At 38.7% G+C, this 72,089-nt stretch overlaps 1 protein-coding gene and 1 pseudogene across 1 annotated transcript; both read right to left on the bottom strand.

Annotated features, from left to right (window-relative positions):
* Nucleotides 1-17,691: 17,691 nt before the first annotated feature.
* LOC149248295 (histone-lysine N-methyltransferase ATX5-like) lies at nt 17,692-19,107 on the bottom strand. Its single transcript, XM_089448880.1, has one exon. It carries the CDS (start codon nt 19,105-19,107, stop codon nt 17,692-17,694), a length of 1,416 nt encoding a protein of 471 aa, XP_089305006.1.
* An 11,180-nt stretch (nt 19,108-30,287) lies between these two features.
* LOC149248294 (histone-lysine N-methyltransferase ATX4 pseudogene) lies at nt 30,288-32,116 on the bottom strand (annotated as a pseudogene).
* Between the last annotated feature and the right edge of the window lie 39,973 nt (nt 32,117-72,089).

Genomic DNA, 72,089 nt, shown 5'->3' with positions numbered 1-72,089 from the left:
GACACTCTGCAAGATTGCAAAACTCTATGTTGAGACTCGTCGAATGAGATGTTGTGCATCTCTCCTTCTGGCTGATCTCCAAGGATCTCAATGTCTCCTTGGTCACTTGGGACTTGCTCATCTTCTAGATGTGGTGAAGCTGGTTGGTCGACCCCTTAGTTGTGAGGCATGAGGTCGATGTCCTGCTCTAACTCCTACTGCTCCATGTCCGTGTCCATCTATTCAAGTGCTTGCTCTATCTCCTGAGTGAAGTCCTGCTCCTGCGATGGTTCATCCTGTTCGCTTGATGCCAGCTATTCTGATGAGTCCACTACTTGTACAAGTGATGTTTCATCTGTCTGCACATGTTGTGCCTCGTGTTGTACCTATTTCTGCTGCACTTCCCTCCTTTTTGCACAACTCCTGTTCCTTTTGGAGTTGCTCCTTCAACTCATGCAACTCCTTCTCTATTTCCTACATTCTCCATTTCTCTCTCTACCTTTGCACATTTCGCTTGTCGCGTTGTTGCCTCTTTGTCTCCATGGAAAAAGCTGCTTTCTCCATAAGTGGATGTGCTCGAGACTTGCAGATTTTCTCTTCCTTCATGTGATCGAAAATATTTCTCTTACCCTTGTCGCGCACTACTATGTTCACCTTTACGGCTGCTATTGCTTCAAGTGCTGTTCGGGATGATGCTTCACATTGCTTCGCTAGCCATTCCACAGTGAAGCTGACCTGTTCATTGGATCTGGAGAAACTGTAGCAATATCTCCATGGGTCCTCCTTTGCCCAACGAAATGCCCCGTGGATCCAGTTGAACTGCACTCTCGTGCAGTGATCTTTCACAAGACAATGCAAGTCATACAAATTGTAACTTCAGAGGTCAAATGGATACTTCTTCATTTGCTCTACTTTGACATCCACATGCTTGAAACTCCAGATCTCGTATAACCTAATGCGCAGCAGATGATCGGGCCAAGGTGCCTTCTTCCAGTGCAACCTAGCTATCAATCCTACCGAGATGTGATATGCTACTTCCTACATGGCGAGCACGTTAAAGGAAAACTTCGGTAGAACATGTGAAGGCTTCTCAGTGTTGTACATCCGTATGAAGGTGTTGGATAGTGAAGCATACCAATCAGATATGTCTATCAGTGCATCCATTGTTGCCATTGACATGTAGGGTGGGTCCTGTTCGAATATCATCTTTTAAACCAGGGTGAAAAAATTATCAGACAGCCATGTGATAACTCCTCTGAAGCTGCATTCGCACAACATATTCACAATAAGTGTTCACAGCAGTCTCCGCCAGTGACCATGCCCAATTCAAGCCCGGAAACTCCTATTGGGAACATGCTACATCCAAGAGTAGGCGGACAAGTAGATTTATTCTTGCATACCTTTGGGTGATTATCAAGCCCTCGTTACCTGTTCCTTCAGTTGATGAGAAAACATGCTAGACCAATTGCATGGTTTTCCCTCTCTAGCCAGTTGGTCTAGCGCGATCACCCAGCTCTGTGGGAAGGTTTCCTTGCTTTCTTGGCCATAAAATTGACATGCAAAGATGACGTAGTATTGATATGCCTTCTGCAGTATCTTCATCTTGTAGATTTAGTTAGGTGTCATCCTAAATCTAGCCGATTCCTTTAGCCAGTTCTTCAGAATGTCCTTGGAGTTGGCATTGTTGTTGGGTAAGCTGAAGGGAGTCACCATGATAGTTACTGGCTCTGACATCTGATACATATCATCATAATCCTATCCCATGAAGGTTGAAATCTTCGTCCCACTAACACTACTCAAGGTCATCGTCTCGGGGTTAGTATGCGAGACAATCCAGTGTATCATGTACGCACATGGGAACATGGGGTATCTTCATGCAATCTAGTACAAGTCGGACTTGTGGATGTTCAAGTATATCAGAAGATCTTCGAGGTCTTCCCCAAATGTGCATGCAAATGCATCATTGACCTCTTGCCATTTCAGCTTGATGTCCTTGTCTAGAATCAACTTGGTATCTTCATATATTTTTAGACTTGCAGAAACTCGCTCAACTGTTGCTCGAGTTGCACTTCCATCAGAGTCCTTTAATCCTGCTCTCTTGGAGGCCATTGATCCTAAACTGTCAAGAGGTGGACAAACACCTACTAGATCTGGAGACAAAGCAACATGCATGGCAAGAAATCTGTCAACGAAAACCAAAGCAAATTCAGGAATGACATAACACATACCTGGGGATTCATAGACAAGGATTGCACAATTTCTTCTGGGAGGATGGCTGACTGGTTGCCAGAACTGCACAAAAGGTAGTCTGGGATGTCTAGGAGGCATGATTGGATTTTGGAATTGTGCAATGGGAATCTAGGTTGACTGTTGACTGCTAAAATTGCACAATGTGCAATTTCAGCTAGCAATGGTTGTAGGCTCAGTGACTGCATTGCACAATTTTCTAGGCCAACACTCACTGTCCCTCAGAATTGTGCAAAGCAAGCCTGGGGAAAAACTATTGGGTAGAAATGCACATTTACTGAGGGGAAGACAGAGCCTTCCCTCTCAGGATTGTGTAATGCTATCTTGGTGAGGCAGAGTCCGGGCGAAGGCTGGCCAGACCCGCCGATGGGAAATTGAAAGAAAATGTGAAAGTGAATGCATGGTGATACTGAGTGCACGAAGAAGCAAATTATCGTGCATGAAAACATTGAATGAAAGATTCAAAAAATGGAACAACATGCATGTGGGTGAAGCGAGTCGCCGAATTAGCCATTGTTCATGCAAAATAGTTTCATGCATGCGACAATAGTGAGATAGTAAAAAAAATGAAACGGTGCTAGTACAGGTTAGTATGCATGTGAATGAAAACAAGTGTTCAAAGAAATCAAGCAAACAACACTCACACAAGCAAAAACAAAAAAAGCGACAAAAATACTGCAAAAGACAAGTTGACACCACTTACCTGTGAATAGTTGAGTTGGATGTGTCAAAAAGTCCTAGATGTGCTATGGGATGTCAAAGCTCCAAGATCGATGTGAAGAAATGAGCTATGAACCATTGAATAAATAAGTTTGAAGCTCATGACGCACATGCCACAAATCAAGGAAAAAGTGACACTTGGAGGAAAGATTTTAAAACGATCTTTGCATGTAACCTCCAGCTGCTAAAAATAGCTCCCTAAAATCTAGGGATGCTTTTTGCATGTTGCTTTTTCTATTCTAGGAAAAGGAAACCCATGCATGCAAGTCAAGTTTCCTTGTTCTTGAGTGGAACTGGTCAAACCAACTGCACATGCAAGAGCATGCTCAAATGCTAGGAGAAAATGCGCATTTCTGGAAGGGAGTTAGGCTCACTGCCCAGGAGATATGCGCAATTTCTTGGTAGAGCATCTGACTGCTACCCAAGATTGTTTAATTCCTAGGTTGAGCAGCCCAGCTAGGAGGAATTGTACAATTTTATGGATGAAGCTTGACTGGAAAAATTGCACAAGTCTGGAGCCTAGTAGGCTGCCATACTGAATTGCGTAATTTCTGGAGGGAAGGCTGGTTGCCCTCCAGAATTGCGCAATTTATTGAGGGAGCTGCTCAACCTGCAGCTAGACATAGTCTCGAGAAACAACCTATGAGAGGAATGCATCAAGCTTTGATAGACAGGCTTTCTTTTTGTAAGAAAATCACTGAAGCTTGTGTACTTAACGAAGCAAGACATGCTGCTATGAAAGGTTGGTAGGGAGGCTCCAAAACAAAGCTAAGGAAAATTTTTGGAGGGTGTTTGTAGCCGCTACAACACTTGGCGACACAGTGGTAGAACTCCAGTTCTCTGAATGGACCTTGTTCATGAAAACCAAGTCTAACACCTCCAGAGGTATTGTTGAGTTCTTAGTTCGTCTTGGTTTCACACTAGCCTAATTGTAAGATGTAGCATCTGCCAAGCTCTTGGTCGATTGACACACATTCCAAGCCAAGTCAACACAGTTGTTTCAATTCGGGTTGAGGGGTATATTGGTGCACAAGCAGTATAATCGTCAGAGCCTTAGTTTCATCTCTAGTGTTGCTCCATTACTAGCAGGCCTGGATAGTACCTTGACGGAGTCACGTAGGAACACAAGCATCGCTTCGCTACCAGCAAGCCTAGTCAATACCCCGACGGAGTTACTTGCATCACCTCTCTGCACAGGAAGCCTTTCTCTTCTTTCGCCTTATTCATTTTTCATTTTTTTCATTTTCACTTTTCATTTTTTTTCATAACTGTGCATATCACTTATTCATTTCAGAGGTGGAAGAGGGATCCTGAATTATTGAGATCAGAAGAGTTTGTTCCTTCAGATAAGTAGTTTATTATATACCTTTGACGTGCTTGTTAAGGTTTTTCCCCTCACCTTACTCTACTTGACTAAGCTGACAAGGGTTAACCCAAAAATAATTGACTACAGTAGGTTACACTATTTAGCGCATAGACATTGTGTTTTCACCAAGGTTCACTTCGAACAGTGCGTATTTTCCTTCTAAATATCATGGAATAAAGGTAACAAGTTCATGATACAGAGGCAGGATGACAGATAACCAAGTAGTGATAGCAGTACAAGATCTCTTGTACTTTACCTAGCTTGTCTCAAGAGTCATACATGGTTTCATGCGAAACTAACCTATGAACAACAAGCAAATAACAAAAAACCAAAGAAGAAGCAGAAGCAAATGTGTAAGAAAAGTAAGAAAACAAGAAGAAAACAAACAAACGAACAAATAAAGTAAGCAAACAACATGCAAGCAAACAATACTCCTACTCCTAAGCTAACGATGCATGGGCTTGATCACGTGAAGTGATACTTCCAATGCGTCCACCGGTGCATTGGTTGACCCATGTTGGTGAAGTCTCGGTCTGTGAGCAACCCGGTTGTACGAACGAGCAACCAAGAAAGATATAACAATGAAGACAAACACACTTCATGTTTAAAAGTGTCCATGGGACATAAGTGAGTGCAAGTGCATGACATGTGGTCCATGGAATTGTCACGACGTTGTGCGACACTGTGTGCAGCTTTGAAGCATACACATACTCTTGAATGTGACATACAAGCAAATGAAAGGAACAAAGACAACTTGCGTCATGCACACATGCTTTCAATGTAAGATTCCTCCAATGTTTGAGCAATGGGATTGTGAAGTTTGAGTGGAGGAAGCATGATCTATGTGTGAGATTGATCTTCAATGAATACATATGAGTGGTGAGGAGCCTCAGGTGATTGAACATTTTCTTGATCCGAAGTGAAACTAACCCCAAGAGAGCGAGGGCCTGACATAACCATCAACTTAGGCTGAAGTGCCTCAATAGTCTTGGGTGTTTCAACCTCATCGTTAGATAGATCATCATAAATCGATGGCTTCAAAAAATTGACTATGATAGAATCATGATCGTGATCGAATATGGGAGTAAATGGATCATGACAGTCACAATCATAAAAATCAATGATTTCATTGGCATCCTCATGATCTGATGAATCAAACAGAGGGGTAGATGAGAAGCGAAAAAATTCATCCTCTGTGTTTCCAAAAAAGGTAGATGAAAGATAAAGTGGATTTTCAATGAATGACTTATCCTCTCTGTTGTTGGATGATGGACTGATGTCTGGTGTAATCTACGAGTGATCAACAATGGGTGCATCCATGGATGAAGATACACATGCAAAATTATGGATGGTAGTTTCACCAAAAATGTTAGGAAAGAGCGGAGGAGGCTCAGACGGAAGGGAGTCATCCTTCGTTGAGTGTTGATGCTCAAGCTCCTAGTCATACTCTTCATCAATGATAGTGCATTTTGGTTGTGAAACACCAACTCCATTAGTGGCTTGTTCCTCGTTCACAACAAGTGTAGAGTCCGGAATGGAAGAACACAAGACAGTATCATCCAGAGGATGAGCCGAGTATGAAGACAGAGGTTGTGGAACAAAATGCATATGACAACTCGATGGACTCACAACCAAATCTGCATGAAAATTAAGCGAAGTGATGTTGGGAGGATGTGATAGCTGAAAAAATGTGTGAGCATGATCTCCCACATCACTCTGCAGTGGTGGAGTTGTTTGATAAGGGGATGAAGGACAATCACTTGTGACAGTGACCGCATCCATATGTGATTGTGTAGCTCCATCCCTAAAGAATACTCAGTGAGGCTTGATTTCAAACTTCTTCTTGAGACGAGTATATTTCTTAATGAAATACTTGTATCGGTCCCAAAGATAGAAAAATTTCATCTGGCTCTTCAGAGCTTGAAACTGCAAATCACAGAAGGACTACCAAAAATCCATAGGCGATTCATGCGGAGCCTTCCATTGTTGTAACAGTTTTTGGTCAAGATGGTCTAGATCAAAATGATAGAAAGTGTCTTCAATGAGATCATAAAAGTGCTCAAGTGAGTGCACGCTATCAGCTAGCAGGCTACACAACCATTGATGTGGAGATTCGTGAAGTGTGTATGCAAGGAGAAAACTGGCTTGTTCATCAGAACATCCATATTCCTCATGCAACATGGAAAGAAAGTCATGCAAAAGCTCAGGCCAGGCCACTTTGCCTTCACCATCATAGGTGTAAGTGGAAAAGTGATCGAAAAAATCCCTTGTGATGGTAACATATTTGGCATTCAAAAAACATCGCGGAGGGAGAAGAGTGTAAGAATCCATGATAGATATGCAAAGGTTCAAAATAGGATGAGAGGACACAGCTTGTCATCTTCCCTCCTTTTAGTGCCAGAAATGTTGATGGTGCTGGACCCGGCAACATGTCAGGGGATATCCCCGGTAAGAAGTCCCAATGAGACCTCAGACCATTTGGTGTAGGAGTCCCAACAGTGGGTCGTACAGTAATGCCTTGACCATGATTTCGCATAGAGGCAAGTAAGATAACTCTTTTGGTAGCAAGGGTGTGACATATGAAGTGAGCCAAGGAAGGTGCATGAGAGGTTCTAACACACGGGGTTTGATATGAGTGCGCCCCTTGGAAACCAGTGATAGCACGGAGTTAAGAAGGGAATACACAACTAAGGATGCCTCACAACATGGAAGGAAAGATAGCTAGCAATCCAAAGTGATGGTTAAACCAACAACACATTTCAGAAAGATTCATACATACATACACAAAAATAGATATACATGCATGTGTAAGAAAACAAATACATATATCATTTAGAGTAAACAGATAGATGAAATACGATACAACATATGCATGAAATGTGTTGTCTCTTGTTATAATAAGAAGTGTAAGTTCCAGCCATATAATACATCCATGTCCAACCACTAGTTCCGACAATAGAACGTTACAACCACAACCGTTTGCTCCTCCAAAGAGATGTACTAGCTCTGCGTAGTGGAGAAGCCGAGGCTCGTTACAATATTGTCCAAGCTCTCTCTAAGATAGTCCTATCGGAAGCTTGGCTAGCCAAAATCCTTTACAATGATTTATGAGGGACTATTTATAGAAAAGGGTGGGATGACCCTTGACATTCTCCTTTGTGACAGTTCATATACCCTCATGACTCTTCATCTACTCTATGACTGTTACTTCCAACTATCGACACTTGAACTTAAACTTGACAAGATGTTACATTACAATGCACATGTACCCATGTGAGACAAAACAACTTGAGCAAGCCATGCAAGACATCACTATGACTCAGACAACCACGGGAAGTCTGACTCTTCAACATCCTCGCGATGATCAATAACAGCGTACTGATGCCAAGATCGGTAGTCCACGATGGTTACCGTGCACTCCGAGGTGACATCTTTCTGGAACCTGACTCTTGCCTCCATAGCATCCGGGTACATTGATCGGGATCCTCTGTCCAACTCATTTGAAAGTATGCGCATCATTGTATTCAATGTGGCCGGACCAACAACGTACTTGTGCATGGTGTCTGCACTGATTGGCAAGTCTGGGCTAGTGGCTATGTGCATCAACTTGTTAAAGTACGAGTCAAGCTCTAGTCAGACTTGTGAATTTGTCTTCGCCTTGGTGAGAGTCCCAATAGATGGTATCACATTTTTGTGCACCACAACATCCATACTCTTGAATACACGTACACGGAAAGCCTGTAGACTAGTGATGAGCTGCGGGAGCTCTTCATAGTTTCGGATCCGACACCGGATGCGTGCCTTCAGCTCGATTGCTATGGGCTTCATCATCTTACACAAGTGAAGAGGGGCTCCCTTGTATGTCATCATCCACATTTTCATGTAATCAATAGTAGCATGTATGTTCGACAAGGTACGTGCTCGTCTAGCACATCGCCGCTGTCATCTGTTGAGATGGACGACTCCCTTATGCACGGTACCAAACTTGGAGTACCACGCCCGCATAACTATGTCAAGGGATAATAATTCATCTAGTATTGCCACCTTTGGTTCTGCTCGGGTGGATGTTGTCACCAACACTTCTCCTTGCTTGGTCGTCTATAGCTCCCTAGCCATTCACTCATTCTTAGCTATTAGAAAGTGAACACTTGAGCTAGTGGCTTCAGCATATTCTCTAGTGGCATCGGCTATGGCTGCTGGATGTTTGTGCACATTAGACACAATCACTCATTCCTCATACTGCGCAGGATATGTATGATCTTCCGGATTTGACACTCTCCGAGATTGCACAACTCTATGTTGAGAATCTTCGAATGAGATGTTGTGCATCTCTCCTTCTAGTTGATCTCCAAGGATCTCAATGTCTCCTTGGTCACTTAGGACTTGCTCATCTTCTGGATGCGGTGAAGCTGGTGGATCAACCCCTTGGTGGTGGGGCATGAGGTCGATGTCTCTCTCTAAATCCTGCTACTCCATATCTGTATCCATCTGTTCAAGCGCTTGCTCTATCTACTGAGCAAAGTCTTTCTCCTGCGATGGTTCACACTTATCGCTAGATACTAGCTATTCTGATGAGTCCACTACCTGTATGGGAGTTGTTTCATCCATCTGCACATGTTGCGTCCCCTACTGTACCTATTGCTATTGCGCTTCCCTCTTCTGTTTGCGCAGTTCCTGTTCCTTTCAAAGTTGCTCCTTTAACTCATGCAACTCCTTCTCTGTTTCCTCCATTCTCCATTTCTCTCTTTGCCTTTACGTGTTTTGCTTGTTGCACTATTCCCTCTTTGCCTCTATGGCCAAAGCTACTTTCTCAACAAGTGGATCTACTTAGAACTTGCAACTTTTCTCTTCCTCCATGTGATCGACAATCTTTCTCTTGCCCTTGTCGCGCACTAGTATGTTCACCACTACCGTTGTTGCTGCTTCTGGTGCTCTCTGGTAACCATTCCATAGTGAAGCTGACCTATTCATTGGGTCTGGAGAAACTGTAGCAATATCTCCATGGGTCCTCCTCCACCCAATGAAATTCCCCATGGATCCAATTGAACTGTACTCTCATGTAGTGAGCTTTCACAAGACAATGCGGGTCATACAGATTGTAACTTCAGAGGTCGAAAGGATACTTCTTCATCTGCTTTGCTTCGACATCCACATGATTAAAACTCTGGATCTTGTATAACCTGATGCACAGCGGAAGAGCGGGCCAAGGTGCCTTCTTCTTTCGGTGCAACCTAGCTGTCAATCCTACCGAGATGTGATAAGCTACTTCCTGCATGATGAGCATGTCCAAGGCAAACTTCGGTAGAACATGCAGAGGCTTCTCTGCACTGTACATCTGTATGAAGGTGCCGGATGGTGAGGCATACCAATTAGCTATGTCTATCAGTGCCTCCATTGCTGCCATCGACATGTAGGGTGGATCTTGTTCAAATGTCCTATTTTAAACTGGGGTGACAAAATGATCGGACAACCGTGTGATAACTCCTCCACAACTGCATTCAGACAACATCTTACAATAAGTGTTCACAACAGTCTCTGCTGGTGACCATGCCCACTTCAAGCTCGGAAACTCCTATGGGGCACAGACTGCATTCAAGATGTAGGTGGACATGTAGATTTCTTCTTGCATACCTTTGGGTAGATGTCGAGCCCTCGCTACCTGTTCCTTCAGCTGATGAGCCAACATTGCAGACCAGTTGCATGGTTTTCTCTCTCTGGCTAGTTGGTCTAGTGCGATCACCCAACTCTGTGGGAAGTTTTCGTGCTTTCTTGGCCATACAGTTGACATGCAAAGATGACCCAATATTGATACGCCTTCCATAGTATCTTCATCTTGTAGATCTGGTTGGGTGTCATCTTGAATCTAGCCAGCTACTTTAGCCAGTTCTTCAGAATGTCCCTAGAGTTAGCATTGTTGCTAGGTAAGTTGAAGGGAGTCTCCATGATAGTTATGGGCTCCGACATCTGATACATCTCATCATAATCCTATGCCTTGAAGGTTGCAATCTTTGTCACATTGACACTACTCAAGGTCATCATCGTCTCGGGGTCAGTGTGCGAGATGATCTAGTGTATCATGTTCGTGCATGGGAACATGAGGTATTTACATGCAAACCGGTATAAGTCGGACTTGTGGATGTTCACGTATACCTGGCGGTCTTCGAGGTCTTCCCCAAATGTGTCTGCAAATGCATCATTGACCTCTTGACATTTCAGCTTGATGTCCTTTTCTATAATCAACTTGGTATCTTCATAGATTGGTAGACTTGCAGACGCTCGCTCAACCGCTGCTCGAGTTTCACTTCCATCAATGTCCTTTGATCTCGCTCTCTTGGAGGCCATTGATCCTGAACTGTCAAGAGGCGAATGAACACCTTCTAGATCTGGAGACAAAGCGACATGCATGGCAAGAAATTTGTCAGCGAAAACCAAAGCAAATTCGTGAACAATATAACACATACCTGGAGATTGATAGGCAAGGATTGAGGAATTTCTTCTGGGAGGATGGCTGACTGGATGCCAGAACTTCGCAAAAGGCAGTTTGGCCTGTGTGGGAGGCATGAATGGCTGCTTTAATTGCGCAATGAGTAATCCAAGATGAATGTTGGCTGCTAGAATTACACAATGTGCAATTTCAGTTGGCAATAGCTGCAAGCTCAGTGACTGCATTGCATAGTTTTCTAGGCCAACAGCCAATACCCCTCAGAATTACACAAATCAGGCTTGTGGAACAACTTCTGGGAAGAAATGCACATTTCCTGAGGGGAAGACAAAGCCTTCCCTTTCAAGATTGCACAATGCTATCTTGGTGAGGCAGAGTCTGGGCGAAGGCTGCCTAGACTTGCCAATGGGCAACTAAAAGCATTTGTGAAAGTGAATGCATGGCGATACTGAGTGTAAGAAGAAGAAAATGACCGTGCATGCAAATAGTGAATGATAGGTTCAGAAAATGGAACAACATGCATGTGGGTGAAGCGAGTTGCCGAATCAACGACCATTCATGCAAAACAGTTTCATGCATGCGACAATAGTGAGATAGTAATGAAAAATAAAATGGTGCTAGTACAAGCTAGTATGCATGTAAATGATAGCAAGCATTCAAAGAAATAAAGTAAACAACACTCACACAAGCGAAAAGACAAAAAGCGACAAAAATGTTGCAAAAGACAACTTGAGCCCACTTACCCATGAATAACTCAGCTGGATGTGTTGAAAAGCCCTGGATGTGTTGTGGGATGTTAGAGCTCCATGATCTATGTGAAGGAATGAGTTCTGAAGTGTTGAATAAATAAGTTTGAAGCTCATGACGTGCATGCCACAAATCTAGGAAAAAAATACACTTGGAGGAAATATTCTAAAATGATCTTCGCATGTAACCTCCAAATGCTAAAAATGGCTCCCTAAAATCTAGGGATGCTTTTTGCATGTTTCTTTTTCTATTCCAAGAAAAGTCAGCCCATGCATGCAAGTCAAGTTTCCTTGGTCCCAGGTGGAACTGGTCAAACCAACAGCACATGCAAGAGCCTGCTCAACTGCTGGGAGAAAATGCACATTTTTGGAAGGGAGCTGGGCTAACTGCCCAAGAGATTTGCGTAATTTCTGGGCAGATTAGCTTACTGTTGCCCAGGATTGCATAATCGCTGGGCTGAGCAGCCCTGCTAGGAGGAATTGCGCAATTTTCTGGATGAATCTTGACTGGCAGGATTGCACAATTATGGAGCCTATCAGGTTGCCTGGCTGAATTGCACAATTTTTGGAAGGAAGGTTGGTTGCCCTCCAGAATTGCACAATTTCTTGAGGGAGTTGCTCAACCTGTAGCTAGCCCAAGTCCGGAGAAGCATCTTGTGAGGGGAATGCATTAAGCTTTAATAGATAGGCTGTCTTTTTGCAAGAAAATCACTGAAGCTTGTGTACTTGACGAAGCAAGACATGCTGCTATGAAAGGTTGGTAGGGAGGCTCCAAAACGAAGCTAAGGAAAAATTTTGGAGGGTGGTTGTAGTTGCTACAACACTTGGAGACACACTAGTAGAACTCCAGTTCTCTGAATGGACCTTGTTCATGAAAACTAAGTCTAACACCTTTAGAACTATTGTTCAGTTCTTAGTTCGTCTTGGGTTTACACTAGCCTGATTGTAAGATGTAGCATCTGCCAAGCTCTAGGTCGATTGACACACATTCCAAGCCAAGTCAACACAATTGTTTCGATTGGGGTTGAGGGGAATATTGGTGCACAAGGAGTATAATCGTCAGAGTCTTAGTTTCATCTTTGGTGTTGCTCTGCTACTAGTAGGCCTAGACAGAACCCCGAGGGAGTCACATAGGAACACAATCATCACTCCACTGCCAGGGAGCCCAGTGAGTACTCCGACGGAGTTACTTGCATCAGCTCTCTATGCATGAAGCCTTTCTCTTCTTTTGCCTTAGTCATTTTTCATTTTTTTCATTTTCACTTTTCATTTTTTCATAATTGTGCATAACACTTATTCATTTCAGAGGCAGAAGAGGGATCTCGACTTATTGAGAGAAGAAGAGGTTTTTCATTCAGAGAAGTAGTTTATTATATATCTCTGATGTGCTTGTTAAGTTTTTCCCCCTCACCTTACTCTACTTGACTGAGCTGACAAGGGTTAACCCAAAAACAACCGACTAGAGGAGGTGACACTAGTTAGTGTGCAGGCGTTGTGTTTTCACCAAGGTTCACTTCAAACAATACATATTTTCCTTCAACGTATCATGGACTAAAGGTAACAAGTTCATCATACAGAGGCATAATGACAAATAACCAAGTAGTGATAGCGGTACAAGACCTCTTGTACTTTACCCAACTTGTGTCAAGAGTCATACATGGTTTCATGTGAAACTAACCTATGAACAACAAGAAAATAAAAACAAAGAAAAGTAGAAGCAAAAGCAAATGCCAAAGAAAATTAAGCAAACAAGCAAGCAAACAAACAAACGAACAAAGAAAGTAAGAAAACAACTTGCAAGAAAACAAATTGAAAGCAAACACTACTCCTACTCCTGAGTTAACGGTGCATGGGCCTGATCACGTGAAGTGATATTTCCAATGCAGCCACCGATGCATTGGTTGACCCATGTTGGTGAAGGCTTGGTCCGCAAGTAAACCAGTTGTGTGAACCAAAAAACAAGAAAGATATAACAATGAAGACAAACACACTTCATGTTTAAAAGTGTCCACAGGACATAAGTGAGTCCAAGTGCATGACATGTGGTCCGTGGACTTGTCACGGTGCTGTGCGACACTACATGCAGCTTTGAAGCATGCACATAATCTTGACTATGCCATGCAAGAAAACGAAAGGAACAAAGACAACTTGCGTTGTGCATGCATGCTTGCAATGTAAGATTCCTCCAATGCTTGAGTGATGGGATCGCACAGTTGGAGTGGACGAAGCATGATCTCTGCGTGAGATTGATCTTCAATGCATACAGATGAGTGATGAGGAGCTTCAGGTGATTGAACAATTTCCTGATACTAACCCCAAGAGAGCGAGGGCCTGACATAACTATTAGCTTGGGCTGAAGTGCCTCGACAATCTTGGGTGTTTCGACTTCATCGTCAGATAGATCATCATAAATCGGTGGCTTCGAAAAATTGATTTCGATAGAATCATGATCGTGATTGAATATGGGAGTAAATGGATCATGATAGTCATGATCAGAAAAATAAATGATTTCATCGACATCCTCATGAACTGATGAATCAAACAAGATACATGCTCTTCCATCAACCACTCCTCGACTAGTTGCACTTCCATCAGTGTCCTTTGATCCTTCTCCCTTGGAGGCCATTGATCCTGAATTGTCAAGAGGCGAATGAACACCTGCTAGATCAGGAGAGAAAGTGACATGCATGGAAAGAAATATGTTAGTGAAAACCAAAGCAAATTCGGGAATGACATAACACATACCTAGGGAATCATAGGCAAGGATTGTGTAATTTCTTCTGGGAGGATGGCTGATTGGCTACCAGAACTGCGCAAAAGGAAATCTGGGTTGTCTGGGAGGCATGACTGGCTGTTGGAATTACGCAATGGGAAATCCAAGCTGACTGCTGACTGCTGGAATTGTGAAATGCACAATTTCAGCTAGCAATGGCTGCAGGCTCATTGACTGCATTGCGCAATTTTCTGGGCCAACAACCACTGTCCCTTAGAATTGTGCAAAGTAGGCTTGGGGAACAACTGCTAGGTAGAAATGCACATTTCCTGAGGGGAAGACAAAGCCTTCCATCTCAGGATTGCACAATGTTGTCTTGGTGAGGCAGAGTCCGGATGAAGGCTGCCTAGACCCGCCGACGGGCAACTAAAAGCAAATGTGAAAGTGAATGCATGGCGATACTGAGTGTAAGAAGAAGTAAATGATCGTCCATGCAAATACTGAATTAAATATTTAGAAATCAGAACAACATGCATGTGGGTGAAGCGAGTTGTCGAATCGGCAACCTTTCGTGCAAAACAGTTTCATGCATGCGACAACTGTGAGATAGTAACAAAAACTGAAACGATGCTAATACAAGTTGGTATGAATGTAAATGACAACAAGCGTTCAAAGAAATCAAGAAAACAACGCTCACACAAGCGATAACACAAAAAGCGACAGAAATGCTGCAAAAGACAAGTTGAGACCACTTACCTGTGAATAGCTGAGTTGGATATGTCGAAAAGTCCTGGATGTGCTGTGGGATGTCAGAGATCTAATATCGATGTGAAGAAATGAGCTTTGAAGCATCGAATAAATAAGTTTGAAGCTCATGACGCACATGCCACAAATCTAGGAAAAAGCGACACTTTGAGGAAAATTTTTAAAACGATCATAGCATGTAACCTCCAACTGCTAAAAATAGGTCCCTAAAATCTAGTGATGATTTTTGCATGTTTCTTTTTCTATTCCAGGAAAAGGCATCCCATGCATGCAAGAAAGTTTCCTTGGTCCTGGGTGGAACTGGTCAAACCCACTGCACATGCAAGAGCCTGCTCAACTGCTCGGAGAAAATGCATATTTCTGGAAGGGAGCTGGGTTGATTGCCCAAGATATTTGCGCAATTTCTGGGCAGAGCAGCTGACTGCTGCCTAGGATTGCGTAATTCCTAGGTTGACCAGCCCTCCTGGGAGGTATTGCGCAATTTTCTGGATGAAGCTTGATTTGCAGATTTGCACAATTCTAGAGCCCATCAGGCTGTCAGACTGAATTGCGCAATTTCTGGAGGGAAGGATGGTTTCCCTCTAGAATTGTGCAATTTCTTGAGGGAGTTGCTCAACTTGCAGCTAGACCAAGTCCAGAGAAACAACATGTGAGGGGAATGCATCAAACTTTGATAAACATGCTACCTTTCTGCAAGAAAATTATTGAAGCTTGTGTACTTGACGAAGCAAGACATGCTGTTGCGAAAGGTTGGTAGGGAGGCTCCAAAATGAAGCTAAGGAAAAATTTTGGAGGGTGGTTGTAGCTACTACAACACCTTGTTATTTACATTATTAATTTACATTGTGTAAAGGTTACATTATATGATGTAGTAGTTGATTTTGATTAAAAAAAATTCCTTCTTTCACCTATATTGCACTCAGCTTATTACAAGTTCAAATAGATTTGGGGTAATAAAATGAATGATTATGTAAAATGACTTGACCCTACTAATAAGAAAACACATATCAACATTGCCAAATGTACTCTAAAAAACATCATTTACATAAATGTATCTTCTAAAATTAAAAGAAAAAAAATTATGCAAAATTTTAGAATTGATAAATGATAATAAATATAATCTTCCAAAATAAATAAAACTTACTATAATTTTTAATGTCTCTATATATATGTAAATCAAACACATTGTAGAGCCAATATGATATCACACACAATCAACTAATAAAACTCATTACATTGAGGCGACTTAGAGAAATACTTATTGAAAAAGCAATAATAATAAGATTAATGAATTATTAACCCTACCCTATCAATTGCGTTATAGAAAATGATAACATATTTAATCAATGCAAAAATTTGCTAAATGTTCATAATATTTATAAATAAAAGAGACTTATGAAATATGCTTTTGGAAAAATATAATTTGACTAGGATCAAGATTAAAAAATGACACACATATATATAGAGCAAGCAAGAAGATAATGGCGATATACACCTATGCATTTAGGATTAGAATCATAAGACCTGGAGTGAGGTGGTGTTTGAGAAAAGGGATGTAAAGGAATAAGGGATAACTAGGATAAGAAAGAAGGGGATATCAAAGATGTTAGAATGTGGAGGAAATGGGAAATGCAGGGGAAATAGATGTAGAGGAAAGAGGGTAAGCAGAGAAAATGAATATGAAATTAAGATAGAAGGAAAATTGACCATAGAGGAATAAGGGATAAGGAGGATGAAAAAGAAGGGAATGTGGGAGATGGATGAATATGGAGGAAATGAAAAAAGTAGAAATAAATGTGGAGGAAAGAGGGTAAGTGGAGAAAACGAATGTGGAATTAAGATAGAAATAAATTCATTTTCATGTGTATAAGTGGTTTCTACATGAAAATGATTACAAAGTTGAAAAGATAACATAATAATTATATCATATTATTTATGGATAAACACTCTTGCTAATGATATTAGATTATTAAATAATTATCTTATTACTGTAAAATAATTATTTGAAACTCTATAATAAATCCATGTGGATGGATAAAAAATAAAATTACTTGAAAGTAATATATTAACAATTTTTTGAAAATATTGCAGTTTTTTTTTTTTTTTTTTTTATGAACTTAAATAAATTGAATTTTATTTTTATTAAAGTATCATATTTCCCATGTTTATAAAGAATGAAATTAACGTTTTAAAATTTGAATACATTTTACTTGGATTTTAATTTAATCAAATTAGTCTTAATTTATCTTAAAAAAATTAAATATATTAAATTGATTTTTAATTTATTAAAAAATATATACATATTTCAACTAAAATTAAATATTACTAAATAAAATATAAATTTTAAAAATGTATTTCATTTTCAACTAATTATAAAAAATAAAGATATTTCTCTCTATTACACACATATTAATTAATTAGTAAATTTAGAGAATTAATTTAAAGAAAGACCAAAATTCAAATCACACTAATTAATACTATTTTAAGAGATTTACAAATTTCTGCCCTTTTTAGGTCCTTATAGATGATTCTCTTATATAAAAAAAACACACCCATATTAATTAATTAGTAAATTTAGAAGATTAATTTGGTTAAAAAACCCAAATTCAAATCACACCCATTGCTACTATTCATCTCAATTTCAAGATATTTACAGATTTATGCCTTTTTAGGTTCTTATAAGATTTTTCTCAAAACTAATGAACAGGAATACTCAACACTCAACACTGTTTCTTATTATTTCACGCCGATATTCTATCACCATCTCCCCTCTTCGAATGGGTTCGATAGTAAAACGACCATGTCCATGAACTCCAGATTTCCCAAAGCGAAATCGTTTTTGTTTTTCATTTTTCTGGAAGTAAGAAAGACGGTCTCTGTATGAAGAGAACTGTGGCGGATCTGCTTCTCGTTCTGTTTTTAATCTCTTGTTTATAGGTTCTCTGGAATGGTGGGCGTATCCCACAGGTCGGTGAATTATGGAACTTATGCCGGATTTTGCTTTCAGACGATTATGCACAGAGGTTCTAGATGCATATGGTTCTTTTATTTTGCAGAATCCAACTTCTTCTAGGTTATTATCATCGTTTGAAAAAGAACTCTCATCTGATGAATCTTCTGAATGTGTCACTGCAACAACTTCCTTTTGGATTCCCATTTGTATAGAATCTAGATCAGGGATTCTTACACCCACGTTTGGATCTGGAACCCTATGAGAGGCGCAATAGGAAATGTAGGTGCATACATCCTTTCCTTTATTGTTCCAGTAGGACAGCTCCATGTGATACCCTTCAATTAATGCACAGGTGGGGTGGTAAAAAGTTTCACATTCCATACACTTGATGCAAAAACCCTTCATTTTGTTACAGACTATGCATGACTTGAAAAAAGAGCCTGGATTGATTTTCAATATGCCATTAACAGGTTCCCTAATTTTATCATTCACAAAAGTCACTTCGTTTGTAAAACAAGCACAAGTAACATGCACCCAAAATCCAGATGTTGTTGTAGGTTTCAGGGCGCCACCCATCACAGGGCAGAGACAGCAGCGTTGTGGAGTAGTGTCTGTCTTTAAACTCTGGCAAGCTGTGCAAAGCCAGTCTTCCCCTGATTCACTTGCACCATAACAATTTTCATGAACTCCAATATTACATCTATTGCAGATGATGAATTTATTATCATGCCAATCTTCAGCTCGGCGGCATATTGCACACCTTTTTGGTATCCAGGTTTCTTGGATTGGTTTGTATGGTTCTAGCAGCCATCCTCTTAATTCTCTTTCTCTATTTGCTGAATGGTGTCTTCCCTCCCTGGGTAAAGAATCCAAGGCCACCTGGCCACGAACCCCAGCTTCATAGGCCTTGTTAAGCCAATCAATGAGATGCTGATTGGAACCGTTGAGTCTAACACTTTGCTTCCATTTCTTCATCTTAGAGCCCACGTGCTTTTCCCATTGCGACAGGCTCATCGACTTACCCTTTTCACATTCATTGCCTTCACAGAGGATTAAGTGGCTATTAGTCACATAATTCGCCTCCTTGCCATTACAAATAACAGTAACGTGCTCTGGAACACTGAAAGGTTTTTCTCCTTCAGAGAGGTTCCCAGGGCCGGTTGCTTCGGTGTGCATTGAGGACAGGAATATTCAATAAGGTTTTCTAGTTGTTCACTACTTATATTATCACAATTATAATGAACCCAAATATTGCATTTTTGACATTGAAGCCAACCTGTTTTGAAAGTGGGAGTCCGTACCTTCATGCAAATGCCATAATACTGATTGATCTTGTACAACTTGTAGCAAGGTCGATAGATCAACAAAACCTTCGCAGATGAAATACGCAGCTGCTTCACCTGAACAAATGGTAATAATCCTAAAGCGGGAAACTTTGTTGGGAATAATGCTTAATTAGTTATGTAAATTTCTATTTAGTGTTCTCTGCAAAAATAAGGCAGCAAATTGTTAGCTGCAGTAGTGCTGGAAATTAGCTGTGATGTCAGTAGATTTGTTTTAGAGTAGATTTTAGTAATAGTTTTTCTATATAAGAATGTAGTTAATAGCTGAATTAATATATGAGATTTGCAGCATTTTTAGCTCACACAGTAACTGTGTTTCTTAATTGTTTTATTTTTTTTCTTATATGTATTTTTATTCATAGTACTATTGGCTTCTCAATTGGCTTGAAATAATTCATTTCATATTCTACAAGTGGTATCAGAGTAGGTAAAATAATTTTGGGTTAAAGTTGTATTGTTGGAATTTCGCCAAAGTTAATCATGTCGAATTCTAACCAGATGCTAGTTCCAGAATTTGATGGCAACGATTATGATTATTGGTGCATTAAGATGCTAACCTTTTTGATTGGAAAAGATTTGTGGGAGATTGTTGAATCGGGATATGAGGAGCCAACTGATTGGAATGCTCTTACAGCTAATCAAAGAACAGCAAGAAAGGAAGCAAGGAAGAAGAATGCTCAAGCTTTGTTTCACATTCAGATAGCTCTTGATAAGAGCTTATTTCCAAGAATATCAAGAGCAAAAACTGCCAAAGCTTCCTGGGAGACTCTACAAGAAGCTTACCAAGGTAGTGATCAAGTTAAGGTGGTCAAGCTTCAGACATTGAGGCGAGAGTTCGAGAATTCGAAGATGCAAGAAGCTGAAAGTATCAGTGACTATTGTGTGAGAGTCAAAGATGTGGTCAATAAAATGGCTACACTTGGAGAAGCTGTAAGTAATGAAGTTTTAATTAAAAAAGTAATGAGATCTTTAACACATAAATGGAATCATGTTGCAATAATCATGGAAGAAAGTAAAGATTTGACAAAACTACAGTTTGATGAATTGGTAGGATCTTTGATGTCTCATGAAGAAAGATTGCAGGAAAGTTTTGAAGCTGTAGAGAAAGCTTTTTCCTCTAAATTACAAATTACAAAGAATGAATATGCAAGTAGCAGCAGTACCAAAATCCATCAAGGTCAAAGTAAATGGCAAAGCCAAAATTATTCAAGAGGTAGAGGAAGAGGTGGCTCAAGTGGAAGAGGTAGTTTCAGAGGAAGAGGTGGAGGTAGATTTGATAAGAGAAATGTTAAATGTTACCATTGTAACAAGTATGGTCACTTTGAAAGAGACCGCAGATTGAAAGAAGGTAAAAATGCTAATTATGCTCAAGAAAATGTTGAGTATCCTAGAGATCACTTATTTTTATCTTATGCCAAAGGTGAAAATACTACTAAAGATGTTTGGTACCTAGATTCTGGATGCTCTAACCATATGATAGGGAATGAGAAGTTGTTTTCAGCAAAGGATGGAAGTTTCAAATCCAAGATCCAGCTTGGTGATGATAAATCATTGGAGGTTGCTGCCAAAGGAACTATGGAGGTCCAAACAAAAGAAGGTACAAAGAGTATTCATGACATTTATTATACTCCACAATTGAAGCATAATTTGTTGAGCGTTGGGTAGCTCTGTGAGAAAAATTATAAAGTAGTCTTTGAAAATAAGACATGTACTATCTATGATAAGAATAAGGGAAATAGGGTGATCACTGTTGTTCCTATGACAAGAAATAGGATGTTTCCCTTGAGGTTTGATGAACATAACAACAATCTTGCTAATATGGCTTATGAGGATTCAAGTTGGTTATGGCATCTCAGGTATGGGCATTTAAATTTTCAAAGTTTTAAGTTTCTAACCTCACCTGCATTAGTTTCTGGTTTTCCCAAGGTAGAAGAGCATAAGGGGGTTTGTGAAGGATGTGCTAAAGGAAAGCATGCAAGGGAAAGGTTTCCAAAGGGAAGTGCATGGAGGGTTCATTACCCACTTCAACTTGTTCATTCAGACATATGTGGTCCTATGCAGACTAAGAGTTTGGGTAAGTCATCATATTTCATCACTTTTATTGATGATTACTCACGAAATTGTTGGGTATATTTTTTGAAGGCCAAAAGTGAAACCCTAGATACATTCAAGAAGTTCAAAGCCCTTGTAGAAAATGAGAAAGGGTGCAAGATCAAATATTTGCGGACTGACCGTGGGGGAGAATTCTTCTCAAAAGCTTTCCAGAGTTATTGTGATATGAATGGCATCAGGAGGCAGCATACTACAACATACACACCCCAGCAGAATGGCATAGCTGAAAGAAAAAATCGTACTGTGGTTGAAATGGCAAGATGCATGCTACAAACTAAGGGATTGAGCAACACTTATTGGGGAGATGCAGTTGCTACAGCAGTATACATCCTCAACCGTAGCCCCACTAGTGCACTGGAAAATATGACTCCTTATGAAGCTTGGTATGGAAAAAGGCCTAATGTTAATCATTTCAAAGTTTTTGGTTGTTTGGCTTATGTGCATGTACCTGATCAGAATAGAAAAAAGTTAGATGCAAAGAGTGAGTTATGTATTTTTATTGGGTATAGTGAGACAAGCAAGGCTTATAAATTGTATAATCCTCTAACTAACAAGCTTATTGTCTCAAGAGATGTAATTTTTGATGAAGGGGGAGTTTATGGTCATCAAAAAGGCCATGTTGAGAAGACAAAATCTGTTTTGAATGATGATATAATTGTTGATAATGATCATGAGAAGCCAACTAATGTTTCTGTAACTAGTGGCTTAACTCCACCAAGAAGCCCTTCATCAATTTCTTCAACAACAAGTTCAAGTCCAACTTCTTCTCCAAGTTCTACAAGGAAGGTAAGAATATTGAGTGATATTTATGAGAGGAGTGCAAATCAAGCACATGAAGAAAGCCCAATAGGTGAGATAGTCAATTTTGCTTTATTATCCAAGGCTGAATTTGAACCATCATGTTTTGAAGATGCATGTACTAATGAGGTTTGGATGCAAGCCATGCAAGAAGAGATGGATTCCATTCAAAGGAATGACACTTGGAAGTTGACAGAGCTTCCACATGACAAGAAAAAGATTGGCACCAAATGGGTCTATAAGACTAAATTTAATAGTGATGGGAGTGTTGAAAGACACAAAGCAAGATTAGTTGCTAAAGGATTCACACAGAAGTATGGAATTGATTATGAAGAGACATTTGCACCAGTAGCAAGACAGGAGACCATTAGAATTTTGATTTCATTAGCAGCTCATAAAAAGTGGAGCATACATCATATGGATGTGAAAAGTGCCTTCTTGAATGGGTACTTAGAAGAGGAAGTATATGTGGAGCAGCCACAAGGTTTTGAAGTGGAAGGAAAGGAGAATAATGTCTACAAGTTGAAGAAGGATTTGTATGGCCTTAAGCAAGCACCAAGAGCGTGGTATGCAAGGATTGATGGATACTTTCAGGAAAATGGCTTCCATAGAAGTAAGAATGATCCTACCCTTTACTACAAACAAGAAGGTATTGATATTTTAATCATAAGTTTGTATGTTGATGATCTATTGTATATGGGTAGTAGTTCTAAGATGAATGATAAATTCAAAGCTTCTATGATGAATGAATTTGAGATGAAAGATCTAGGCATCATGAAATATTTTCTAGGAATGGAGGTTTATCAAAGTAAGGATGAGATTTTCATTTGTCAGACAAAGTATGCACAAGATATGCTAAATAAATTTGATATGCTTGATTTTCATCCATCCCCTACTCCAAGTGCTCATGGAGAGGTGTTATGTAGAGATGATGGTGCTGATTTAGTTGATGAGAAAACTTATAGAAGTATTGTGGGGAGCTTGATATTTCTAACCCACACAAGGCCTGATATTACATATTCAGTTTCACTTGTTTCAAGATATATGAAAAATCAATTTGAAATACATATGAAGGCAGCCAAGAGGATTTTAAGGTATGTGAAAGGCACTCTAAATTTTGGTATTCATTACTACTCTTCTGAAAAATTCAATCTTGTTGGATTTAGTGATTCAGATTGGGGAGGTAGTCTTGATGACCGTAAGTCCACATCTGGAAATTGTTTCTCTTTTGGTTCTGGTTTGATCACATGGAGCTCAAAAAAACAAAGCATTGTTGCCCTCTCATCCACAGAAGCAGAGTATGTTGCCGTTACCTCAGCAGGTACACAAGCCCTTTGGCTCGGAAAATTTTTGGAAGAAATTGGAGAAAAACAAGTTCAGCCTACAGTGATCTCTTTTGATAATGTAAGTGCCATCAAGTTAGCAAAGAATCCAGTTCATCACAGCAGGACAAAGCATTTTGACCTGAAATATCACTTCATTAGAGATTTGGTGCAGAAGAAGGATATTGAATTGAAGCATATAAAGACTCAGCATCAACTAGCAGATATCTTCACCAAAGCAGTTGCAAAAGATCAGTTTTTAGCACTACGAGATAAGATAGTAAATCCTCATTAATCATTAAGGGGGAGTGTTGGGAATAATGCTTAATTAGTTATGTAAATTTCTATTTAGTGTTCTCTGCAAAAATAAGGCAGCAAATTGTTAGCTGCAATAGTGCTGGAAATTAGTTGTGATGTCAGTAGATTTGTTTCAGAGTAGATTTTAGTAATAGTTTTGCTATATAAGAATGTAGTTAATAGCTGAATTAATATATGAGATTTGCAGCATTTTTAGCTCACACAGTAACTGTGTTTCTTAATTGTTTTTTTTTTTTCTTATATGTATTTTTATCCATAGTACTATTGTCTTCTCAATTGGCTTGAAATAATTCATTTCATATTCTACAAACTTCTCATTACAGCTGCTGCACGTTGTTTCTTCTTCTTGATCTTGCATAACCCTGTATCCAGACCAAAAATCTACTTTTGTGGCTTCGTCAATTGCCTCAGAAAACTCATCCTTAAGGTCCTTAGAAGAGCTTTTCAAGAATTTCCATAGATCAACAAGCCCTTCTCAGATGAATTACCCAGCTGCTTCACCTGAACATATGGTAATAATCCTGAAGCTGGAAACTTCTCGTTACAGCTGCTGCACGTTGTTTCTTCTTCTTGATCTTGCATAACCCTGCATCTAGAAAAGAAATCTGCTATTTTGGCTTCCTCAATTGCCTCAGAAAACTCATCCTTAAGGTCCTTAGAAGAGCTTTTCAAGAATTTCTGATTCTTGTATTCTAATGTTTTGAAGTATTCCCAAAAAGGGAATACCCTTTTTTCTTTAACCCATCTTTATGCCCAATCCGAGTTATTTTTAATGTGGAAAAACTTAACACAAAGTCTTCCAGGAACACAAACGCTCTGCATAGATTTTGGGGCATCTTTCACCGGGTGGTTAACTTTAGCGGGCCAAACAGGTCTCTCCTTTCTCCTCTTAGACTTCACCCAAACGATATCACCCACGTCAAACTGTTCCCGACGCGGGCCCTCTGAACATTCAAACCCCACCAGAGAAGATGGGTTGGAAACCCTAAAATCATCATACTGCTGCTCCTTCTGATTTGCCTCCGTCACCTGCTTCTTATTGGGTTCGTTAGTATAGATGCTTCCACCAACCTCTACCGTAGCGTTTTGACCCTTCAATTTTATGCCTTGCTCGGTGTCCGTACTTTTCATGCGCTTAGTTGGTCTATTTCTGAATTTCCCTGATTCATCTTTAACATCGCAAAACAGAGCCTGAAGCCTCCCATTTGCAGGCGCCCCGTCATCATCCCCACTATTATGGCGACGAAATACATACCCCAATGATTCCGCATCGCCCCTGTGGCGTCTCACATCTCTAATTCTCTTCCTAGAATTCCCCATGTTAAAGTAAAACCTCGATGAAACCCTATCTCATTCGCCCATAGGAGTTATATTGAAAAGGAATGAGCCATCTTTTTGGCATTCATTCAATGGCAAGATTGACTGGTGATGATCAGAGCCACAATAGGCTAGATGGGTGGTAGATAACGATAACTCCTAGTCAAGAAAATCACTTCCTACTAGAAAAATGATCTAGCCTAGTTGCTATGTGCCCTCGCTCGATTTATTTGTTGCTCAAAGTATATTTTGATAGTTTTGGTTTTACATCAAAGAGATATAACTCAGAAATAAAATCCTCCTTTTCTTGGAATTGATTTTTGACTAGGCTAAGATTCCTCCGATTCTTCTCCCACTGGTGGATAGTAACCTTAAAGTCCCCCCTAATATAAGACTGGAATTCTAAAGATGATCTTTCTTTCCTAAGAGGTATCCCAAACATTTAGTGGTAGCTTGAAAGAAGGGGATATCAAAGATGTTGAAATGTGGAGGAAATGGGAAATGTAGGAGAAATAGATGTAGAGGAAAGAGGCTAAGTGGAGAAAATAATATGAAATTAAGATAGAAGGAAAATTGACCATAGAGGAATAAGGGATAAGGAGGATGAAAAAGAAGGGAATGTGGGAGATGGATGAATATGGAGGAAATGAAAAAAGTAGAAATAAATGTGGAGGGAAGAGGGTAAGTGGAGAAAATGAATGTGGAATTAAAATAGAAAGAAAATTCATTTTCATGTGTATAAGTGGTTTTTGCATGAAAATGATTACAAAGTTGAAAAAATAACATAATTATATAAAATTATTTAGTAATCTTCGGCAAAATCACATAATCAATCCCGGTTGAAGACATCATTTGTGATGTAGAATATGGCATTAAGAACCTTCCTGATAAGATTAAAGACACGATTAGACAGGATTGCGTCGTTGCCCTGAGGAGGGCTAAGCCTCCCCGTAGCAATATTAGCAAGGCTGAGTTTGAGGCTCTGAAGACCTTGAACGAAAATCGGGACGTTGTGGTCTTAAAAGCGGATAAAGGTGGGGCTGCCGTTATCCTGGATAGAGAGGATTACAGGACTAAGATGCTCGACCATCTCTGTAACAGTGGGAGTTATAAGAAGCTTTCGAAAAATCCCCTCAAAAAGGTTTCCAGAGCGGTCGCTCGTGCGATCAAGTCGTGCAATTCCACGATTCCTCTTGCCCAGAAACTTATTGAGGGTAACCCCATCACTCCTAGGATTTATGGTCTTCCTAAAATCCATAAGGATGGGGTCCCCCTGAGACCCATTGTCAATACCATTGGTGGTCCAACTTACCTCCTGGCCAAGTTCCTCGCTGCTAAGTTGAGACCCTTGGTTGGGAAGACTGAGTCCTTTGTCAAAGACTCAGCTTCTTTTATTGAGGATCTTAAGAAAATTGAACTTGAGCCTGAGGACATTCTGGTAAGTTTCGACGTGGTCTCTCTTTATACTTGTATTCCTATCAATGAGGCCATGAAGGTAATTAATAAGCTAACTGACCCGGATACGGCTAAGTTAGTTGAACTTTGCCTTACCTCCACCTTTTTCAGCTTCGAGGGAGAATTCTATGAGCAGACTTGCGGAGTTGCCATGGGCTCCCCCTTGTCCCCTGTCGTCGCTAATCTCTTCATGGAGGAGTTTGAGTCTAAAGCTTTGGCCTCCTCTCGTCTCTTACCGAAGCTTTGGAAAAGATTCGTTGATGACACTGGTGTTGTCTGGTCTCATGGTCCGGTCGAGCTGGATCGTTTCTTCAGTCACCTCAATAACCAGTCCGCCGCCATTAAATTCACGATGGAAAAAGAAGATAATGGTTGTCTTCCATTCTTAGATGTTCTCATCTCAAAGAAGGTGGATGGTTCCTTTTCTCATCAGGTGTTTAGAAAGAAGACACATATTGAACAATACTTGCATGCGTCTTCGCATCATTTCCCCGCTCAGAAGTTAGGGGTCCTTAGCACGCTTGCCACACGTGCTGTTAGAATTTCGGATGAGGAGAGCCTGGAAGCGGAGAAGGCTCATCTCCTTGATGTCTTTGAGAAGAATGGTTATAATAGGCACCTAGGTCATAAAGCCTTCCTCAGGGCCAAGAAGGAGCCTTCCATCCGAAAGGTTCCCAAAGACTGTACCTTGGGTGTGAATCTTCCTTACATCCAAGGGACCACAGATAGGATTGCGAGGGTTCTGAGGAAGTACGATGTGCCCGCAACTTTTAGACCTCTCCGCACTATCCGTAGCTCCCTCAGGTCTGTAAAAGACCCTATTGACCCTAAGGATATGAAGGGCGTCTATGTCATTCCCTGTTCCTGTGGGACCCCTTACGTTGGTGAGACTGGTCGCTCTATCAATCAACGGATTAGCGAGCATTCGGCTTACTTAAGACATGGTAGGACCAAGTCCTCAGCCTTGGCTGAGCATGCGGGTAAGACTATGCATCATGTTTGTATAGAAGATGCTCAAGTCATTGCCAAAGTTGCGCAGTTTCACCATCGCAAATTTAGAGAGGCCCTGGAGATTGAGAAAAGGCCGAACAATCTTAATAGGGATGATGGCTGGAAGATTAGCAGTTGCTGGGTCCCAGCCTTGTCTTCCTAGCCTCCTCCTTCCCTTTTGTTAAGTCTTAGGGTTTCTGTCTTCCCTCTCCTCAAGTTCTGGTTTTGGCGGGTTTATCTTATTATTATGGAGTGCATGGGGTATTAATATAATTTCCGGCTTATTGTATTAACCTTATTCCAGGGGGTATTTCAGAATTAGATTTGATTTTTACCTTTATCGAATTAATAAAGACCCCCCTTTTAAGTAATAAGATAATTAACTAATAACATAGTTAATAAAAATAATTAATGAATATAAATTATTAAATTAATGATAAAAGGTGATCTAGTTTTACCAAATGACCCTTAGGTTAAATGGTAAACAAGAAATTAATAAAAATATATATGATAACATGAGATAATGGATATACTCTTTTGTTTTACCTAATGTAACTATATTCTAGGAATATTAATGGTTTAACTAGAATACTATTTATTGTTTTTAATAATATTAGAACTATAAATTATTAAGAAAATATAGATTATTGTATAGAACTTATTATTTTAATTTCGAATGGGCCTTTACATTTAAATATTAAATTAAAATGATTTTTTGGATTTAAACTTTTACCTATGATAACTAAATCCTAAGAACATTTAATAATATTTAATCGTATTTAAATAATTTGAATAATAATAAATATAGGTTTTATGAAGATAGAATTTATTAATGACCATTATATTTAGTTTACCATTATTAATTTACCATAATTTATTAATGACCATTATATCTAGTTTACCATTGGGTCCCTAGATATAAACAATTATTATTAAATAAATACACAGATAGTAATTTAATACTATTTATTTGTAATTAAATAATTTACGAATAATAAAAAATATAGGTTTTTAATAAATATGTAGATTTAATGACCATTATATTTAAAACAATAATTTTATTGTATTATTCAATTAACTAATAATAATATGTCTCTATTAACAATAAAATTATTAGTTTGACTTTGGTCATCATGTCAAAATTAGCCGTTGCAATATAGCCGTTGGAGTCTCTGCACACTCTATTTAATCAAGCTAAGCCAGATTAGTTCTTCATCTTGTCCTGACGATGAACCACACTGGTTGTTTCGAAACACGTCGACATAAGATTGATTATGTGATTTTGCCGAAGATTACTAAACAATGTTATGGATCACAGAAGTCTAAATTCCTTAATATATAAAATTATTTATGGATAAACACTCTAGTGATATTTTTTTATTAAATTATTATCTTATTACTATATAATAATTATTTGAAACTCTATTACAGTTCTTTTGAAATTTAATATACTAAATTAAATAAATTGAATTTTATTTTTATTTTTATGGAAGTATCATATTTCCAATGTTTATAAAAGTGAAATTACAACTCACTATAATGTTTTAAAATTTGAAAACATTTTACTTGGATTTTAATTTAATCAAATTAGTTTTAATTTATATTAAAAAAATAATTATATTAAGTTAATTTTTAATTTATTAAAAAAATGAAATAAATATACATATTTCAACTAAAATTAAAGGTTAGTGAATAAAATATAAATTTTAAAGATATATTTTATTTTCAACTAATTATAAAAAATAAAGATATTTCTATCTCTTACACACATATTAATTAATTGGTAAATTTAGAGGATTAATTGCAAGAAAGACCCAAGGTCAATTCACACCAATTGATACTATTCATCTTAATTTTAAGAGATTTATAGATTTCTGCCCTTTTTAGGTCCTTATAAATGATTATCTCACTCATACACAAAAACACACACACATATTAATTAATTAGTAAATTTAAAAGATTAATTTCGTAAAAAATCCAAGATCAAATCACACCAATTGCTAATGTTCATCTTAATTTCAAGAGATTTACAGATTTATGCCTTGTAGATTTTTATAAAATTTTTCCCAAAACTAATGAACAAGAATACTCAACTTGTACAATTTCTTTTTCACAATAGCCACCATGTCTCCAGAGAATAGAAATTGCGTAAAGAGAAATTAAACCTACTGACTTTCACTAGAACCATTATCCCTTTACTATATTATAAATATTTACAGATTATGAATATATTTAATAACAAATATAAATATATAATTATATGAATTATTAAATATAAAAATCTGATTATTAAATAATTTTGTAATATATTTACAAATTATATAAACAATCATAATCCATTAAACTTTTAAAATATAAACATAAAAACATAATACGAAGAAGCATAAATGTTAGACAAAAATAATCTGATAAATAAGCCGATGCTATCTCTTTCCATCTTACTCAAGTAATCGGCCTCAAACCAGACATGAAGTGGATGAATGGGAGCTAACAGCTAGTAGGTCACAATTAATTACAGTTGCCTGAGTCTGAGCAACAGGAAAACTGGCTCAAACTTCACAGAAATTAGACAATCCATACAATTTTTTTGTAAAAGAGTAAAATCATAAGAATGTATATTTGAATGCTTTCTTAAAATACATTCATCAATAATAACCCTTGAATTCAAAGAAAGATAGGGAATCCTTTTCAATGGAAATTATCAAAATTCTTGCATTACCTTACGACATGTTGCTGCACCGCAAAAGCATCGTTCTTTAATGCCCTCTTTGGTTAATCTGTAATCGCACGTTATCTCTTCGCCAGCTTCAATGTCTTTCTTCGCAAACAATGCAATCCGGCTCTCAACACCGACTGGCAATATCCTCGAAAAACAATTGGGTGCACACGAATGGTTGATCATACGCGCTGCATTTCCCTTCTTAGTGGCATCAATCACTGTTTCTTTGTCGATTGCAAAGAAGTACGTTGATTGTTTACCCTCTGATTGATATCTCTTTTCTCTTAAATTGGCAACACTGTTTCTTATTATTTCGCTCCGATATTCTATCACCATCTCCCCTCTTCGAATGGGTTCGATAGTAAAAAGACCATATCCATGAACTCCAGATTTCTCAAAGCGAAATCGGGTTTTTCCATTTTTCTGGCAGTAAGAAAGTCGGTCTCTGTATGAAGAGAACTGTGGTGGATCTGCTTCTCGTTCTGTTTTTAATCTCTTGTTTATAGCTTCTCTGGAATGGTGGGAGTATCCCACAGGTTGGTGAATTATGGAACTTATGCCGGATTTTGCTTTCAGACGATTATGCACAGAGGTTCTAGATGCATATGGTTCTTCTATTTTGCAGAGTCCAACTTCTTCTAGATTATTACCATCCTTTGAAGATGAACTCTCATCTGATGAACCTTCTGAATGTGTTACTGCAGCAGCTTCCTTTTGGATTCCCATAAGTATAGAATTTAGATCAGGGATTCTTACACCCACGTTTGGATCTGGAACCCTATGAGAGGCGCAATAGGAAATGTAGGTGCACACATCCTTTCCTTTATTGTTCCAGTAGGACAGCTCCATGTGATACCCTTCAATTAATGCACAGGTGGGGTGGTAAAAAGTTTCACATTCCATACACTTGACGCAAGATCCCTGCATTTTGTTACAGACTATGCATGACTTCCGAAAAGAGTCTGGATTGATTTTCAATATGCCATCAACAGGTTCCATAGTTTTATCATTCACAAAAGTTACTTCATTAGTAAAACAAGCACAAGTAACATGCACCCAAAATCCAGATGTTGTTGTAGGTTTCAGGGCGCCACCCATCACAGGGCAGAGACAGCAGTGTTGTGGAGTAGTGTTTGTCTTTAAACTCTGCAGTCTTCCCCCGATTCACTTGCACCATAACAATTTTCATGAACTCCAATATTACATCCATTGCAGATGATGAATTTATTATAATGCCAATCTTCAGCTCGGCGGCATATTGCACACCTTTCTGGTATCCAGGTTTCTTGGATTGGCTCGTATGGTTCTAGCAGCCATCCTCTTAATTCTCTTTCCCTATTGCTGAATGGCGTCTGCCCTTCCTGGGTAAAGAATCCAAGGCCACGAACCCCAGCTTCACAGGCCTTGTTAAGCCAATCAATGAGATGCTGATTGGAACCGCTGAGTCTAACACTTTGCTTCCATTTCTTCATCTTAGAGCCCACATGCTTTTCCCATTGCGACAGGCTCATCGACTTACCCTTTTCACATTCATTGCATTCACAGAGGATTAAGTGGCTATTAGTCACATAATTCGCCTCCTTGCCATTACAAATAACAGTAACGTGCTCTGGAACACTGAAAGACTTATTGTTTTTCTCCTTCAGAGAGGTTCCCAGGGCCGGTTGCTTCGGCGTGCATTGAGGATAGGAATATTCATCTAGGTTTTCTAGTTGCTCTCTACTTATATTATCACAATTATAATGAACCCAAACTTTGCATTTTTGACATTGAAGCCAACCTGTTTTGAACGTGGGAGTCCGTAACTTCATGGAAATGCCACAGTACTGATTGTTGGGGATTTTTCTCGTAAAATCCCAAAAACAAATAAACTGAACACACAAAGGCAATGCTCTGTTTCCTTCTCTCCACAAGACCCTTTGCACAGGAAAGCTTTAAAAAAAATTGTCTGAGAATAGAGTATTACACCACCATAAAAAGATTTGTATTCATTAAAATATAATGACCACCACCATAAAAAGATTTGTATTCATTAAAATATAATGCCTATACAAACTTCATCCTCTTTCACTCAGAGGGATTTACCAAAAATACATTTCAACCATCAACAAAAAAAACAGTGTCTCTTTCTGAGATTTTATAGTGCTTGGTAAAATTCTCATTTTACATTCACTGCTCTGAAAAACGTTTTACATATACTGCTGTAAGAATTTCTTACATTACATTTACCGTACAAAAAAGATTTACCCGCACCATACAATTCACCATTCACTATTGCTTCCCCTTCATTTGGACAACATCCAAAACTTACATTTCAACTTGGTATTCCTTTTGTTTCGCACTGTTGTGCTCCTTGGTTCTTTTCATTAACCCATTGCACTGTTGTGCAACACGAGAGATTTTTTTTTTATGAAAGTCAACTAAAAAAATTACATAATGCACGAGCTCCTATATATTTTGGATATTACATTGCGTATACATTACAACAAAATAACCATGCCTTTCTTTAAATTCACCATACCTTCGTGCATAAAAAAACATTAAAATTTAAAACTCTTACCAAAACTTCTACGGACACAATTAATACATTAAGTTTTTTTACCGACGGTCAACCAAAATTTTTACGGCACGTTAAATTTAATTTGCTGCAGGTTCGAGAAGTCCGACAACTGTTGATTTGCCCTCGCGGAATTGAACGGCTGGTATGAATATCGGAAGGCCCTTTGTTACCGAACTTTACGTTCCGATATGGCAGAGATTTTGCCAAAAAGTGCAAGACGCGTGGAGGCAGCTCGTTGGATCGGAGTCGACTGTACGAAAACTGCTTTCACCGCAAAAGCAGTCCGAAATGCGTCAGGCGGTTTATGGTTTCGCCGCGGTGGTTTTGGGGTTGTACGTGCGCAGTTGAAATTAGATTTCAACACTCCCCTTTAATTTCAACTGCTGGGAATTCAGTCATACCCAGACACTTCCTCAAAAATTCAAAGCTTTTCTCATCCAATGGCTTTGTCAAGATGTATGCTACCTGTTCTTGAGTCCTGCAATTTTCTAGGACAATTTCTCCATTGTTCACCAATTCTCTTATGTAGTGAAACCTTGTATCAATGTGTTTCGTTCTCTTATGAAACACTGAATTCTTTGACAATGCAATAGCTGAGCTATTGTCACAAAAAATCACTGTTGCTTTTGCCTGCTCTTGGCCTAAACTCCTCAACATTCTTCTCATCCAAACTGCTTGACATGCTGCTGCTGTAGCTGCCACATATTCAGCCTCTGCTGTAGACAATGCTACAATGGACTGCTTCTTAGAAGCCCATGAAATGGCTCCAGAACCCATATGAAAAGCATAACCGGAAGTGCTTATCCGATCATCTACACTTCCAGCCCAATCACTATCAATGTATCCAACTAAATCTGAACATTCTGAAGTAGTATATAAAATTCCAAACCTTTTGGTACCTTTGACATACCTTAAAATTCTTTTTGCTGCCTGCCAATGTGCCTCCTTTGGCCTCTCCATGAATCTGGAAATTAAACTAACAACAAACATAATGTCAGGCCTAGTAGCCGTTAAATACATAAGGCTGCCAACAATGCTCTTGTACAAACTAGGATCAAAATCCTTGTTGCTGTCCTCTTTGCTGAGTTTTAATCCCATTACTGTGGGAGTGATTGCTGCCTTGCACTCTTGCATGTTAAATCTGTCCAATACTTGATTTACATATTTTTCTTGTGAAATAAAAATTCCATTCTCATTTTGATCTACTTCTATTCCTAAGAAGTATCTCAGCAAACCCATGTCAGTCATTTCAAATTCCTCTTTCATGAATGATTTGAAATTCTCAATGAGATGATCATCATTACCTGTGAAAATAACATCATCAACATATAAGACAACAATCAAAATTTTACCATCCTTTTCTTTGATGTAGAGAGTGGGTTCTCCCTCACACTTCTCAAATTCTTTCTCTAATAGATATGAATCTATCCTGCTGTACCATGCTCTTGGCGCTTGCTTCAGCCCATAAAGAGAATTCTTCAATCTGCACACTTTGTGCTCTTCACCTTTCTTCTCATAGCCTAAAGGTTGTTCAACATAAAGCTCTTCCATTAACACTCCATTTAGGAATGTTGACTTCACGTCCATTTCGTAAACTTTCCACTTGTTTTGTGCTGCTATGGACAACACTGCTCTCACGGTTTCCATTCTTGCAACTGGTGCGAAAGTCTCCTCATAATCTCTCCCATACTGTTGCTTGTATCCTTTGACAACCAGCCTTGCCTTGTGCCTTTCTATCTAACCTTCAGCATTGCTCTTGGTCTTGTAGACCCATTTAACTCCAATCACTTCTTTACCTTTTGGTAGCTCAACCAAATCCCATGTTTTGTTTCTTTCTATGGCATTCATCTCCTCATCCATAGCTTTTATCCATTTCTTATCTTTAATTTCATCTTCGAAATGAATAGGGTCATCAACATGACAATACAAAGCAAACAAGGAATTCATTCCTTCTTCATAAATGTCACTTAAATTTCTTACCTCTTTCATTTGGTGTGCAAGTGCTTGAAGATGCACTTGAATTTCCTCCTTGTGGTGTGTTGGGAGAAGCACTTTCATTTATCCTCAATGGTGTCCCTTGTTGTCCTTGTGTTGGCGCTGCTATTTGGGGATGTATTTCAGCCATCTCCTCATCATCTTCATCATGAGACAAACAGTTTTTAACATTCACTGTTTTCTCTATGCTTCCATCCCAAGCTTCCTCCTCAATGAATTGAACATCTCTGCTGACAAAAAACTTATTGGTAGATGGGATATACAACCTATAAGCTTTGCATTCCTCACTGTATCCAATGAAAAGACATTTCTCCCCTTTGCTATCCAACTTCCTCCTTAGTTGATCTGGAATGTGTGCATAAGCCACACATCAAAAAAAATTCAAGTGGGTGACACCTTGCTTTCTCCCACTCCATGCTTTTTCCGACACTTTGTTCATGACTGCTTTTGTAGGACACCTGTTCAAAATGTAAACTTCACAATTTACAGCTTCAGCCCAATAATCATTTGGAAAATGCTTTGCCTTTAGCATGCTCCTCGCCATATCCATGATGGTCATGTTTGTTGGAAATAATACTGAGAGGGGGGGGGGGTGAATCAGTATTATCAGATCAATCAAACTTTTCAATTTCATACTCAGAAACATATACGCTACTTCAATTAAGTGAACCCGCGTGTACACGCTACTGTGTCTAATGAAACTCGCGTATATCCAGAGATCTTATAATTCAGTTAGCTTAATCTTCAGTAAATGCATCAGATCATTATTAAGCATATTAACAGTAAACAGGTGCAGAATAACAGAACAGAACATCACACAAGAGCCACACACATGAACACAAAGATATAAGGTGGAAACCCAATGTGGGTGAAAACCACCTGCTGCAAGTCATCTCAATCTTCTTCTTAATAAGAAAATCCTTTTACAATATTTGTACTGGTGCAGTCTTATACCAGTACGGGAGCTACAACCCCCTTTGCTCTTGTACTAGCCGATCCATTTACTAGTACGCAGGCTGCTACCTGCTACAATGCTCCAAAGATCTCCTTTAGCTTTTGTACTAGCTTAGATACTAGTACGTAGGTGCTTGCCTACAATCTTCTCACCTCCAGGTACCACGTTTCATCAATTTTCAGACTGGATACACTGAAGCACAACACATAATCTGTAAGGCCACTTTTCATCCAATTTTCATACTGGACCCATAACTATCATTGAAGCTCAAAACAATCATCAAACTCTGAATCACTGAAACCCTGTTAACAACAGTCACCAGAACACAGAGCAGACACAGAACTCTGTAATAACCATCAGATCCATCTGCAACTTCAAATATTAAGCTTTACAATGTATACGCTACTTCGATGAATCAAACCCGCGTGTATACGCGCTTTTGCCAAAGACAACCCGCGTACAGATCTAAAAATAATTTCTCATAACTTGCAGCTGTACCAGACATCAGTCATACTCATAACATTTATAGAACAATACATGCGTCAGTATGTAGATCTAGAATAAGCATCATAAAGATAGTTCATTTCAAACCATTTGACCCCGATCTCTCCTTAGATCTAGTTCTCCATCAACCGGTGAGATCTCTCCTTAGCTCAGATCAAGCAATGCATCATCAACCCATAACCCTGCATACTGGATCTAATGCTTCATCAGATATTCAAGACATTTCAGATACCCTTGCCTAATGATTTCCTTCTCCTTATATAGCCTTAGGCCTTGTTCAATACCAAGGGCCACAACCATAGAAATCCAATACCATCAACTTTAAAACTAGGGATCAACACGTCCGTCGAGACACCAAGGTCCAAAACCATAGGCACAACTTCCAAGGACTAACCGCCATGGACCAAAATGAGTTTTCCACATACACGCGCTTTTAATGAAGCCAACCTGCGTGTACACGCGACTTGGGCTTAACGAACCTGCGTGTATGAACTTTCTCTTCTTCTTATAGTCTGATCATCAATTCCTTGCTGCTGTCCTTCTGCACTATGATTTCTCATCAGTGTGGTTTGCCATCAAGGACAACACTTGTCTCATAATGCCAACAATCTCCCCCTTTGGACTTGATGGCAAAGCTAACTTGTCACACTTAGAACTATCATCTGATTCCTTTGAGCCGTCCTCCATCAGTCACATCTGATATCTCTTCTGAAGATTCATCCAGTTATACATAAGTGAGATATTCTTCTATGAGAGGGTTGCCATCAAGTACAACACATGCATCATTATGCCAACAATCTCCCCCTTTGTACTTGATGGCAACAACACCAAATCACTCTCCCCCTTTGACATCAAGGGCAAAGGGTGGACCAAGATATTCTCTTCCTTTGCTGAATCATTCCACTGTCCATACTCCCCCTGAGTACCTGCTGAAATCTCTGAATAGTCTCCCCCTTTGTATATGCCAAGGTGTACCAATCTGTTCATACTCCCCCTGAGTACATGCTGAATCTTTGTACCGCTGAAGTGTGTTGTACATGCTTTTCCTGACTGTAGGCAAGATCTGCAAAAGATGTTCTTCAAGAAGAACATGACTCTATACATCATAAAGGACCTTCCTATCACTTAGGACTCATACATACATCCATCTCTCAACTAAGTGAGGATATACAACAAAATTTTACATATGACAACCAATCACATTACATCAATCATCCCAGGCATAGTGGGGAAACCAAAATAGGTCGTTACATGACCTTGACACCATGAAAGAGATACCACAAAAGAGATATATGACATAGAGACGTAAGAACTAGACCAAGACTTATGAAAGTCACCAGCAGCATCTGATAATCACCATTCAGATCAGCAACCAAGAGATCCTTCTGTTCTCCTTTCGCCTTTGTTTCTCCTGAAATCAACACCAAATGTGAACTAGAACCAAAAGCTTTAAGATAATGCCAACAATGCATCATTGGAAGATTATCTGCTCCCCCTGAACCTGTGCCAGATGATCTCTGTCAGACCTATATCAGACTTTCTGCAACCAACATCTGTCCCTGCTGATTTCCTTCAACTCTCCATATACGCGTCTGTATACACATAAACAGGCGTATATACGCAGATATCCCTTACGCAACACGCGTACACCATATACGCGACTATCCCCTTGTAAAACGGCGTATGCACGCGGATATCCTTTACACAACACGCGTACACAAATTTCCATATCAGCAACCTGTAAATGTCCTGTAGAGAATAGGTCATCAACCTATAACAAGGTATGTCTGCATCAATTCATCCCTTTGAACAGAATTCAGAGTCATTCACATGTGTGAAACCACCATAGCCATTTCATCAAGCTCTACATGATCCAAGTATCATTACTTGGGAACATCTGCATCAATCAACACATACAAGTATCAACCTATCAAGAACTCATCACCATGTCTCCAACAAAGCAACCTTGAGTAGTCATCCATGTATCAGCACTATGTATCTTGAGCTCAAGCTCATTTGACAAAACTTCTTGATATCATCAACAGCAACAATCCTTATTCACAAGAGTGCCTGCATCATAACTGTATGATCTTTATGCATATGACAACAGCAGTATATAAGTGACTCATCATCAAGTGAGGAAGATGTGTATTAAAGCTTTGTACTTCTCCTTGTCCTTATGACTATCACCATGTAAGCACCATATATGCATTATCAAGCAATCAACCATAAATCTGATCTGATCATTAACTATGTAGCCCCAAGAGTCACATCATAGCAAGATATATCATTTAGCCATATAAGAATCATCACCAAGGACTATTAACCATAATGCCAACAATGAATTATTAAAGGCATATGCTCCCCCTCAACCAGTGCCATTTGTTAGATCTGATCATGCATATATCAGCAGTAAGCATCAAAACATCTTCATCCTCAAGTTAGGATCAAAACACTTCTGGACATCATACAAGTAACAAAACATTTCCACACATCCTCAGCAGACTGTAGCTATTAACCAATAGAGCAAATAATGGACTGAATCATATCAGATCCCTTTTCTGAGCCTGTCCCCACTGCTTTTCCTCAGACTGACATATACGCGACTTTGCAGTGTCGAACTCGCGTATATACGCGACTTCCCTTTAAGGAACTTGCGTATGAGATTCAGGACACTGAAGGTTTACACTTTCAGCTCCCCCTGAGTCTGATATGTCTGTGCTGTGCTGTGTCTCAGTACATTGTGCTGACTGTACTTCCTTCTTCCTCCATATCTTCAAGTGTGATGAGGTTTTCTCCTTTCGGTGTGATGTCCATCCTTTGTTCCTGCATTCCTTTGCTATATGTCCAAGCTTGTTACATGCATAACATCTAACATGTTTCATGTTCCTTCTGTAGCAATCAGCAGCTTTGTGACCATACATATTGCAAGTAAAGCAATATCCATTAAAGTACCTTGATTGAGATGACCTGTCCGCATAATAGTCTTGAACTCTTCTTCTTCTATATCTAGCTGCAACATGTCCAAGATTATGACATACATAACATTCAACATTATTCATAGGAGGAGTAAAAGATTTTCTTTGAAGATTTTCTTTCCTTGGTTGATGATGAGATTGACCTTTATCTTCATTGTTGATCATTTTAGATTTCACTTTCGAGTTCCTTGCCTCACCTTGTGAACTAGATTCACCTTCAACAGATTCATGAAAACCAAGACCAGTCTTGATAGCAGGAGACCTTTGACTACTAAGAATATCATCCAAGGCTTTAGTACTATCTTGAAATCTCAAAAGTTTATCCTTTTCTTCTAATTTACCTTTCAAGATATTTACCTCAACTTGAAGTTGTTCCTCCTTTTCTAGACATTGCTTCTTCATGTCTTCTCCATCTTTTCTTCCTTCTTCCATTTGTTGCCTTAGATTGAGTATCTCCTTTTCTTGCTTTTCATACAGATCCTGCTGAATTTGACGAACTCTGAAGGCACATTCCAACTGTGATTTTAAGCTGATGACTTCGTTGTCTTGTTTTTCAATTGTTTGGTGTAGATCTGTATTCTGCTTCTTTGATTCTTCAAGATCTCCTTTTAGTGAGAGGATTGTAGCTTCAAGATTTTCATAGTAGCTGGATCTATCTTTGAGTTTCTTGATGGTTGTGCTTCTTTCGTTGACTTATTTTCTTAATGATGTCACTTCATGCTGCAATTTTTGACATTGGTCTTCCTTGTCCTTGAGAAGCTTTCTTACCTTGTTTCCTTCTTCTAGTTGGGCCTTTAGTTTGGTAACTTCTTCTTTGAAAGCACATTCCCTTTTGTTCAATAGATCTTGTTGATCTTTAACTTTGTCTGCAAACCTTCTAAACATTGCCTCTATTTGACACTTTTCTTGCTCACCCATAAAAGCATGTTCAGTAGTTTCACTATCACTTCCATCACTTTCACAAGGAAATATAGCAGGAACATCAGAGGATAACACATTCATACCTGATAATGATTCTGAATCTAATTCTGAATCTGATTCTGAATCTGAAGAACTTCTTATACCTAATCCCCAATCGACTCTCCCACTGTCATAGATCTTCTGAGATGTCTTCTTCTTCTTATGAGCTTTCTTCTTAAGCTTCTTTCCCATTGTTCCACGGATCTCCTTCAAGCGATCAAGCTTCTACCAAAGGACCTGCTCTGATACCAATTGTTGGAAATAATACTGAGAGGGGGGGGGGTGAATCAGTATTATCAGATCAATCAAACTTTTCAATTTCATACTCAGAAACATATACGCTACTTCAATTAAGTGAACCCGCGTGTACACGCTACTGTGTCTAATGAAACTCGCGTATATCCAGAGATCTTATAATTCAGTTAGCTTAATCTTCAGTAAATGCATCAGATCATTATTAAGCATATTAACAGTAAACAGGTGCAGAATAACAGAACAGAACATCACACAAGAGCCACACACATGAACACAAAGATATAAGGTGGAAACCCAATGTGGGTGAAAACCACCTGCTGCAAGTCATCTCAATCTTCTTCTTAATAAGAAAATCCTTTTACAATATTTGTACTGGTGCAGTCTTATACCAGTACGGGAGCTACAACCCCCTTTGCTCTTGTACTAGCCGATCCATTTACTAGTACGCAGGCTGCTACCTGCTACAATGCTCCAAAGATCTCCTTTAGCTTTTGTACTAGCTTAGATACTAGTACGTAGGTGCTTGCCTACAATCTTCTCACCTCCAGGTACCACGTTTCATCAATTTTCAGACTGGATACACTGAAGCACAACACATAATCTGTAAGGCCACTTTTCATCCAATTTTCATACTGGACCCATAACTATCATTGAAGCTCAAAACAATCATCAAACTCTGAATCACTGAAACCCTGTTAACAACAGTCACCAGAACACAGAGCAGACACAGAACTCTGTAATAACCATCAGATCCATCTGCAACTTCAAATATTAAGCTTTACAATGTATACGCTACTTCGATGAATCAAACCCGCGTGTATACGCGCTTTTGCCAAAGACAACCCGCGTACAGATCTAAAAATAATTTCTCATAACTTGCAGCTGTACCAGACATCAGTCATACTCATAACATTTATAGAACAATACATGCGTCAGTATGTAGATCTAGAATAAGCATCATAAAGATAGTTCATTTCAAACCATTTGACCCCGATCTCTCCTTAGATCTAGTTCTCCATCAACCGGTGAGATCTCTCCTTAGCTCAGATCAAGCAATGCATCATCAACCCATAACCCTGCATACTGGATCTAATACTTCATCAGATATTCAAGACATTTCAGATACCCTTGCCTAATGATTTCCTTCTCCTTATATAGCCTTAGGCCTTCTTCAATACCAAGGGCCACAACCATAGAAATCCAATACCATCAACTTTAAAACTAGGGATCAACACGTCCGTCGAGACACCAAGGTCCAAAACCATAGGCACAACTTCCAAGGACTAACCGCCATGGACCAAAATGAGTTTTCCACATACACGCGCTTTTAATGAAGCCAACCTGCGTGTACACGCGACTTGGGCTTAACGAACCTGCGTGTATGAACTTTCTCTTCTTCTTATAGTCTGATCATCAATTCCTTGCTGCTGTCCTTCTGCACTGTGATTTCTCATCAGTGTGGTTTGCCATCAAGGACAACACTTGTCTCATAATGCCAACAATGTTCTCCCTTTCAGCAACTCCATTTTGCTGTGGGGTGTACCTTGCTGTAAATTGCTTGTGAATTCTATTTTCTCTACAGAATCGTAGGAATTCCTTGGAGATATACTCACCTCCTCTATCAGTTCTCAAAACTTTAATATGCAGCCCGCTTTGGTTTTCCACAAGTGCTTTGAAATTTCAGAATTTTTCAAACACTTCACTCTTGTTTTTAAGGAAATATACCCAAGTTTTTCTTGTAAAGTCATCAATGAATGTTAAGAAATATCGGCTGCTTGCTAATCATGGAGCTTGCATTGGTCCATATAAATCTGAGTGGATAATTTCTAAGGGTGCCTTTGCCCTTATGCTCTTCCCTGATGGAAAACTTTCTCTGTGTTTTTTACCCAATATACAACCTTCACAAAGGCTGTCTGGTTTCTCTATCAATGATAATCCTCTTACCATTCCTTTCCTACTCAACAAGTTCAGACATCCAAAGTTGAGATGTCCAAATCTCAAGTGCCACAACCAATTTTCATCCTTTGGCATACTTTGGAAAGCCTCTTGGGTCACTGCTGCAATTACATTCTTGTTTTTCAAATCTGCCCTGATCCTGAGAGGGAACATCCTGTTCCTTGTCATCTTCACTTCAGCAATGCATCTTTTGATGGGTGCTATATCCATGATGGTGCATACATCATTCTCAAAGAAAACATTGTAACCCTTTTGAATAAGTTGTCCAATACTCAAGAGGTTACATCTCATTCCAGGGACATAGTAGATATCTGCTATGGTTTTCCTTTCTCCTTGCTTTGTAAATATTTTTACCTCTCCTTTTCCCATAACAGAAATTTTGCTATCAGTTCCTAATGTGACTTCTGATTTTATATTCTGATCTAAAGCAGAAAAGAGGGCTATGTTTCCTGTCATATGGTTGTTGCAACCTGAGTCTAAAAACCAAATGTCTTCACTATTGTTTTCAGCCATGTTACAAGCTAACAACACATTATTTTGGCTGATGTTTTCCCTAGTAATATTTGCATTAGATCTATTGTTCATATCATGCTGCTTCTTCCTACATTCACTTGCATAGTGCCCATATTTTTTACAATAATAACATTGGACATTGGATTTTTCATACCTTTGCCCATGAGCATGATGTTGTCCTCTTTGTTGGCTGCTACCTTGGCCTTGGTTCTGATTTGGATTGCTGCCTCTTCCTTGAGAATTTGCTGGGCTATTCCTTCCACCTCTGTTTTGGCTTCTGCCTCTTCCTCTCTTGTTTCCTCTGCCTTGACCTCTTCCTCTTCCAAAAAACATTTGGGTCTTGAAAGCTTGCTCTAGAGATGAGTTTTCATTTCTACTCAACCCCTGCTTATGTGTTATCAGTGATGCATGTAACTCATCAACTGAAAAGTTTGAGAGATCCTTTGTCTCTTCTATGGTGGTGACAATCACATCAAACTTTGAGGGTAGGACCCTCAATAGTTTCTCCACAATCCTCCTTTCTTCAAGGGTTTCTCCATGAGTCCTCATCTATGTGACCAGACCAATCACATGTGTAAAGAATGAGTCAATGGTGTTTGACTCCTTCATGCTCAGATTCTCAAAATCTCTCCTCAGCAATTGTAGTTTTGCTGTCTTCACTTTCTCCATGCCTTGATAGGCTGTCTTGTGAGTTTTCCATGCTTCTTTGGATGTCTTAGCTACTACTATCCTTGGAAACACACTCTGTTCTACTGCTTGATACAACAATACAATGGCTTTTGCATCCTTCTTCCTATTTCTCTTCATCAGATCTCTCTCTGTCTGTGTCAAACTGTTAAACTCTTCTTCATCTGCTGGTTCTTCAAACCCATATTCAACTAATTCCCATAAATCTTGAGAGACAAACAGGGCTCTCATGGTTATGGCCCAGTAGTCATAGTTTTTCCTATTAAGCTGTGGAAGATGGGTATTAAACATACCCATACTCGTGCTAGCCATTCCTTGCATCCTCAACTATGCTTCAATTTCTTGACTATGTATTTTAAAACACTGACTGTTTCAGCAGTAACAAAAAGAAAACTTTGAGGAATACCTGAATCTTTTGTTGACTGAGTCTTCACTCTGCTGGAGAAGTTGTTGCAACAAAAGAACTCATTTCTTCAGCTTCTTGAACAACTTCAAAGAGCCTGAACCTACTCTGTTACCACTGTTGGGGATTTTTCTGGTAAAATCCCAAAAACAAACAAACTGAACACACAGAGGCAATGCTCTGTTTCCTTCTCTCCACAGGATCCTTTGCACAGGGAAGCTTTAAAAAATTTTGTCTGAGAAAAAAGTATTACAACACCATAAAAAGATTTGTATTCATTAAAATATAATGCCTGATACAAACTTCATCCTCTTTCACTTAGAGGGATTTACCAAAAATACATTTCAACCATCAACAAAAAAAACTCTGTCTCTTTCTGAGATTTTACATTGCTGGGTAAAATTCTCATTTTACATTCACTGCTGTGAAAAACATTTTACATATACTGTTGTAAACTTACATATGTTGTAAGAATGTCTTACATTACATTTACCGTAAAAAAAAATTTTACCGGCACCATACAATTCACCATTCGCTATTGCTTCCCCTTCATTTGGACAACATCCAAAACTTACATTTCAACTTGGTATTCCTTTTGTTTCGCACTGTTGTGCTCCTTGCTTCTTTTCATTAACCCATTGCACTGTTGTGCAACACGAGAGATTTTTTTTATGAAAGTCAACTAAAAAAATTACATAATGCACGAGCTCCTATATATTTTGGATATTACATTGCGTATACATTATAACAAAATGACCATGCCTTTCTTTAAATTCACCATACCTTCGTGCATAAAAAAACATTAAAATTTAAAACTCTTACCAAAACTTCTACGGACACAATTAATACATTAAATTTCTTTTCCGGCGGTCAACCAAAATTTTTACGGCACGTTAAATTTAATTTGCTGCAGGTTCGAGAAGTCCGACAACCGTTGATTTGCCCTCGCGGAATCGAACGGCTGGTATGAATATCGGAAGGCCCTTTGTTACCGAACTTTACGTTCCGATATGGCAGAGCTTTTGCAAAAAAGTGCAGGACGCGTGGAGGCAGCTCGTTGGATCGGAGTCGACTATACGAAAACTGCTTTCACTGCAAAAGCGGTCCGAAATGCGTCAGGCGGTTTGTGGTTTCGCTGCGGTGGTTTTGCGGTTGTATGTGCGCACTTGAAATTAGATTTCAACACTCCCCTTTAATTTCAACTGCTTGGAATTCGGTCATACCCAGACACTTCCTCAAAAATTCAAAGCTTTTCTCATCCAATGGCTTTGTCAAGATGTATGCTACCTGTTCTTGAGTCCTGCAATTTTCTAGGACAATTTCTCCATTGTTCACCAATTCTCTGATGTAGTGAAACCTTGTATCAATGTGTTTCGTTCTCTTATGTAACACTGAATTCTTTGACAATGCAATAGCTGAGCTATTGTCACAAAAAATCGTTGTTGCTTTTGCCTGATCTTGGCCTAAACTCCTCAACATTCTTCTCATCCAAACTGCTTGACATGCTGCTGCTGTAGCTGCCACATATTCAGCCTCTGCTGTAGACAATGCTACAATGGACTGCTTCTTAGAAGCCCATGAAATGGCTCCAGAACCCATATGAAAAGCATAACCGGAAGTGCTTTTCCGATCATCTACACTTCCAGCCCAATCACTATCAGCGTATCCAACTAAATCTGAACATTCTGAAGTACTATATAAAATTCCAAACCTTTTGGTACCTTTGACATACCTTAAAATTATTTTTGCTTCCTGCCAATGTGCCTCCTTTGGCCTCTCCATGAATCTGGAAATTAAACTAACAACAAACATAATGTCAGGCCTAGTAGCCGTTAAATACATAAGGCTGCCAACAATGCTCTTGTACAAACTAGGATCAAAATCCTTGCTGCTGTCCTCTTTGCTGAGTTTTAATCTCATTACTGTGGGAGTGATTGCTGCCTTGCACTCCTGCATGTTAAATCTGTCCAATACTTGATTTACATATTTTTCTTGTGAAATAAAAATTCCATTCTCATTTTGATATACTTCTATTCCTAAGAAGTATCTCAGCAAACCCATGTCAGTCATTTCAAATTCCTCTTTCATGAATGATTTGAAATTCTCAATGAGATGATCATCATTACCTGTGAAAATAACATCATCAACATATAAGACAACAATCAAAATTTTACCATCCTTTTCTTTGATGTAGAGAGTGGTTTCTCCCTCACACTTCTCAAATTCTTTCTCTAATAGATATGAATCTATCCTGCTGTACCATGCTCTTGGCGCTTGCTTCAGCCCATAAAGAGCATTCTTCAATCTGCACACTTTGTGCTCTTCACCTTTCTTCTCATAGCCTAGAGGTTGTTCAACATAAACCTCTTCCATTAACACTCCATTTAGGAATGCTGACTTCACGTCCATTTGGTAAACTTTCCACTTGTTTTGTGCTGCTATGGACAACACTGCTCTCACGGTTTCCATTCTTGCAACTGGTGCGAAAGTCTCCTCATAATCTCTCCCATACTGTTGCTTCTATCCTTTGACAACCAGCCTTGCCTTGTGCCTTTCTATCTTACCTTCAGCATTGCTCTTGGTCTTGTAGACCCATTTAACTCCAATCACTTCTTTACCTTTTGGTAGCTCAACCAAATCCCATGTTTTGTTTCTTTCTATGGCATTCATCTCTTCATCCATAGCTTTTATCCATTTCTTATCTTTAATTTCATCTTCGAAATGAATAGGGTCATCAACATGACAATACAAAGCAAACAAGGAATTCTTTCCTTCATCATAAATGTCACTTAAATTTCTTACCTCTTTCATTTGGTGTGCAAGTGCTTGAAGATGCACTTGAATTTCCTCCTTATGGTGTGTTGGGAGAAGCACTTTCATTTATCCTCAATGGTGTCCCTTGCTGTCCTTGTGTTGGCGCTGCTGTTTGGGGATGTATTTCAGCCATCTCCTCATCATCTTCATCATGAGACAAACAATTTTTAACATTCACTGTTTTCTCTATGCTTCCATCCCAAGCTTCCTCCTTAATGAATTGAACATCTCTGCTGACAAAAAACTTCTTGGTAGATGGGATATACAACCTATAAGCTTTGCATTCCTCACTGTATCCAATGAAAAGACATTTCTCCCCTTTGTTGTCCAACTTCCTCCTTAGCTGATCTGGAATGTGTGCATAAGCCACACATCCAAAAACTTTCAAGTGGGTGACACCTTGCTTTCTCCCACTCCATGCTTCTTCCGACACTTTGTTCATGACTGCTTTTGTAGGACACCTGTTCAAAATGTAAACTTCACAATTTACAGCTTCAGTCCAATAATCATTTGGAAAATGCTTTGCCTTTAGCATGCTCCTCGCCATATCCATGATGGTCATGTTCTCCCTTTCAGCAACTCCATTTTGGTGTGGGGTGTACCTTGCTGTAAATTGCTTATGAATTCCATTTTCTCTACAGAATCGTAGGAATTCCTTGGAGATATACTCACCTCCTCTATCAGTTCTCAAAACTTTAATATGCAGCCCGCTTTGGTTTTCCACAAGTGCTTTGAAATTTCAGATTTTTTCAAACAGTTCACTCTTGTTTTTAAGGAAATATACCCAAGTTTTTCTTGTAAAGTCATCAATGAATGTTAAGAAATATCGGTTGCTTGCTAATGATGGAGCTTGCATTGGTCCATATAAATCTGAGTGGATAATTTCTAAGGGTGCCTTTGCCCTTATGCTCTTCCCTGATGGAAAACTTTCTCTGTGTTGTTTACCCAATATACAACCTTCACAAAGGCTGTCCGGTTTCTCTATCAATGATAATCCTCTTACCATTCCTTTCCTACTCAACAAGTTAAGACCTCCAAAGTTGAGATGTCGAAATCTCATGTGCCACAACCAATTTTCATCCTTTGGCATACTTTGGAAAGCCTCTTGGGTCACTGCTGCAATTACATTCTTGTTTTTCAAATCTGCCCTGATCCTGAGAGGGAACATCCTGTTCCTTGTCATCTTCACTTCAGCAATGCATCTTTTGCTGGGTGCTATATCCATGATGGTGCATACATCATTCTCAAAGAAAACATTGTAACCCGTTTGAATAAGCTGTCCAATACTCAAGAGGTTACATCTCATTCCAGGGACATAGTAGACATCTGTTATGGTTTTCCTTTCTCCTTGCTTTGTAAATATTTTTACCTCTCCTTTTCCCATAACATAAATTTTGCTATCAGTTCCTAATGTGACTTTTGATTTTATATTCTGATCTAAAGCAGAAAAGAGGGCTATGTTTCCTGTCATATGGTTGCTGCAACCTGAGTCTAAAAACCAAATGTCTTCACTATTTGTTTCAGCCATGTTACAAGCTAACAACACATTATTTTGGCTGATGTTTTCCCTAGTAATATTTGCATTAGATCTATTGTTCATATCATGCTGCTTCTTCCTACATTCACTTGCATAGTGCCCATATTTTTTACAATAATAACATTGGACATTGGATTTTTCATACCTTTGCCTGTGAGCATGATGTTGTCCTCTTTGTTGGCTGCTACCTTGGCCTTGGTTCTGATTTGGATTGCTGCCTCTTCCTTGAGAATTTGCTGGGCTATTCCTTCCACCTTTGTTTTGTCTTCTGCCTCTTCCTCTCTTGTTTCCTCTGCCTTGACCTCTTCCTCTTCCAAAAAACATTTGGGTCTTGAAAGCTTGCTCTAGAGATGAGTTTTCATTTCTACTCAACCTCTGCTCATGTGTTATCAGTGATGCATGTAGCTCATCAACTGAAAAGTTTGAGAGGTCCTTTGTCTCTTCTATGGTGGTGACAATCACATCAAACTTTGAGGGTAGGACCCTCAATAGTTTCTCCACAATCCTCCTTTCTTCAAGGGTTTCTCCATGAGTCCTCATCTATGTGACCAGACCAATCACATGTGTAAAGAATGAGTCAATGGTGTTTGACTCCTTCATGCTCAGATTCTCAAAATCTCTCCTCAGCAATGGTAGTTTTGCTGTCTTCACTTTCTCCATGCCTTGATAGGCTGTCCTGAGAGTTTTCCATGCTTCTTTGGATGTCTTACCTACTGCTATCCTTGGAAACACACTCTGGTCTACTGCTTGATACAACAATACAATGGCTTTTGCATCCTTCTTCCTATTTCTCTTCAGCAGATCTCTCTCTGCCTGTGTCAAACTGTTAAACTCTTCTTCATCTGCTGGTTCTTCAAACCCATATTCAACTAAGTCCCATAAATCTTGAGAGGCAAACAGGGCTCTCATGGTTATGGCCCAGTAGTCATAGTTTTTCCCATTAAACTGTTGAAGATGGGTATTAAACATACCCATACTAGTGCTCGTGCTAGCCATTCCTTGCATCCTCAACTATGCTTCAATTTCTTGACTATGTATTTTAAAACACTGACTGTTTCAGCAGTAACAAAAAGAAAACTTTGAGGAATACCTGAATCTTTTGTTGACTGAGTCTTCACTCTGTTGGAGAAGCTGTTGCAGCAAAAGAACTCATTTCTTCAGCTTCTTGAACAACTTCAAAGAGCCTGAACCTACTCTGATACCACTGTTGGTGATTTTTCTGGTAAAATCCCAAAAACAAACAAACTGAACACACAGAGGCAATGCTCTGTTTCCTTCTCTGCACAGGATCCTTTGCACAGGGAAGCTTTAAAAAATTTTGTCTGAGAGCAAAGTATTACACCACCATAAAAAGATTTGTATTCATTAAAATATAATGCCTGATACAAACTTCATCCTCTTTCACTCAGAGGGATTTACCAAAAATACATTTCAACCATCAACAAAAAAAACTCTGTCTCTTTCTGAGATTTTACACTGCTGGGTAAAATTCTCATTTTACATTCACTACTGTGAAAAACATTTTACATATACTGCTGTAAACTTACATATGTTGTAAGAATTTATTACATTACATTTACCGTAAAAAAAAATTTTACCCGCACCATACAATTCACCATTCGCTATTGCTTCCCCTTCATTTGGACAACATCCAAAACTTACATTTCAACTTGGTATTCCTTTTGTTTCGCACTGCTGTGCTCCTTGCTTCACACGCTGGTCTTTTTCTTTTTCATTAACCCATTGCACTGTTGTGCAACACGAGAGCTTTTTTTTTTTTATGAAAGTCAACTAAAAAAAAATTACATAATGCACGAGCTCCTATATATTTTGGATATTACATTGCGTATACATTATAACAAAATGACCATGCCTTTCTTTAAATTCACCATACCTTCGTGCATAAAAAAACATTAAAATTTAAAACTCTTACCAAAACTTCTACGGACACAATTAATACATTAAGTTTCTTTACTAGCGGTCAACCAAAATTTTTACAGCACGTTAAATTTAATTTGCTGCAAGTTCGAGAAGTCCGACAACCGTTGATTTTCCCTCGCAGAATCGAACGGATGGTATGAATATCGGAAGGCCCTTTGTTACTGAACTTTACGTTCCGATATGGCAGAGATTTTGCAAAAAAGTGCAGGACGCGTGGAGGCAGCTCGTTGGATCGGAGTCGACTGTACGGAAACTGCTTTCACCGCAAAAGCGGTCCGAAATGCGTCAGGCGGTTTGTGGTTTGGCTGTGGTGGTTTTGGGGTTGTACGTGCGCAGTTGAAATTAGATTTCTACACTGATTGAACTTGTACAACTTGTAGCAAGGTCGAGAGATCAACAAAACCTTCGCAGATGAAGTACGCAGCTGCTTCACCTGAACAGATGGTAATAATCCTGAAGCGGGAAACTTCTCGTTACAGCTGCTGCACGTTGTTTCTTCTTCTTGATCTTGCATAACCCTGTATCCAGACCAAAAATCTGCTTTTGTGGCTTCGTCAATTGCCTCAGAAAACTCATCCTTAAGGTCCTTAGAAGAGCTTTTCAAGAATTTCTGACTCTTGTATTTTAATGTCCTGAAGTCCCAAAATGGGAATACCCTTTTTTCTTTAACCCATCTATATGCGCAGTCCAAGTTATTTTTAATGTGTAAAAACTTAACACAAAGTCTTCCAGGAACTGTTGGGGATTTTTCTGGTAAAATCCCAAAAACACACAAATAAAACTCAACACAGAGGCAATGCTCTGTTTCTCTCTCCACAGGATCTTTTGCACTCGGAAGCTTAAAAAAATTTCTGAGAACAGAGTATTACATACCCAGAAAATGCTTGCATTCATTAAAATAAAAATGCATGATACATGTTTCTTCCTCTTTCACTCAGAGGGCTTTACCAAAAATGCATTCAACCAATCAAAAATAAAACTTTGTCTCCTCCTGAGATTTTACACTGCTGGTGTGTAAAAACCTCATTTACATTTACTGGTGTGAAAACATTTTACATATACTGCTGTAAAAATAAATTTTTACATATGCAGTAAGATTTTACATTACGTTCACACAAAAAAAATTCTTTACTCACACCATGTGATTCTTCATGCTTCCTCATCGTTTGAGCAACATGCAAGATTTACATTTCAACTTGGTTTCTTTATACTCTCCTTGCTTCACACTACGCACTGCTGTGCGATATTCTACATACCTGACTCAAACATATGCGCTCCCATTTTTTTTTCTTTCACTGTCGCGAGCTCTCATATTACAATATCAACGCCCACAAAAAACTTAACACATACAATGTGTATACCAAACAAAAGGATATAATACGTTTTATCTATGTTAAAAAAAATATATGCCGTATAAAAAACTTAAAATATTTTACCAACTTTCTACGACCAGGTTTAAATTCCATTTAATTCTTTTGCAGACGGAACCAGCGGTCAACCAAAAACGTTCATGCAAGTTGAAGAAGATCCTGGTCTGTTGACTTGATCGGACGCAATTCGCAAGCTCAAGTCACACAACTCAAATGAAGTTTAGTGTTCGGGGAATTGGTGGTTTCGGAGTTGTACACTGGATGCGTGGCAGCAACGGATTGTGTCGGAGGCCCTCTCACGAAAACAACTTTTTGCGAATGGTGGTGCGGGGAAGTCTGGGTGGTTTTGCCAAACCACGCTGCAGTAAATGTGCGGTTGAAATTAATATTTCAACACTCCCCTTTAATTTCAACTGCTGGGTTATCAGTCATACCCAAACATTTCCTCAAAAATTCAAATCTTTTCTGGTCCAATGGCTTTGTCAAAATGTCTGCAACCTGTTCTTGAGTCCTGCAATGTTGTAGAACAATTTCTCCATTGCTCACCAATTTTCTGATGTAGTGAAACCTTGTGTCGATGTGTTTCGTTCTCTTATGAAACACCGAATTCTTGGATAATGCAATAGCTGAGCTATTGTCACAAAAAATCATTGTTGCTTTTGCCTGCTCTTGGCCTAAGCTCCTCAACATCCTTCTCATCCAAACGGCTTGACATGCTGCTGCTGTCGCTGCCACATATTCAGCCTCTGCTGTAGACAATGCTACAATGGACTGCTTCTTAGAAGCCCATGAATGGGTCCTGAACCCATGTGAAAAACATAACCGGAAGTGCTTTTCCGATCATCTACACTTCCAGCCCAATCACTATCAGTGTATCCAACCAAATCTGAACATTCTGAAGTAGTATATAGAATGCCAAACCTTTTTGTACCTTTAACATACCTCAGAATTCTTTTTGCTGCCTGCCAATGTGTTTCCTTTGGCCTCTCCATGAATCTGGAAATTAAACTAACAGCATACATTATGTCCGGCCTAGTTGCAGTCAAATACATTAGGCTGCCAACTATGCTCTTATACAAACTAGGATCAAAATCCTTGTTGCTGTCCTCTTTGCTGAGTTTTAATCCCATTACTGTGGGAGTGATTGCTGCCTTGCACTCTTGCATATTAAATCTGCTCAACACTTCATTTACATACTTTGCTTGTGAGATAAAAATTCCATTTTCATTTTGATCTACTTCTATTCCTAAGAAGTATCTTAGCAAACCCATGTCAGTCATTTCAAATTCCTCTTTCATGACTGTTTTGAACTGTTCAATGAGGTAGTCATCATTACCTCTAAAAATAACATCATCAACATACAACACAACAATTAAAATTTTACCATCCTTTTCTTTGATGTAGACGGTGGGTTCTCCCTCACATTTGTCAAATCCATTTTCCAGTAGATAGGAATCTATCTTACTGTACCATGCTCTTGGCGCTTGCTTCAGCCCATAAAGAGCTTTCTTCAATTTGCACACTTTGTGCTCTTCGCCTTTCTTTTCATAGCCTAGAGGCTGTTCAACGTAAACCTCCTCCTTTAACACTCCATTTAGGAATGCTGACTTCACGTCCATTTGGTAAACTTTCCACTTGTTTTGAGTTGCTATGGACAGCACTGCTCTCACCGTTTCCATTCTTGCAACTGGTGCGAAAGTTTCCTCATAATCTCTCCCATACTGCTGCTTGTATCCCTTGACAACCAGCCTTGCCTTGTGCCTTTCTATCTTGCCTTTAGCATTGCACTTGGTCTTGTAGACCCATTTAACTCCTATGACCTCTTTACCTTTTGGTAGCTCTACCAAATCCCATGTCTTGTTTCTTTCTATGGCATTCATCTCCTCATCCATAGCTTCTATCCATTTCTTATCTTTAATAGCATCTTCGAAATGAATAGGGTCATAAACATGAAAATACAAGGCAAATAAGGAATTCATTCCTTCATCATAAATGTCACTTAAATTTTTGAACTTCTTACCTATTTCATTTGGTGTGCAAGTGCTTGAAGGTGCACTTGAATTTCCTCCTTATGGTGTGCTTGGAGAAGCACTTTCATTTATCCTCAAGGGTGTTCCTTGTTGTCCTTGTGTTGGCGCTGCTATTTGGGGATGTATTTCAGCCACCTCCTCATCATCTTCATCATGAGACAAACAGCTTTTAACATTCACTGTTTTCTCTATGCTTCCATCCCAAGCTTCCTCTTCAATGAACTGAACATCTCTGCTGACAAAAAACTTCTTGGTGGATGGGACAGACAACCTGTAAGCTTTGGATTCCTCACTGTATCCAATGAAAATACATTTCTCCCCTTTGCTGTCCAACTTCCTCCTTAGCTGATCCGGAATGTGTGCATAGGCCACACATCCAAAAAATTTCATGTGGGTGACTCCTTTCTTTCTCCCACTCCATGCTTCTTCCAGCACTTTGTTCATCACTGCTTTTTTAGGACACCTGTTCAAAATATAAACTGCACAACGTACAGCTTCAGCCCAATAATCATCTGGAAATTGCTTTGCCTTCAACATGCTCCTCGCCATATCCATGATGGTCCTGTTTTTCCTTTCAGCAACTCCGTTTTGCTGCGGGGTGTAACTAGCTGTGAATTGCTTATGAATTCCATTTTCTCTACAAAACCGTAGGAATTCCTTGGAGATATACTGACCTCCACTGTCAGTTCTCAAAAATTTGATATGCAACCCGCTTTGGTTTTCCACAAGTGCTTTGAAATTTCTAAATTTTTCAAACACTTCACTTTTGTTTTTCAAGAAATATACCCAAGTTTTTCTAGTGAAATCATCAATGAATGTTAGAAAACATTGGCTGCTAGCTAGTGATGGAGTTTGCATCGGTCCACATAAATCTGAGTGGACAATCTCTAAGGGTGCTTTTGCCCTTATTATTTTCCCTGATGGAAAGCTTTCTCTGTGTTGTTTTCCCAATATACAACCTTCACAAAGGCTGTCAGGTTTCTCTATCAATGGTAATCCTCTTACCATTCCTTTCCTGCTCAACAAATTAAGACCTCCAAAGTTGAGATGTTCAAATCTCAAGTGCCACAACCAATTTTCATCCTTTGGCACACTTTGGAAAGCCTCTTGGGTAACTGCAGCAATTACATTTTTGTTTTTCAAATCTGCCCTGATTCTAAGAGGGAACATCCTGTTCCTTGTCATCTTCACTTCAGCAATGCATCGATTGCTAGGTGCTCTATCCATGATATTACCCACATCATTCAAAAAGAAAACATTGTACCCCTTATGGACAAGTTGTCCAATACTCAAGAGGTTACATCTCATTCCAGGGACATAGTAGACATCTGCTATGGTTTTCCTTTCTCCTTTCTTTGTAAGTATTTTTACTTCTCCTTTTCCCATAACAGAAATTTTGCTATCAGTCCCAAGTGTGACTTCTGATTTCACACTTTGATCTAAGTTTGAAAGCAGGGCTATGTTTCTTGTCATATGGTTGCTGCAACCTGAGTCTAAAAACCATATGTCTTCACTGTTTGTTTCAGCCATATTACAAGCTAACAACACATTATCTTGGCTGATGTTTTCTCTAGTAATGTTTGCACTAGATCTATTGTTCATATCATGCTGCTTCTTTTTACATTCACTGGCATAATGCCCATATTTTTTACAGTAATAACATTGGACATTGGATTTTTCATACCTTTGTCCTTGAGCATGATGTTGTCCTCTTTGTTGGCTGCTACCTTGGCCTTGATTCTGATTTGGATTGCTGCCTCTTCCTTGAGCATTTGCTGGGCTGTTCCTTCCACCTCTGTTTTGCCTTTTGCCTCTTCCTCTCTTGTTTCCTCTGCCTTGACCTCTTCCTCTTCCAAAGGACATCTGGGTCTTGAAGGCTTGCTCTAGAGATGAGTTTTCGTTTCTACTCAACCTCTGCTCATGTGTTATCAGTGATGCATGTAGTTCATCAATTGAAAAGTTTGAGAGATCCTTTGTCTCTTCTATGGTGGTGACAATCACATCAAACTTTGAGGGCAGGACCCTCAATATTTTCTCTACAATCCTCCTTTCTTCAATAGTTTCTCCATGAGTCCTTATCTGTGTGACTAGACCAATCACATGTGTGAAGAATGAGTCAATATTGTCTGACTCCTTCATGTTCAGATTCTCAAAATCTTTCCTCAGCAATTGTAATTTTGATGTCTTCACTTTCTCCATGCCTTGATAGGCTGTCTTGAGGGTTTGCCATGCTTCTTTGGATGTCTTAGATGCTGCTATCCTTGGAAACACACTCTGGTCCACTGCTTGATATAAAAACACAAGGGCTTTTGAATCCTTCTTCCTATTGCTCTTCAATAGATCCTTCTCTCCCTGAGTTAATCTATTAAACTGGTTTTCATCTGCTGGTTCTTCAAAACCATCCTCAACAAGTTCCCATAGATCTTGTGAGACAAACAGGGCTCTCATGGTTATTGCCCAGTAATCATAGTTTTTCCCATTAAACTGTGGGAGCTGAGTATTAAACATGCCCATGCTAATGCTTGTGCTAGCCATTCCTTGCATTCTCAGCTATGCCTCTAAATCCTTGACTGTATATTTAAAAAAAAACTAACTGTTTCTTCAGCAGCAACACAAAAACTGGTCTGATAAATACCTGGATCCTTTTGCCTGAGACTTCACTTTGCTAGAGAGGATTTACTGATGCAACAAAAGGAACCTTCCTTCAGCTTCTTTACACCTTCAAAGAGCCTGGATTGGCTCCGATACCATTGTTGGGGATTTTTCTGGTAAAATCCCAAAAACACACAAATAAAATTCAACATAGAGGCAGTGCTCTGTTTCTCTCTCCACAGGATCTTTTGCACTGGGAAGCTTAAAAAAATTTCTGAGAACAAAGTATTACATACCCAGAAAATGCTTGTATTCATTAAAATAAAAATGCCTGATACATATTTCTTCCTCTTTCACTCAGAGGGATTTACCAAAAATACAGTCAACCAATCAAAAATAAAACTCTGTCTCCTCCTGAGATTTTACACTGCTAGTGTATAAAAACCTCATTTACATTTACTGGTGTGAAAACATTTTACATATACTGTTGTAAAAATAAATTTTTACATATGCAGTAAAATTTTACATTACATTCACACAAAAAAAATTCTTTACTCACACCATACGATTCTTCAGGCTTCCTCCTCGTTTGAGCAACATGCAAGATTTACATTTCAACTTGGTTTCTTTATACTCTCCTTGCTTCACACTACTCACTGCTGTGCGATATTCTACATACCTCACTCAAACATATGTGCTCCCATTTTTTTTTCTTTTGCTGCTGCGAGCTCTCATATTACAATATCAACGCCAACAAAAAAACTTAACACATACAATGTGTATACCAAACAAAAGGATATAATACGTTTTATCTATGTTAAAAAAATATATATGCCATATAAAAAACTTAAAATATTCTACCAACTTTCTACAACAGGTTTAAATTCCATTTAATTCTTTTGCAGACGGAACCGGCGGTCAACCAAAAACGTTCATGCAAGTTGAAGAAGATCCTGGTCTGTTGACTTGATTGGACGCAATTCGCAATCTCAAGTCACACAACTCAAACGAAGTTTAATGTCTGGGGAATTGGTGGTTTCAGAGTTGTACTCTGGACGCGTGGCAGCAATAGATTGTGTCGGAGGCCCTCTGACGAAAACAACTTTTTGCGAATGGTGGTGCGGGGAAGTCTGGGTGGTTTTGCCAAACCACGCTGCAGTAAATGTGCAGTTGAAATTAATATTTCAACAGGAACACCAACGCTCTGCATAGATTCTGGGGCATTTTTCAACAGGTGCATAACTTTAGTGGGCCAAACAGGTCTGTCCTTTCTCCTCTTAAACTTCACCCAAACGACATCACCCACCTCAAACTGTTCAAGACGTGGGCCCTCTGAACATCTAAACCCCACCAGAGAAGATGGGTTGGAAACCCTAAAATCATCATACTGTTGCTCCTTTTCATTTGCCTCCATCACGTGCTTCTTATTGGGTTCGTTAGTATAGATGCTTCCACCAACCTCTACTGTAGCATTTTGACCTTTCAATTTTATGCCTTGCCCCGTGTCCGTACTTTTCATGCGCTTAGTTGGTCTATTTCTGAATTTCCCTGATTCATCCTTAACAGTGCAAAGCAGATGCTGAAGCCTCCCATTTGCAGGCGTCCCGTCCAAATCTGTGCTATTATGGTGGAGAAATCCATACCCCAATGATTCCCCATGGCCGCTGTGGCGTCTCACATCTCTAATTCTCTTCCTAGAATTCTCCATGCTAAAGTAAAACCTCGATGAAACCCTAACGTGAACTTTGCCTTGCCTGGAATTTGTATTGCAAACCCTAGTTCGAATCGATTGAGACAGTTGGCTGGAGGATAGTGCGAGCCTTTAAAAGCTTTGCGCTAACTGATCATTGTTTCATCTTTTGCCAGAGCCGTTGGGATCAAAGTATATTCATACATTTGTAAAACAATTTACAATAATGCTATCCATATGTTAATAAATTTATTATATAAAATGATTCTTTATTCCACCAAGACAACGTCTCATATGTGAATTGTTTGCATTACCCTAACATGAAATTATTTATTATTATTATTAATAATAAAATTTAATCAAAATTTAAAATCACCGTTACACATATAAATTATAATTATATATTTATTTATCTTTTTAAGAGAAATTCTTCGGCGTAAATCACAAGATAAATCATTTGATAAATGATTTATCTTGTGATTAAACTTGATATGGATCACATAAGCCTCAATTCAACTATTTATTTATTTTTTATAAATTATAATTATATATTTATTTATTTTTTAAAAATTTTAATTAAAATTTATGTTAAATTTTTAAAGACTTATTTTTTCATTTAATTCTATATTTTATATTAATCTTTTATTTTTTCAATTTAATTCCATATTTTATATTAATCTTTTCCTATTAAATAATAATAAAAGTAAAAATATACTAAAAAATTTGTTACATATATATATATATAATTTTATAATTAAAGTTATGTTAAATTTTTAAATGTGTATTTTTTTCATCATTTAATTTCATATTTTATATTAGTTTCTTTATATTAAATAATAATAAAAGAAAAAATACACCAAAAACTATATATATATATATATATATATATATATATATATATATATATAATACTATATATATAATTATATAATATAATATTATATAATAATAACATCCTTTTTTATTGAACATTTTCTTACTCTTGATGCAATGTGTAAACCATACATGGAAAATTTTCCAAATAAATACTTTTTTAATTATTTATCTTAATGTAATAAGTAAATTATATATAGAAAATTTTTCCAACAAATACTTTTTTAATTATTTATCTTATTGCAATGAGTAAACTATATATAAAAATTTTTCCCAACAAATATTTTTTTAATTATTTATCTTAACACAATGAGTAAATTATATATTGAATTTTTTCTCAACAAATACTTTTTTAATTATTTATTAGGACATACTGATTTAATTATTTACCAATATAGATAATCTTAACCATGATCTAATATGAGCCCAGAAGGATCAAATTATATAACATGTGCATTGGGCCGTTTTATCAATTGGTTTTTTTTATTATTAATATACTTTGAAGTATATGTCAATATTAATTAATATTAAAATATTTTATTCATAACCCACATTGGACATTTTATTCTATACAACATTCAAATATTTTGTTTTAACATTTTATATATATAAATATATATGAAGTTAATATAAGTGTTAAAATATTTTTGAAAAATATAAGGTTTAAACATCCTACTTATAAGCTTTTTCTTTTTTATTATAACTGACATCACTTTTCTATTTAGAGAATATTTTACATTTATTTTAAGATTTCTATTTAGAGAATATTTTATTTTTATTTTAAGAGGGACAAATATACTTACACATAGCCTTCACATTGGGTTGTAGAATGAGTCTCTCCGCTCAATCATAATGTCATATGACATATTGATTTACTAGTAGGTATTTAATTAAATTTATCATAGTATTTCTTTTAAGTAAGATGATTATATATGTATACAAAGAAAGGGATGAGGATGATACCTCACAGCATGTTAGTGGCAATGCAACAATCTACTAACTTGGAGGGATGAATGGAAGTACTTAATGATTGGAAGTACTTATACAATGAATTTAAATGTGGTGTAAAAGATGCAATGTAGGAAAATTAATTAGCTTTCCTAAAACTTAATTTTACCTATAGAAATGATGTAAAATTGTGTGAATTTTGAGCTTTTCTAATAGTGTATGATATTTGTCATGCGAAATATAATGCATATGTTTTCATTAGTGCTAAATTGGAGTACTTAAATAATGGAATTTCACTACAAAAAATTGTAGAATTGTAAAGACATATTGTTCTTATCAATATATATTTTTTCAAAATTACACTTTATCCCAAACCTATATCAGAAGCAACCAAAACATCATGCACATAAGCTTCCCACCTAGGAAAATTTTAAATTCAAAAAAGATGTGCGCATTCTTAGAGCTCAGAACATATGCATATTCCTAGCTCTAAAAATGTGCACACATTCTAGCTCTAGAAACACTTGTACATTTTTAACTCCAAGAACGTACACATGTTTCTAGAGATAACAAATACGGATAGGGTTAAGGTTGAGGTGGGGGGATGGAAGGATTAAAGAGAGCAAGGGGGACATGGGAGAGCGAGGGAAATAAGGGGCATGAGAGAGAGAGAGAGAGAGAGAGAGAGAGAGAATGAGAGAGGGAGAGGAAAAGAGGGGCTAGAGGGAGAGAGAGGGGGAAATAGTGAGAAAGGAAGAGGAAAAGAGGGGATAGAGGGAGAGAGAGGGGGAAAGAGGGAGAGGGGGGAAAGAGAGGAAAAGAGGGTGGGACAGTGGGTAAGGGAGAGAGGGGGAAAGTGAAGGGGTGTGGAGTGGGAAAGAGGCAGGGATAGAATGAGAGAGGGGGAGGGGAAAAGTGAGAAAGAGGTGTTGAAGAATGTAATTAGTGTCGGTCTTTATAATTGTATTTAAGTCGATGTAATGTATTTGTCAAAAGAAAGAAAATTAATTTTTATTATAAAAGAAATTGGTTTATTAAAGTATGGGTTTCATGCTTGGGCCAATGGTTTATAGGTAAAATCCTCCATTGTAGGCTTATAGGGTTTATGTCAAGTGTCTTTTTCTATGTCATAATGTAAAAGACACTTCTTGGGCTTCATTTGTCAAGAAATAAATTTATTTTGATGTAAATTAGGTCTTCTAGGCCTCCTGCACCAAGTCGACCTCAAATTGGACAAGTCAGCCTAATTGAGGGGAAAAATCTCCTATATAAAGAAACAACTCAATCTCATTTGGAGTACTCTTCCATCAAGTTCGATCTGCAATTTCCACGTCAAGAAAAAGTGTGAAATCCAAGGGACAAGGAGGAAAGGGTTAGTGAAGGATAAGGAGGTCTTCATCAAGCACACGAAGTTGAAATTATCTCTCTCTCTCTCTCTCTCTCTCTCTCTCTCTCACACACACACACACACACACACACACACGTTTGAAGTTGATGAGCTGCTGGAAGGGCAAAAATTGCAGTCTTGAAGTTGGGCCAAAATTCTGAAGCTGAGGGTTGAAGTTCTGAAGTTGGAGTCAAAATTCTAGGTTGAAGTTGCATTTGAGAAGCTGAAACTTGGTGACTTTGGGAGAAATCATCTATTGGAAGGAAGAGCTGACTTGGTGGAGGAGGAAGGTATTTGGTTTAGGGTCTTTTTCTATCTCAACTTGATTTTGATAGTGGAAGAGTTTGACTGGATTTTCCCTTATAGAAGGGTTTTAGCCCTATTTGAGTGTTTGCATTTGGTGCCATTGATCTTCGTATTTTTGTTTTGATGATTTCTTGATGAAACAAAGAAAAAGGAAAAACATAAGAAAGTTAATAAAGAAAACAAAGATATCAAAAATAATTATCAACATAAGAAAATATTTTTGTCTTTCTGATTTTCTAACATGGTATTAGAGCTAAGGTGAAGAAGAAGGAAAAAGGTTGATTGGAGATCTATTGAAAATAGAGATATAAGAAAAGGGTTTCAATAAAGGTCACAAGGAGTAGAATATATCAATATGAAAAACTTAATGAAGTCGGAAAAAAAGCTAGAAGGAGCCTCCAACTACAGGGCATGGAAGAAGAGAATGGATCTTATTCTTGTAAGAAAAATGTTGGATTTTGTTTAAGGAAAAGTCAAGGAACCAACAGATGAGGCAGGAAAAGAAATATACAAAGAAACCGATATCTTGGCTATGAACTTAATTGTGGATGGAGTGAAGGAAAATCTCATCCCTTATATATATAGTATATAATATGCAAAAGCAATGTATGAATCCCACTCCAAGTTATTCACCATCAGGAATATTGATCAGATAGCTCGTCTTAAGAATGAGCTAAGGACAATAAGGATGACAAGATATGATACTATATCATGAAATTTTGTATGGATATATAGAATAAGAGATGAACTCCAAGAAATAGATGAGGTTGTACTAGAAAAAGAACTCGTAATTGCTGCTCTTCTAGGTCTACTAGAATCTTGGAGTGCTTTTGCACAAGGAATTAGCAGTTGGAATGATACTCCAACCTTTGAACAAATGTGGAATGCATGCAGTCAAGAAGAAGCCCAAATATCATTAGTAAACAACAAGGAGGATGAATACGACAACACATTTAATGCCTATTTTTCTCATCACAAGAAGAAGGGAACCTTCAAGAAGTTCAAAGGACCAAAGAAGAAATTTGACCTATCTAAGGTTGAATGCTACAACTGTCATAAGATGGGTCACTAGAAAGACCAATGTTTTAAGAATCTAAGGAATAGGAAGATAAAAAGAGAACATGTGAATGTTTCTAATAATGATCCACCTAAGAGAAACAATATTGAAGAATCTGAAATAAAATATCTATTTGCCAAATACTCTTAGGGAATACTATCCCTTGCATATCCTTCAATCTTAAGTTTTGCATTGCTTTCTTTTATGTTTTGATTTCTAAAGTCTTAAGGTCTAACATGTCTTGTTAGAACATTTTTGCATGTATCCCTCAGAAAGATTTGGATTAAGAGGGAGGCTTCACCAATTTACCAAAAGATAAGTATCTTCTTCTTTGTTTCCTCTTTTATGTTTGGTTTCCCTCTCATATCAACATTTGTTTGTATTATATGCTAATAACTTTTTCTTTGTATTTTCCTTGGTAGGAAAGACTGAAAAATACAAAAAGGTTATGGAAGATGCTTCAAAGGATATAATTGAAGCATGAAATAAGTTTTGTTGAAAAGGAATCCATTCAATAATTGATGTCCTACATGGTTTTTTAGGGAACAACTCAAGGTATGCCTTAGACTATAATTTTTGTTATAAAGTTCTCTTCATGAAAAAGGTATGTTCATTCTTCTTTTGAAATTTTCTTTACATTACTCACGTTGTTATGTCTATGGTTTTGAATCACATATATTCTTGTTAGGGTGATTAATCATTAGATTAAATCTACCCTCGTTATTCTATCATTTGATCATTCTTGTGAAAGCCTAACCCTTAGGGTACACTGTAAAACGATAACCTCTTATTGCTAAGGGTATGCCAATGTTGATTAATGAAACCTTAATCTACTTAGGGGTTGTTGATAAAGTATATAAATCCTATTCTTTTGAAGTTTATGGTTTTGAAAATGCTATGATAAAAACCATATATTTTTAGGGTTTGGTGATTTAGAGTTTGTGAACAAAACCTTTATAGTAAGATCGTAGGAATGAAACCCTACGTATATATTCATCTGTATGATTGAAACCCTAGTATGAATATAATTATTACATATCTAGCTTTGATGTATTAATGCTTGTGTCTTGGGCTTACTTGTAGATATTGATGTGAAATGCATCCTAGATATGTATATGTGAGTATGTTAACTTAATTGTTGATGTTCATGTTTTAATTTGGGTTTATAACAAAATCCTAGTAGAGATTGATATTCTAGGATATGATGATATTGTTTTCAATATGATTTAGTTTCAATGATAAAATATAGAGTCTAACATGTAATTCTAAAAGAATATTGTTGAAACCTTAGATGTATAGTAATATGATTGGATTGTTATTTGATTGAATGATTGATATCTAAGGATTTGTGTCCCAAAGATGGAGTCGAGGGTTTAAGACACAACCCTAGCAAGAAGTTGAAGTCTAGAATATAAATAATATGACCCTTGCTGATTTTGAACCTAACTAGGTTTAGGTATTTGATGTCTAAAGCATGAATGATTTGATGCTTCCATTATAATGACATGATTTTGATATAGTTGACTTCATGCTTATATATATTTATATTGGTTATGCTTGCTATAAAGTTTTGCAAGTACATAATCTTCAAGATGTTGGAGATGTTCGTAATGAAGATGATGATAAAGATAACCTTGATGCCATGAATGAAGCTTTGAAAGGATGAAGTTTCTCCGATGTTATGAAGCTGTTGATCTCCCTAAGTTGAGAGGGAGCCTGGATAGAAGAAAGGGTATATCTCCCCAATTGAGAGGGAGGGCATATTATGCTAATCATAATGAAGACGTTGAAGTAAGGATGATACCGAATAATGAAAGTACTACAAATAGATGTTCATAAAGACTTGAGAATTATTGAGGCTATATTTGGTGCCACTGAAGAAATGAAAGAAAAAGAAAGATTTCAATAAAGTTGTAATTGGATAGCTTGATTATGATACAAGTAGCATAAGAACGTTTGAAGCATGTTGTCATGTTACTATGCTATCATGTGGTTATGTTACCATGATGTTATGATGTCACATGGTTTGGCACCCAACATGATGATAATTGTAAATACTGTAATGAGCTATGTTATAAAGCTCCACTATGCGGTAGTTTTCATGTTGTTTTTATTTTGAGCATTTCTTTCATTGTAAATATTGCAATGAGTTATGTTATAAAGGTCCATGAGAAGTATGTCTTCTTTCCCTGGGTTGTTGGGGTCTATGCGTGATTCGACATCAAGGACATTGTCTACCAAGGGGGAGGGTTCTGTAACAGCCCTGGTGAAAATCCCATGTAATAAAAGTAAAAAAACAATAAGCACGGTTGATGGGACACTTATTCCAAGATAAATGTGTGGCAAGACATCCTAGAGGGTGTTCATTTGGTTATTTATGGCTAAGGAAATTTTCAAAGGAAACGAATAAAGCTTTGGAAAGGCAAAGTGACATATTTGGCACATTTATTTATGAAAATAATGGAAATTAGGAGAAAAGGAAGGTGAAAGGTCATAGGTTTGGTGTGAGGAGGAAATTGAAGGAAAATAATGGAAAATGAAGAAAATAGAGGCCTCATTCATAAGAAGGCTTATGAGGACCAGTTGGTAACCTTTTGTTAGTTGAGTTTTGGAGCTCTCTCATTATTCTCTCTCTCTCTCATACTCTTGGACACTTAGAGTTCTCTTGGAGCATTTTGGCATTGGAGCAAGAAAGGCAAAGAAGGTGACAATAAGCAAAGATCATGAAGGAAAATGTAGGATCTAGTAGTTACAACATGCTTCATTACAGGTATTGACTTGAATGTGTATTTTCCTTACTAGATTTGGCATGCATGTATTGCATGTGGTTCTCTTCTCATGGTATGGGTTTTTCTAGGTGTAACAATGTTTTTGGCCTAGCCTTGCCATTTTTTGATAGCCATGGTGTGATGGGGTTCTCATGTTTTGGTTGAGTTGGATTTCCAGATGGAATCAAAACTGAGTGGGGTGCATTTGCAAATGATAAAGCACATGGCCTAGTGGTCCCTGAACTAGACTGTGGATCATGATAAATCCACTATCCTAGTGACCCCTGATCTAGACTGTGGGTTGTGGTAAAGCCAAGATTGTGTTGCCTCGGCGGGCCTATGAATCCTTCTCGGTGAATAGTATGATATATGGTAAATCCAAGAGGTTGTTTGCTCTCTGTTGGTCTTAGTAATCCTGAGTTTGGATATGCGGTAAAGCCTGGAGGGGTGTCTTGGTTTAGGGCCTAGTGATCTGAGTTTGGATTACAGTAAAGCTTCTGAGAGTAGCAGACGGGAAAATTCCTCACAGTGTAGGTGGAGAAATTTTGTGGCATCCATGATTGTTTGGCCTAGTGATCTGGTGGAGATCACGGTAAATCCTGTTATGATGTGTTCATTGTGTTTGCCTAGTGATTCGGGATGGGTTATAGTAAAGCCTGATATCTTTTGATGAGGGTGAGGTGGTTTAGCCTTAGTATTGCCTAGTTGGTTCTTTTGGTTTGAGTCCCACATTCATGCTTGGAATATGGAATGAGGGTGATTGGCTAAAGAGAGACTTGGCTCAGCCAATCGATGGTCAAGTGGAATGTGGTAGTCCCATCTCTGGTTGGTTCATTACATTCATTAATGAGAAATTCATTCCCTTGATTTTCATTGGTAAATGTACTGATGTATATGTGGATTTTGATGGCTTATATGTTTTTGGTTTTATTGTTCCTATTATGCTAGTTATATATGTATTTTATAACAAAAACTATGTATAGCTCTAAACATGTTTTGACTTGTATATGAATGGATAATGTGTCTATGACCTAATATATGATAATGCAACAATTGACATGAGGGAATAATGGTTCATAGCAATTCTCAGGTAAATATGAGATCCCTACACTTAATTCTTTTGTTCACACATGTAGGTTATATGTTGATGATATGTTTGACGAAATTCTTGTCATGGCTAGTAGGGGTCTAGCTATGGTATTGCTCAAATTATTGCTTCTGCATCATTTTTTCCCTATACTTTTACTAATTTAAAGCTATCACTCCATTCTGGGTAGTGACCTAGTCTCTAGGAGTGAAAAAGTGGCTTAAATCCTAGGTTGTTAGCAATGAACAAGCAATTTTGGTCTCTGGTTGCCGGCAAGCAAGCTCGTGAGAGCGAATTTAGGTTTTTGGTCGCTCCCTTTCCCATAACATGAGATCGACTATGGCCTAAGAGACATAAAACAATAGTGGGACCTAGGGGGACTTAAGAGGCAATTCGACTTATTTGATTGCTAGTGGAATGTGGGGGCCACCCACATGGGAGTTCAAATTGGCCCATTCAAATAGCTTGGAGGGAATGTCGAATAGGTGGATGCAGGGGCCCACATGAGGCTAGGGAGGCCCAAGGAGTTATAAGGAGGGAGAAACTCTCAACTATTTAGCCATGAATATCTTAAGTTAGAGATTCAACCTCTACTTCGGGGGACCATCTGTGCCCACCCTAGAGAGGCAGTTCCATAAGTATTTTAGGAGTTTCGAGAGTGTGTTACAACACTACGATTCAGCCACAATAGGGAGTGCATATTTCTAGCTAGCTGGAGAATACACAAGGGGATTTTGGAGCTACCAGTGATCAATCATTTGTTGGGAGAGTTAGAGGATTGGGAGAGCTGCAAAGGGCCAACCTTTCTTGCGAGTTTGGAGCCAAAAGAACCAACATCCCAATAGTTTGATTTATAGTTACCTGGGCCTGTGCAGAGATCCATCACTAGGATCATGTGAGAGTTGGAGGAAGGAATTGTAGAGATGGAGCTGGTCGAGAGAAGTAGGAGATCACGTGGAGGGCCATTTGAGGAGGATTTCTTGTGTTGGGAGAGTAGAGATTGATAGGATCAGTCACAACAACAGAATTCGAAATTGGAGGAGGACCAAGCTTGGAAGGGTCAACTTTTGAAGGTTGGAACCAAGGGAAACCCTTTTTGGGTTTTGTTGGTTTTTGGAAAGGATCACACTAATAATTTTATAGAATTTTTTGGGTATATATAAGGGGTCAAATAGGGGTCCCAATTCAACCAACACCTAGAGGAGCTAAGGGGAATTTGGGCCAAAATTCTGAGGGAAACATTTGGCCAATTCCTTCATGGGTTTTTCTGGGTTTAGGCCAAGGAGCAAGGAGTTGAAATCTCCTAATTTTTTGAGCACTGGAAGTAGTGATTCCAACCCTTCAAATTCAAAAAACATAACAATTTTCTAGGGAAACACAGTTTAGTTTGGTGCAACAGTTGTAGCAGCCTTCAGGTCAGCATTTTCTCACCTAGGTTTTGTCATGCTTGTCCATTGAGACAAGCCTATGTGCACCATTCTATTTTACTATTGTATTTGTTCTTGAATAAGTAATAAAATGACCTAGGAGTTCTCTATTTCCAGTGTTTCCATGGGTGCTTAATGTATATCTCATTTTTTCTGGTTGCTGGATTGTTTGCATGCTTTATGTATCACTTACATTCTTGTTTAGGAACATTATAATGGTATCAAAGCCATAATCTTGGCTAAGCCTATTGGAAATATTAGAATCAAATAACATGGCGGTCGCCTGGAATGAGGTGGTGAGGATACAAAAAACGATGATTGATGTGGGGAAGAAGTTGATTCATTCCTCAGTTGGGAATTCAGACATGATTGCAATTGATGTAGAGTTACTGGAGGAAACCTAGAGGGCATACCAATCATTGGGTCATGGAATTCAGACATCCCTCTCTTTTTGGGAATTTTGTGAACTAAGGGGTATGCACAAACTAATGGAGATTCAGTGGGATTTTGTAGGGATGATGAGAAGTATTTAGAAACAATATGAAAGAGTAGTTGAAGGAGCCATGGTTGGAAAAGAGATAATTGAGCATACACCCATTGATGAGGCATCATCCATTGATGAGGTATTCGGGGTTGTGACTGAGTTCTTAGGTGATAACAATGCACCACACGTTGGTGAGGTGTCGGAAGACAACTCCATTGTTGTTGAGGAGCCGATAGGTACAAAGGCCTCCAGATCTATGATAGAGTTGCTAGACGACACTCGCCTACAGCTCACTAGTGAGCATATTGTGCATATTGGGTTGCCTATGGAGGAGCAGTCAAAGGCTCATTTTGAGCTCGTGATGGAGGAGGATGTGCAACCATCCCTTTGGCTAGCCATTGATTAGGGGCATCATAGAGGTCACACATTGGGTTTTCAATACAATTCAGTTCATAGGCCCACTAGTGAGTTTTATGACATTATCAACCCATCCTTATGCATTGGATTGAGGGAGGTTGCATTGTCTAGATGTACCAGAGGGGGTGGAAAGTTAGCATAACTGAGTTGAACATGATACCACATAAGCTTGGAGGGTTTTTTCCTTCCACAAAAGATTACATGTTCGATCTGTCCTTTGGGATTGGATGATGAAAGGTACTGAGTTGGTACTCGATGGAGTGGGTTAGGCGGTTGGATACATCCATGGCCACATGTCAGCAAAGGCCAAGGATTACTAGAGGGACTCGAGGGTAGGACTATTTTTTGGATCGAGGTGGGATTTTTCATCACATCATAGAGCTGTAGGTGATGGTAGTAGCTACGGGATGGGTTTGACGATTGAGTGCACCCACATTTTTAGATCTCCTTCAAAGCCCCAGTCAACCCTAGTGACAGGATGGTTTGGCGAGTGACCAAAAAGATTTCATGAGTTGTCTTGGCATATTGTCAGTGCGTGGAGTCACAAGGTGATTAACTTACTCTGGCAGGAGTTGGTAGGAGGAGGTGGCATCAACAGGTTATCAGACATGGCATTGTATGGAGAGAGTTCTCTCTTACTATCAAATGGGACGCAGGGACTATTGAGGATAGGAGAAGTAGTGTCATTTCCATTAGCATGCAAGGAGTCGCGCCGATCGAGTCTCCTAGAGTAGATGGGGGGATGTAGCCCACATCATAGAGGGCGTACTAGCAGAGAGGTCGATATTTTGGCCCATATAAGATATTGTATGTTAAAACGTGGTACGATAGTGGGCAGTGGTACACAAGAATACAAAGAGTTATGTCATAGTGTCCAGTGTTATGTAGAGGGATGCAGTCTCATGCATACAGACCCAACGTCAAGTCAAAGCATCGAGTGGTGTGCGGGGCTATGGAGTGAGGAGAAGGGGCCTGGAGAGGAGCATGGAGATGTAGGGTCGTGTGTCATAGTATGTTGGACTGTTATGTAGAGTGGGAGTGCCTCACATCGTATTGAGTACATGTGGGGAGTGACAGGTACAGTGACACATGCAGGACCTAGGCCAGTATAGGATGTCATAACCATAGCCGAGGGTATCCAGCGGTGTACAAGGGTAGGCCATGGAGTGTTGCCTCCAAGGAGACCCTTGGATGGAAACACTGGTCATACCTTTGGCATAGTTCACCCAAGATCGATGGGGACATAGATGAGTGATACTTGATGGTATCTATGCAGACTCACACGCCTCACCCTATTCTACATCCCCCACAGGCACAATGGATTTTGCTGTTGAATTTGTACACTCTTTGCATGATCCGCAGGGGATGAGGATCTCACTTGAGATATTTGGGTGAGACTCAGCACACTAGAGGTGAGACTTTTCAACAGTTGCATTGGGTTGGTGCATCAGTTGACAACCACAGGTTGGGGGATGAGGCGATCATCTATAGGGGTTGGCATATCGTTTATCACCAAGCATATGTCTAGGGATCTAGTCCCAAGGGAGACATGTTTCACTCTTTTCTTAGGGCATGTCGGGAGCGAGCATGAGAAGAAGATAGCGGCTACGACTGAGGTAGTTTGCCAATATGTGTCTGGGCTCTAGACCTTATATTGACACATTATAAAGAGGGTGGATGGTAGGCCTAAGGGATATGGTTGGCAGGGACAGGAGGGATCCACATACCCTGAGTTGATTATGAGTATCAGATACCCATATTTTAGTTGTGTTCAGGGGGTATGTCTTTAGCAGACATGGCTTCCAATGATCATCGGTACTACACAATGGCATGCACAAGGCAGATTAACATGCATCAGATTAGCCCAAGATATATGGAGCTTATATAGTGATCACATGCAGGACTAGAGACGAGGGCCAGAGGGATTCCATTAGTTTATAGGGCTATGCTGCAGCAAGTCTGGATATGGGATGTAGGGAATCAGTTGCTCGATATATCACTCATGATGAGTGGAGTTCTGGTAGAGAGTGATATAGTTCGCTCTTGGGATGACACATTGGGTTTCACAGAGGGTTCATCATATGGGGATGTAGACATTCTCTGTTGCTGCACAGGTTCAGAGTTAGATTTGGATGGGTAGGCCTAGGTACCATGGAGATGCCCAAGCAGGATGTGTCTCACCTCTTTCAGTATTCCACCATCAAGTTCCAAGAGAGGAGGATACTGACTGCAAACGATGGGGAGTATGACAAAAGTCAGAGTAGCGCAGCGTTAGCATGGTGGCACCACTCTGGGACTAGCAAGGAACTAGGGCATCACAACTCTTCACAGCTCAATAACATTTAGGGATGTGCTAACTACTGCAGGGGGAGATCATACAAATCTTCCATTGGGATTTAGTGAGTCAGTGATGGAGTAGGGGACTCTGGTACTTTCACTGGGCAAGAAAGTGAGTGGAGCGAGGGGAGCTTCATGTTGGACAAGATTTCCTAGGATCTTGGTATTGAAGGATTCTTCCATATAGGGACAGTGCATAGGTCAGGCATGATCTAGTGGCAGATCTCGGACCTTGGAAAATTTTGCAATGATAATGGGGAGCAACAATTAGAGAGGTTTCTTGCTTAGGCATTGCTTGAGGACAAGCGATTTTTGATGCATTGGAAGAGCTTGCCGGATGAGGATGCCACCTAGGAGGGTGAGCACATTTTGGAAAACCTAGCTGTGAGGTTGCTTGATGGCAAGCAACATTTGGGAGGAGAGGAATATCATGTCCCTTATCAAACACATTTGTAACAGGGTGCTGCTACACAATTTTTCACAATTTTTGGCTAAGGAAGAGAACCCATAATTTTCAACATAGGGAATTATGAGGCAATTCGACTTTTTTTGGTTGCTAGTGGAATGTGGGGGCCACCCACATGCGAGTTATACTTGGCTGATTCAAATAACTTGGAGGGAAACTCGAATAGGTGGATGGAGGGGCCCACATGAGGCTAGGGAGGCCCAAGGAGTTATAAGGAGGGATCGACTCTCATTTTGGATTCATTCTTACACCTTGCAATCAAAATTACTTGAATGTTCATTCTATTTAGCTTAGTCAACTGACTGTTTAGCCACAAATATCTCAAGTGGGAGATTCAACCTCTACTTCGGGGGACCATCTGTGCCCACCCTAGAGAGCAGTTTTGTAAGTATTTCAGGAGTTCTGGGAGTGCGTTACAACTTACAACACTACCATTCAATGACAATAGGGAGTGTGTATTTCTAGCTAGCTGGAGAATACACAAGGG

The sequence above is a fragment of the Pinus tabuliformis genome, chromosome 7 (genome assembly GCF_031772625.1).
Source record: "Pinus tabuliformis cultivar Carrire ecotype Pingquan chromosome 7, CPIR1, whole genome shotgun sequence".
NCBI classification, from domain to species: Eukaryota; Viridiplantae; Streptophyta; class Pinopsida; order Pinales; family Pinaceae; genus Pinus; species Pinus tabuliformis.
Note: the sequence above shows the minus strand (reverse complement) of the source record. Positions and strands in the feature narration are given on the sequence as shown.

Bases quoted from the DNA above. Each gene is read 5' to 3' on its own strand.
- LOC149248295 (XM_089448880.1), bottom strand. From the start codon at position 19,107: ATGCACACCGAAGCAACCGGCCCTGGGAACCTCTCTGAAGGAGAAAAA.